This window comes from Euprymna scolopes, chromosome 29 (assembly GCF_053919585.1).
Source record: "Euprymna scolopes isolate OS-2025 chromosome 29, ASM5391958v1, whole genome shotgun sequence".
In the NCBI taxonomy this organism is placed as follows: domain Eukaryota; kingdom Metazoa; phylum Mollusca; class Cephalopoda; order Sepiida; family Sepiolidae; genus Euprymna; species Euprymna scolopes.
In genome coordinates this window covers 84,847,388-84,919,476 of record NC_136510.1, presented here as the reverse complement: position 1 = coordinate 84,919,476, position 72,089 = coordinate 84,847,388, and the positions used below count along the sequence as shown (strand labels likewise).

Below are 72,089 nucleotides of genomic sequence, written 5' to 3'. Positions count from 1 at the left end.
CTCTACGGCACCTCCTTAGTCTGCCGTGAATCTTAGTCCTCAGGAAAGAGACTTGATTCCATAAGTCGTTCGTCATGATGAGTAAGAAAAAAAAAGAAAGAGAGGGGTAACACTTCTGATAACAGGCAAAATTTTGCAAAATATCGAAAATTCTCCGACACCAAAGAAACTAGATAGATCAGAGTTGGGCCTGGTACAACGGTGACAAAATTTTACAAGATCGCGACCCCCAGCTCTGATTAGGAATCAAGGAACACAAGGCTATAAAACAAACCTGTGCGTCTGTACTCTTGTTATTGGTTACAAAATAACGTTCACTAATCGGTATCTGTCATCTGAACATATTGCCCCAATGGAAGCAATCCTTTAAATAGCCAGTAACAGTCATACATATGCAATCACTTCCAGCAGCAGCAGATATAAGCAAGAGTCAAACGCTACCAGGTTTGCTCAGTCCAAAGCAAACCCGACCCTCTTCCAATCTCCAACCTCCTCAAGCCAAGTGAGTTTAACTTATTTTTCCCCACAATTAGTCAAAGCAACTTTGTCACGGGTGATTTACTCAGTTCGTCAGCGAAAAAAAAATCTTGGGTAATTGTGCATAAAGCGAGAGCCTAATTATTATTTAATAAACTGTGGATGGATTCTGGTCACACGTGAAAAGGAAGATGAGGATGGTAGCGACTAATGATAATTTGTTCCATTCCCATCTAATGGAAGAGTTGTGGAGACGGCGTGAGAAAGGGCACGCATTTCCACGAATTATTAAAAGCATAAGACAATACACTTTTTTAAAAAATGTTGAATTTTCAAAGTTGTTTTATTTTGTATAAATTTATATTTTGTTACGTGGTTCATAACTTCAGATTTTATTTTGTTCGTTTTTCTGTTAAAGCAATATTAATACAGTAGGCACCGCCAAAAATGGCCGCAAAATCAAGTTGTTGTTGTTTTTTAAAACTAAATTACATTTATTAAAATCAATTATTTCTGAGTAACTTTTTTTTTCCAGAAAGATAAAACCCTGAATTTTATCATATAGAAAACAGAATAATGTAAAACTTTTTCTACTATTTTTAATTCAATTTTAAATGTTAAATTTTCCCAAAAAGTTAACAATTGACATTTTTTGTCTTGCACAAAAAACGTACTTAAATATTTAAAAAAAAGGGTTTTTGAAATAATTTATTTATTTATTGTCTAACTAAGATTTAGGATGATTTTCTAAGAGAATATGCAAAAATATTATAATATAAGTACCTGAATTTCAAATAATTCCACTTATTCACATAGGTAACCAAATATTTCACGTCGACGTAGAGTTCAGATCGACTCTGTTTACGTTTTCTTTTGATGATAAGAAAACTATGGAAGACCAAACAGGCCAAAAAAACTTATTTTTCAGTGACGAAAATTTCAATGTATTATTAAGCTGAGGCTGGCCAGTACCATATGGGTGACCACTTGTATGAGTTTGGTTTTTAATGTGTATGTGTGTGGGGGCCAGGCTCCCCAAAATGGGGGGGGCAATTTAAAGCAGAATAAAAAAAAATTATTTCAGCGCGTTTGGTCCACCGTAGTCGAAAAGCGGCAAACGTTTTCAAACGAGATCGAAAAGAATGATGCTATTTTTAACACAAAGGGCACAATATTTATCGAATTTTTTTTTTTGTATCGATTATTCAAAGCATGCCCTGTTTAATAATGGTCATGCATTATTCGGCTCGCTAAAAAAAAATTGTTAATTTATTTATCAAAAATTTTAAAATGGCTTTTTTCGTATAAATATTAAAAAATTTTTTGTTTTGTTTTGCTTAACTTAAATTAATTATTTTACTTAACATATTCACCGAATTTCACACTTCAAAACTCAAAAGCGGGATAATTAAACACAATCGAAGTTCTGATATTCAGACGTCAAAATAAGGTATGCAAACAATTTTTTTTTTTTTTTTTTTTTGAATCTATAATTCTGTCCCTTACAACAACACAATATGTTTTGTTCAGTTTCAGATGATTATTTTAAGCATATTTGTTCCCACTTCAAAACAAGGGGGGGTTTTGTAAGCAAAAAAATATATATATATAAATATCGTTTATGAAAAATAAGTACACTGTTATAAAGTTCATTCTTCTCCTAATAATCGCTGAAAATTTCGTATTGATCGGATAATTACCTGATTTTTGGTAGATTTTTAAAAAGACGGTTCGTCAAAAAGTACTGACCTGCCCCCCCCCCCCAGTTTTGGCGGTGCCTATAATACAGTGTAGACTTTCTAAAAATTGTTTCATTTTTCTGTTAAATAAATAGTTATAAATATATAAAAATGTAAATTTTGTTCGTTTACTTTATTTAATTAAGTGCTTTCTTCCAATATTAAAATATTTTTTATATTAATTACATATTTTTTTAATTTTAAAACTTTAATAATTCTTATTTTCAAACTAATAATTTGTAACATTCGTGATTTGACGGTGTAAAATACTGATGTGACCCTTCTAGAGTTATCGAACTTTGCCGGGACTTAACTGTGCAAGTGCAATGCAAGCAAGACTTCCGAAAAAATTTTGTAAGAAATTATTGAAAAATATTGCAGTGTTTACATAGCTGGTTCTTTGGAATAATAGTGGCGCCTCAAACCACGACCCCTTTCCAAAAAAAAAAAAAAAAAAAGACAACAAACGCTTTAGTGTTTTTACTATTTTAAAGTGCTTTTTATTTTTTTTTTTTTAAGATTGAAACACAAGTAGTGTGACTAGTTGTTAACTTAGAACAAGGGCGCATAGCGAAAATTCTTCAGGGTTTGAATGTATTGTAAAGCTTTTATTGGGGTCGAAAAACGTTTTTCAGACGCCATTTTACTTGCCTCCCCACGAGGGCAGAGTTAGACACAAGGTCGGTTTTTAATGTAGAGAAGCAAATTACTAAAAAACGAAATGGTGAAATATAAAAGTAAGTTAAGCTAAACGTAAAAAAAAAAAAAAAAAACAATTCAAAGAATTAAAGAAGATTAAAATTCCAAGAAATTTCGAACATTTATTACTATAAACATAACGAAAATGTGAAACAACAAAGTGAAAATAAATAATTGCAACCAAAGGCAATATAAGTCAACGTAAAAAAGGTCAATGAAACAAGCACCGCTGTCACGTGTCACGTGACCTAACTGTTCAGATTTTTCATAACGAGGTTCGTCTGCGACAGGTACTTATTTAAGCAGCTTAGAAAAAATGGTAAAACTATACAAACACCGTGACAGCGAATTAACCCTACCCCTAACCCTAAACCTAACCCTAATCCTAACCCTAACGCTGTCACGGTGTTTGTATAATAATACCGAAAAAATACTATATTTTACGACCTGCCCCAGTGTAGTATAACCCCCCTCCAACCTCCCCATGTTAAGAACGGTTTTCTAGGTTAGGGGAGTGTTATTCCGAAAGCCGTTCTTAACATGGGGAGGTGGGGTGTTTATAATAGGCTGGAGCGGAGCAGTGGGGCAGGGGCACGTTGTAAAAATTTACCTTTTTTTTTTTTTTTTGGTACTAAATGCAGTGGAGTGGATTGATCCGTGCTGAAATAATAACATTATTATTTAAAAAGCCATTCATAACATGGGGAGAGGAGGGTGTTTTGTACCTATTCTCTACTTTAACCTTACAATTGAATAATAAAAAAAAAACATGATAAAACTTTAATTAAACTTGGAAATACGATTTAAAAAATAGCGCGGATCATTAAAGTGCACTAGCACCTTTTTTTAAATAATTACACAAAAGTAAGGTTTAAAATCAAAATAATATACCGAGGAACTCGGCAATTTCTTACCCACGTTGGAATCAAAGTTTTTATTTATACAGGGTGAGTCATGGGAAACGGGTGTGATTTTGTATGGCTGAAAGGCTAGGTCTTTATGTAAGATTCGCTGCACAGTGCTCTGACTTATTCCCAGTTCTGCAGAGTGTTGCCTAGCAGAGCGCATGGGACTTCGGAGGATGGCCTCTCTCAACCGATCCACATTTCCTGGTGTTCTGGCGGTAAAAGCAGGGCCGGGTGGTTTGGTTTTCAATAATGACCCAGTCGTTCTTAGTGCACTAACCCATCTAAGAATGGTATTGCGGCTTGGTACATTACCCTGACAACCGCTGTTGAATTTTCGTTTGAAGAGACGTTGGGTTTTTATCACTGATTCACCATTTTTCACATAAGTGTCATAAACAAACACACGGTGTTCACGAGTCCACGGCAACATGAGGGCAATGAACTGAAGAGAAAAAACCAATGCAAAATCAATAACTAAAACAAAATTTAACGTAAAAGATACACAAATACCAACGTCAAACTAAACGGCATCTAAAGCAGGTTTAAAGACTACCTTCCTCACTCCCTATCCCTTACTCACGGAGAGCAAGGAGCGTTCTAAAAACATCCGTTTCCTGTGACTCACCCTCTATAAAGATGAGTGTGTACGTACGTCTAGTTGTTTACGTGTAGAGTGGCTGAACAGTTTTACTCTATCTATCTCTGTTTCTTTCCTTCTTTTTCTTTAGTTCTATAATGGCTTCTCCCCTTCTTTCTCCCATTTACGTATGGCTCATCTTCACCCTTCACCTCTTAATAACTTTATTACTCACTCCCTTACTAATCCTACTACTTCCATCATTCCTCTCTCCCCTTCCCATCAACGTTTCTGAGACTGTATTTTTTTTAATAATAATATTATTCATGTCGTCCTTTTTTTTTTTAGTAAAAGATGTCGGTTTAATTAAACTTTGTTGTCTTATACTTTCTTTATGGCTAAGTCTATATAAACATTCTCCTACTCTTTGTTTCTTTTTCGTGAGTCACGGGAAACGGATGTTTTTAAGGAAAACAAAACTCGGGAAACGGATGTTTTTAAGAAAACAAAACTCTGCGAGGAGAGCATTCGTTTCCCGTGACTCATCCTGTATATATTTAGAATGACATACGTCTTGTCTTTAAGGAGAGAGAGAAACTAACAACAACAACAAAAAAAGCAAAGTTATATATAGAGAAAATATGAAAAGGAGCAAGGTTTCACAAATAACCAAATCAGATCTTTTATTTATTCAGTTTAACAGTTTGGGAAACAAAGCCATTTAGAAATTTGTGGCTATAATGTAGCCATTTTCATCATTTGGCCGCCATCAAGGTATCAGAGGGGGGGGGAAGGCTTAGACTGACGTTTTTTAGCGCTCATAAAATCAAGAAATTGGAAAGAATCGTCCCAAGAGTAGGTTAATCGCGCAATTTCAGGGTTTCTAGAAAATAAACTATGAAATACTTTTATAATGAATAGGGGCTTTCTTATATTAAAGTGTTCATAGGCATTTATCTCCCTTTGTGCTTTATTTCTCCTTTTACTAGGTACGTGCAAAATGAATGCCGATGCTAAAAATGTATAAACATTTTGACCCCTCCCTTTACTTAAAAATCCACTAAAAATCAGGAAATTAACCAATTTTAATGAAATTTTCAGTATTTATCAAATAATGATCAGGGAATATAATGAACACATTGTTTGTTTTTTTATTTATTTAATTCCGTCTGGAAATGTATTATTATTATTATTTTTTAAATTAAAATACCTTTACTAAAGTTATGGTCTTTAGGTTTAAAAAAAAATGCATGAATTTATTTTGGCTTTTTGGCACTTCTGCGTGCCAGTGACATGAGGCGAATGTATGTATTTTAGTTTCAAGAACAGCCGCCAGATCTCATTTATCAGCCAAAGAACAGGGGTCGATAACTCTTCCTTTTCTATAAGTGCGTGCAAACTAAAATTGTATTTTGCTACATTTTTATACAATCTTTCTGTACAAAACAAAAGTGGCGCTTATGTCAACGGATCATTAAATCTAAGGGAGATAACCAGCATAGACATAGCAAAAATAAGCATATTTTGCAAGATATAATTTGTGATGCTGAAATAATCAGTAGAACAAGGAAAGAATGTTCAAAAAAATAAAAAAATAATTACACGATTACTGTAGCCGAGTTCCGGAAATTACTGAAGCAGTTTACAAAAAGGAAACAAGTTAGCGAAGTTAATCAACAAACTTAAAATATAACAACGTTAAGTATCAAAATAAACTTATTAATTAACGTATTACACAAAACAAAAGTAAACTGTTACAATGTAACGATGTTAATTAATCCAAAACAAAAATTAAATAAACTTGCTTGAAACCGTGGTAAGGGTGTTCCTCGTATAATATTGCCATCAGGGAGGGAGCAATATGTGATATGATTTTTCATTTCCATTAATTAACATGTTTATTTAATTTTTGTTGTTGATTAATCAACATCGTTTCATTGTAACAGGTTGTTTTGTTTACGTTAATTAATAAGTTTATTTTGTTTTTTAACATTGTTTTATTTTAAGTTCCTTGATTATTAACTGGTTTTCTTTTTGTTGAAATTTCCGGGACTAACTTCACCTTCACCCAGCGCTTGCAGGTACAGTATTCGTGTAATCATTTCTCTCTTTCTCTCTCCCTTTTTATTTATTTATTTATTTATTATTTTTTTTTTTCGTTTAACATTCTTTCATTTTCTGCTGATTATTGCAACGTCCCAAATTATATCTTGCAAAATATGCTTATTTTTGCTATATCTATGCTGGTTATCTCCCTTAGATGTAATGATCCGTTGACATAAGCGCCAAAAATTATTATTAAACTATAAATGTTTCATGTTTTTAAAATTATAAATTTGCTACATTTGTATACAACCTTACCGTAGAAAAACACACACAAAAAAACAATCTAATAATGTTTCGTGTTTTTATATTTATTATTTCATTTTCAGTTATGAATCACTTATTGAAAAGAAATTATATTCATACATTAAAATTATATTTTGATACATTTTTTATTCAATAAATGTTTTGATTTTCATATATTTTTATGTTATTTATTTTGTTATAAATTTTTGCGTTAGCGTAAACACGTGTTTATGTTTGAGGTTCACATAATGGCCGCGCCGCTAGACGTCATTTCTCTTTCGAAGAACAGGGGCCGATAACTCGTCTCTGTTGCTAATATGTCACTGTCATGCAAAAGTGCCTTTTAGTTTGTCAATGTAGCATGTACGAGCCCTTTCTAGTCTTGCACAAAAACACGCGTTCACATCTTAAGTCATTTTTCTTGTCACACACATACGCGCACACAAACATATGCGCGCACGTACACACACATAGATATATTCACGTTCGCGTACATACACTCACATTCATGTGCATACACACACACGCTAACGTACACACACATGTATGCGCACATGTACGCACACATGGACAACGTCACTTCCCCTTTGAAGGAAATTCACACATGCGCAAAAGATCACCAGAAACAGCTATAGAAGCAAGAGACTTGAGCTGTTCAGCCTTTCTCGAGTCGCCTTCCAACCTAAGCGATCGACGGACCATCTGCCTCCCTTTCGGGGTGTGTGCGCGCCACCTGCGACTATGCGTGGGGCAAGAGTTAACAGACAGTACGTACACCTTACACACTTTCTATCTCCATGGCCTGGATTGACTTTCTCTTTTTCTCTCTCTCTCTATACAACAATAGACTTTCCTTCTCACGAGTTAACAGCGAGAGACGCATGCCAAACTATAGACTTTCCCTCTCACCAGCTAACAGCGAGAGACGCACACCAAACTGGATTGACTTTCTCACTCTCTCTCTCTCTATACAACAATAGACTTTCCTTCTCACCAGTTAACAGCGAGAGACGCACGCCAAACTATAGACTTTCCCTCTCACCAGCTAACAGCGAGAGACGCACGCCAAACTGGATTGACTTTCTCACTCTCTCTCTCTCTATACAACAATAGACTTTCCTTCTCACAAGTTAACAGCGAGAGACGCACACCAAACTAAACACGTGCTGTACCCTTTTCTTTCATGTGTTTCTTCACAAAATAAATTCTAGTTCGTTTAATTCAATTTAACGCGTTGTTCATTTCTTCCTCAAAACAATTCATTTTTTCCTATTTTGCCACACCGCAACAAGCAAAATAGAATTTTTAAAAAATGAAACGTTTATAGCGGTTTAAGAATAATTCTTTCTTTTTTTTTCCAGTAAGGGTGCTAGTGCACTTATTAATCCGTACTATTTTTTAAATAGTATTTTCAAGTTTAATTAAAGTTTTATGATATCTGTTTTTATTAAATTGTAAGGTTAAAGTACAGATTAGGTACAAAACACCCTCCCCTACCCATGTTAAGAATGGCTTTCTAAATAATGTTATTATTTCAGCACGGGTCAAGAAGTGCACTAGAAGCAGTGTCAGAAATCGCCATTAGAAATTTGTGATAAACACTGGAATAATTAGACTTACTATCTTTTCAAGCTTATAACTACTTGAAAAATGTAATTTAAACCCTAATTTTTTTTTCGATAAAAGGAACAAAGACCAAATTTTAAAATAATAACAGGTTTAATGGCAAATTATGCAATAATTGTTTTTTTTTTAATCGGGTTTGTTTAAAAAGATTTTTCAAGAAAATCAACAAATTTTAACTTACTCTGAATATAATAAATATATATAAATTCCAAAAAATCACTTACCTATAAAAAATACTAATCAATGGGTACTTCCATTATTCATTGTTAAGAATTTATCCATATTTATATTTTATATTCAATGTACTTTTTAAATAAAATAATTTTTTAAGCAACGATTTAAAAATACCACAAATTAAGCTCGTCATGAATGGAAAAAAAGGGGAGACAACCGTCTCCCTTTCTTAGAGTTGAGGACTATGCTGGCCTGTAAGCGCCAGAAATAATCTCATTTTCTATTTCTGGCATGTGTTTGCTGCAAACAAAAGTTGGGCCATTGTAACTTGAAAAATGATCACATTTCACTTATCAGTTTTTGCCGATAAAAAAAAAACTACTTGACGGATTTTCTATTTTTTTATTCTCTTAAAGAAATACATGAGTTTTTGATTTAATACATTTTATTTCTTCTTTATGGAGTGATTTTTTTTTTTTAATCTAAAAAAAAAAACATTGAATGAAGCAGAAAAACTTGTTATAGGCATTCAGTCTTTTCAGGACAAAATTTAAAAAATGTGAGGTTTCACTTAAAAAAAAAAACATCAACATGGTTTTCAAAAAATAGGTTTTAAACTTTTGACTTTACAGGTAAATTTACACAAAACTATTCTTTTTTTTGTTGTTTTAAATTAGATTATTTTATTTATTGATCTTTTATCTTTAATTTGTGATATATAAATCTGAGGTGTGAAAATTAATTATTTTCATTTTAATAGACATGTCAAAATGGGGGGAGGGTAATTAAAAAAACGTTTGTCTAGAATATTATATTCGGTTTATTGGAAAGAGCATAAATTTCACATTAAACCTGCAAAAAAAAAAAAAAAAAAAAAAATTTTAAATTGAACCAACAGAAAAATTTTGATAGATTTTTAAATTGAAAAAATTGAAAAAAATTTAACTTATAAAATTCAATTCATTTTATTACGTAAAAAAAAAAAGGCTGCATGAGCGCGTGCAGACACTTTGTAAATGCTGTTTTTTAAAAAATAAAAAATAATATTTCTATTATTTTTCAAAAAACTTTAATAGTTTATTTTGGAAGTATATTCCAAAAAGAAATTAAACAAACCACTTTGAAAAGAGAAACTACGAGTTTTGTATATTTTATTCGCAGTTTTGTGTTAAGGGTGTCAAAAATTCCAAAAAAATTCTGACACATCTAGTGCACTAGTATCACAGAAAGATTGGTTTGTTTTCGTTTTTTTTCACAGTAAGATTGTATAAGCATATATCAAAATATAAAAACACGAAACATTTAGGTTTAATAATAATTTTTTTTTTTTTTTTACACAAAGATAGTATTGGTCCTGGATATGACCTTAAACTATATCCAGTGGTGAGGCCCCAGCTTGTGGGCTTTGGGGAGTGTGGAGCCACCCTTTAATTACCATTGCTCCCAGGTCCACTCTGACCCGGAGTGGTAGTACCTGTTACGGTCCCAACTATGGGTTAAATAGAAACTGACGTGAAAACAACAAATATATTCTATTAAAAAAAAATTTTCTTCAAAATCTTTGGATTCGGCATTAAATAACCCGAAAAGGGTTGATATGCCGTAAAACAAAAACAACCAACCAACCAACCAAAATTACAAAGATAGTTTTTCTTTTTTTCGCAGTAGGATTGTATAAACATATATCAAAATATAAGTTTTGTTTGTCAATGTAGCAAAATATAATTTTAATATAGAAGTTTTTGGAACTCGTGACTCTTTTGTCTCCCAATTTTTTGTCTGCTAAAATTTTAATCACGTGATTACGGTGTAGTGTCAATAAAATAAACCATTCATTCAAGTGCCGCTTGTTATGGATTTAGCTGAACACGATATTAAAAATCACTTTATTTGTACTTATGCACTTATGTTACTGGGCTGGCGGGTGTATTGTAACTATTCTGTACTTTCACCTAACACTAAACAAAAAGATAAGTTGTTATTTATAAAAATTTATAGAAATTTAGTAATAACATTGTTTGTTTTTTTTTGTTTGTTTTTTTTTTCAATATAGTGTTTTTGCACAGTTACAAAGGATAGAGTTACCTTATTTGTTCAAAAACCCCTTCCAAGGGATTGTCTTTGTACAAACTTTTAGAAAGGTATAAGTTATTGACCCCTGTTCGGCCGACCCCCCCCCTCTATTGACCGTTCTTGAAACTAAAATACCACGCATTCGCCTCATGTCACTGTCATGCAGAAGTGGCAAAAGGTTTCTTTAGCACCATAGTCTAGCTTCGATAATCACTTAAAAATCGAAAAATAAAAAAAATACTAATAGAAAAATAACTAATAAATTTTAGTAATTTTGCGAAAATCTAATGTTGTATAATTCGGTTTAATTTTAGGGTAAATGTTTATTTTAACTTTAACACAACACCGACCTTTCTAGTTTGTGTTTTTAGGGGTTATCAAAGTCGTTGAAAACAAATCTGGTATTTAAATCTGTCGCAAATTTACCGTTTGCATGGTATTAACCCCTGAACCCTGGGACTATTTTGTACCATTTCACCACTTTCGTTAACGCTTTTCTTACATGATGCATTCGCATAGTAAAGTGACTTGTCACATCGCGGAGGAATCTTTAGCGGACATTTGAAATTAGAAAGTTTAAAAAAAAGTGATCATTTTCTTTTATGTGTATTACATAGTTTTTAATACTTTTTAATTGCAACCACTGTAAATGAGTAATAAAGAACGCAAGAGAGTTATATGCTCAGTCCATTAAGTCCAAAGTAGCTGAGCAGCAGCTTGGTTCCCACCAGTTTTCGCAAAATTACTAAAATTTATTAGTTATTTTTCTATTAGTATTTTTTTTATTTTTCGATTTTTAAGTGATTATCGGAGCTAGACTATGGTGCTAAAGAAACCTTCTGCCACTTCTGCATGACAGTGACATGAGGCGAATGCGTGGTATTTTAGTTTCAAGAACGGTCAATAAAGGGGGGGGGTCGGCCGAACAGGGGTCAATAACTTATACCTTTCTAAATAGTAAACAGGAGCCTTAACAGAAGCGTGTGCTCTATCCCAACTATCATCAATGGACCTGAAGTAATCTCGTCAGCATCAGATAAAGCCAAACTCTTTGTCAAGAACTTTGCAGCTAATTCTGCACTATGCGACCAAGGCCGTCAACCTCTAGTATTTCCTCCTGTATCAGAAAATACTGTATGCGATTCCAGTAAAGCAACTGGCCCTGATGGCATTCCTATTATAGTGCTAAAAAAGCTTCAACCAGAACTAGCTCCCATACTTACAAAGTTGTTTAAGCGTTGTCTTAAGGAGAATTGCTTCCCAACACCTTGGAAAACCTCGTCAATATGCCCTGTATTTAAGAATTCAGGTGATCAGTCATCTCCCTCTCAGTACAGTCCAATAAGTCTCCTGTGCATCATGAATAAGTTTCTGAACTCTGTGTTAAATAGAGAAGTAGTCAACCACCTCAGCAAAAATAACCTTCTTAGTGACGTACAATATGGTTTCCATTCTGCTAGATCTACAGCAGATGTGCTTACGGTTATATTTCATAGGATTAGCGACTCTCTTGACGCAAGCTTCCTTTCTAGGGCAGTTGCTCTTGACATATCAAACGCTTTTGATAAAGTATGACATAAAGGTTTACTTCACAAGATCTCCAGTTATGGTATAGCTGGAAATGTCTTCCCAATTATTAAATCATTTCTCTCTGATAGGTTCATAATAGTAGTAGCTAATGGGCAGAAATCAGAAGCTCACAGTATTAATACTGGAGTTCCTCAGGGGTCCATCCTGGGCCCAACTCTTTTCCTGATCTACATCAATGATCTTACAAATAATATCCTTAGATCATTCATAGACATTTCTGTTGATGACACTACCATCTATAGCAGTTCATCAAAGGCCATAAACGACCAAGTTCTTTCTGATTCTCTCTCCTCTGATCTTGAACATGTGGTACAATTGGAGAAGAGGTGACTGGTTTTAGATGCATTAAAAGTAACCAAACTTCTGTCTTTACATCATCAATGCTCTGATCCCCATCCGGTATCAATTGAAATGAATGGCTCTCATCTTGGGGAGGCTCCATGTTTTGACAAGCTTCTGGGCTTGACCATTACTCCTATGAAATAGAACATGTACAATAAATCTGTTGCCAAGATCGCTGGGAAAATTATGAAATCCTACTATCGATCCAGTAGATATCTCACTGCTGATGCAATTCTCTATCTATATAAGAGCCAGGTATGTCCAAGGATGGAATACTGTTGCCACATCTGGGCAGGAGCTACTAGAAGCAGTTTATCCTGCCTTGACAGAGTTCAAAATAAACTTCGTAGCCTAGTGGGGGATGCCCTTTTCTCTTTCTCACAGAAGAGATGTTGCGACCCTGTCTCTGCTTTATCGTTATTTTCATGGCAAGTGCTAGTCTGAGCTCCAATCTATCGCCCCCTCCCTCGCCAAACTTTCATGAGAAGCACACGTCTAACTGAAACCACTATCAATAATTTCCTCCACTCTTTATTCATGCCTAAACCAAAACGTAGATTCCATGAACAAAGCTTCTTTCTTAGAACTGCACACGTGGAACTCTTTTCTGTTTGCCTGCTTTCTGACTGACTATAATATAGTCGTCTTCAAGTCCAATGAAAACAAGTTCTTGATGAGACATTCCCCTTAATCCAATTTACCAAATTTCCACTACTAACAATTAATACGTCATTGTCCACTGTACCCTTATTAACCCTTATCCTCGAGTGGCCCCTGGGCCGTGATAAGTGGTGGCTCCTTTGTAAAAAAAAAAAACAAAAAAAAAAAACGATTAAGTTTTCACGATTTTACAGAAACATTTCATGTTTTTCGTCCTTTTTTTGGCGGGGGGATATTCAATTATATACCTTGTATAGTTTTTAACAGGTGTTTCTGCAGTTTGATGAATTGTTTTTCTGTAAATAACGCACCGATATTAACCGAGCAGAAGAATCGTGTAACATTTCGCACAAATTCTGTATGCATTAAGGTAGGGGCGGTGGAGTAGCAGGGAGTGTTGTGGCGGCCGTCCCTCCATCTTCCCCAATGTAAACAGAATTTGTGTGAAATATTAAACGGTTCTTCTGCTCGGTTAATGTCGGCGCGTTACTTACGGAAAAACAGTTAATTAAACTGCAGAAGAACCTGTTAAAAAATTTACAAGTTATATAATTGGAATTTAGGAAAACACATTCATTTTTGCTAGGTAGGAACACTGATCTATTATTGAATAAATATCGATTGAAAACACATTTTACGACCGTTATTGAAGGAGATATTATTTTTAAAAGAGAATACACATCCCATAATGTTTAAAAAAAATTTTTTTTGTTTTGTTTTGAACGAAAAAAAATATGCCCGACATGAGAGGATCACAATAATCGCTCAAACATAGGAAATGAAAGAAAATACTGAGGTAGATATAGTTTTAAAATGATCGCCCCCCCCCCACCTCCAAAAGAAAATAAATTTATATATTTTTAGGTAATGTCCAAGATCACTGCACGGGAAAAAAAAAAAAAAAAAAAAAATTAAGCTACCGAAAGTGGATACAGTTGATTATGTAATGAAACCAAACGAAAGACACGGAAAACGAATTAAAAAAAAAAAAAAAAAAATCACTTGTTTTTAACGTTTCTTGTTTTATGAAAAAAGAAAAAAAATTCTTGTATTATCAAATAATAAAACATTTTATTTAAAATAATTTAATTTAGTGTTAACGCTTTTTGTGTTTACGAAACAACAAAAAGGCACTTCTGCATTATGCGGATATCTTTACTTTGTGCGTTTCACTAAACTGTTGCCAGGTAGCGCTTCTCTGTCAAAAATCATTTAAACTATTAATTTGTTGTTGACCCTTCAAAGTTGCTTTAATTCATAAAAATGTTTCATTTAAATTATTTATTTGTTAGAAAAAAAAAAAGAAAAAAAAAAAGCTATTTTACTTTATAAAAACCCAATGTTGCTTTCATTACAAAATTGTTTTATTAAAATATTTTTTATGCAGACTTTTAAATAAATGTTTTTACAATTATATATTGATACATTTTTATACAAATATATATATATTAGGTTTTCAAATATTTTTCTGTTTAGAAAAATTCTTGTTTGTTACCTATTTTTGCCCAAGAAGGAATTGGAGTTATCGCCCTCTAATAATAGCCGTTGTCTTCATACTGCAGAAGTGCCCCCCCCCCCAATGACTTAACAAAAAAAAAAAAGTTCTTATATTATCAAATAATACAAGTGTTTTTGGTGCTTATGCATTTTTGGTAACAGGTTAAATTCAAGTTTCATATCTTTAATTAACTGTTAGGTGGAAGCACAGAATAGTTACAGAACACACTTCCTTCCCCGTGTTAAGAATGGCTTTCGAAATAATGTTATTTCAGTGCAGTCATAGGTGTATCAGAATTTTGGGGGAATTTTTGACACCCCTAACAGAAAACTGCGAATAAAATATAGAAAACTCGTAATTTCTATTTCTAAAGTGGGTTATTTATTTTCTTTATAGAATATACTTCCAAAATAAACTATTTAAGTTGTTTAAAAAATAATAGAAATATTATTTTTCATTTTTTAAAAAACAGTGTTTACAAAGTGCGTGCGTGCGTGCGCTCAGGCAGCTATTTTGTTACGTAGTGAAATCAATTGATTTTTATGAGATGAATATTTTTCAATTTTTAAACTTTAAAAATCTATCAAAATTTTCCTATTCGTTCAATTGTTACGTTTTTTTCAGGGTGAATGTAAAATTTTATGCTCTTTCCGATAAACTGAATATAATATTTTAGACAAACGTTGTTTTATAAATTCACCCCCTCCCCCATTTTGAAATGTCTATGAGAATTTTAATAATTAATTTTGGTTGACACGTTTTATATATCACAAATTGAAGATAAAACATCAATAAATAAAATACTCAAATTTAAAACAACAAAAAAATATCACTTATCTGTAAATTTACCGGTAAAGTCCAAAATGTAAATCCTTCTTTTTTCGATAACCACGTGTTTTTTTTTGTTTTGTTTTTTTACGTGGAAGCTTAATTTTTGTTTAGAATTTTCCAGTCAATATTTTTCGGTCAGTGTATATTTTTATATTTAATTCCTGGTTTCCTTTTTTTCGATATAAAAAAAAAGACGATACCATATAATGCAGATTTATAGTATAATAAATAAAAAATTCAGGTATTTCTTTAAGATATTAAAAAAAAAAATTTACATTTCATATCCTCGTCATTCCGTAATCCGTGTAAATCCAAAAATAAAAGATCCCAGTTTTCATGTACGATAGCGTAAACGCGCCAACATTAAAAAAAAAAGGACGATAAGTTATCTCTCTTTGGTATCGAAAATTCCTTTAAAATTACGGCCAAATCTGTTCATTGCAATGTGGCCATAAAGTGGGTGCCCATTTGACGTCACATCATTATAGAAAAGTGACCTCCCACTTTGTGACCATTTATAAAATTTTTTATCTTGGAAACTACTAGTTTCGTTTGCCGTATATATAAATGGTTATTTCCGTTTTCAGCGCCCCCGAAAACCTTTAAAAGTGGAAAATTTGAAGGAATATAATCCCATATCGAGATTACTAACGTTTCTGAATTAGTGTTTTTTTTACACTTATAGGCTTCCGTAGATAATAAAGTGACAATCTTAACATCCGGTTTCTTTAAACTTTCTTGAAAGACACGCGTTGTCGCGATATGTGTTGGAAAAATCCTTCCATTTAAAAAATACATGGATTATAATACATAAATATGAATAAATTCTCATACAGGAAGATTAAAAGAAAGCATATCTTACTTATTAACCAGGTAAGTTATATATTTTGCCATTTAAAATATATATCGTAAGATTCAACTAGTGTTTTGTTCAACATTCCGTGAAATGTTAAGTGAAGAAATCCAAGGAAAAATAAATAAAATTGTTTATTTCTCTATTAAAGCTTTTATGATATTAAAATTTGGTCTTTGCTCGTTTTATTGAAACAAAATTTACGGGTTTAAATTACGTTTTCATATTGTTATAATCTGATAGACAGATAGGTGTCTATTCAAACAACTTTCTTATGGCGACTCGGCTGAAAATTCTGATACTGCTAGTGCAGTCATCAAATATTTTCAATCATTATTTATTCAATAATGGATCAGTTTTCCTACCTAGCAAAAATGAACGAGTTTTCTGGACAACATATAATTGAATATCCTCCTAATTAAAAAAAAAATAATAAAATAAATAAATAAATGTATATATTTTTGTAAACCACTCTTGAAAACCTTTTAGATCAATTAAAGAGCATTAAAAACTATGTAACAAACAAACAAACAAAAAAGCCCACATTTGAAAACTCGCCAAACTTTCACGAAGAAGCACACATTTTTTTTTAACTTTCTTTGAAAATTTTATTTCAAATGTCGCTAAAGATTCCAGATTCCTCCGTGATGTGACAATAGGGCAGGTCGATTTTGGAACCCCGGCGAGGCAATGGTGATGATAGAGTTTTACATAGAAAAGACCTACATGAAATATTTTTCTCAAAATCGTTATCTTTGCTTGAGGAAATGACTTAAAATTGAAGCGATTAAAAGTTTTTCAGTGAATTGTTAAGAACGTCCCGTCATCCAAACAATTCGTACTGTTAAGAAAATGGAATCATTATTTAGAATATGTTTTAAACTACATTTTTAGATAAAATAAGTGAGGATAATGAATTAATAAAATAAATATTAAGTGTAAAGGCAAAATTATGTTTTTTAAATAACGACCAAAGTTCGCTTTTTCATTTCAGGAAGTTTTTTTTATGTGGAAACATTTTAGATTTCACCGTCGCAAAACACGCTCGTTATTAATATTGAAAATTAACGTTTGTTTATTATTTAATTTGAAAACATTACGATTTAGGCTTAATTATTTCGAAAGGAAAAACGGAGAAGACTTGTTTAAAATATATATTATTATATTTCAAGTGTCTGCAGTGAATTTAAACATATTCGTTTAATCTTTTTTTAATTTGTTTTTCTATTAGGTTGGTGCAAAACTAATGGCATTTTTTTGGACGTTTAAACGAACGTCAAAAAACATTATTTTTGCGCCAACCTAATATTTCACATCAAATCCTATTTGAAATTTTTGTTAAAATATGGTAATACTCCAGTTTTATATTAAAAAAAAAAATAGTCCATACAATTTTATTCTACACATTCTTTACGAAACATAACCACGTAAATTTTCAAGTTTTTCTACTTAATAAAAAATACTTTGCAGAGAATTAGTGTCAAATTTTAATTTCTTTTATTTTTAGGGAATAATTGTTTTTAAGCAGTGTTTTTGTTCTAAAATTATAGTTTTAAAATCAAATAACCTACAAAGATGAATATGAGTAAATAAGGAAACTCCTTTAAAGGTTTTTCGTTACTTGTGCATCTATGTTATTGTGCTAAAATAAATTTATTTAGAAAGGCATTCTTAATGAGAAGAACGTTGTATTGAAACTATTCTGTACTTTCACCTAAAAATTTAATAAACAGAAATTTCATAAAAATTAAATTTAACTTGAAAATACTATTAAAAATAGCACAGTAACAGATGCACAAGCACTGGTTTTTCAAACTCTAAATGTTCGTTTAAAATGGCACAGCTACATCAAGAATGAATCTGAGTAAATTCATGTTATCGAACGAGAAGCTAAAATCTGCTAAAAATGTCTAAACTAAACACTACTATGCGTCGGATTTGGTTTGGTCCTCTCTCTTCTTTACATCTAATTCAACTCTACAAAGATTTTCATTATTTCTTATAACTAGCGCTTATTTTTTTATGTATGAAACTGGAAGATAGCCTAATACAGTTTCCTTCAGTTATAATCCATTTATTTATTTTACTTTTCAGATTAAAATGTCAGTAAAAGCACGACGTTCAGTTTTAACCAGTGGTTCACAAAATTTGCTGGTCCAACCCAACAGCACCCCCAACTTCACAAGCAGTTTAGTTATTTCCTCAAAAACAGTTATCCCCACTTAAAATAAGATTTCTAAGTTAATTGCCAAGGAAATAATTAGTATTCGGCAAGCAGTCAATTCACAATTGTCCTTATGAAGGTAACATTATATAGGACAGAAGGTCAATATATTTTGCTATAAGAGGACCAAACAGATTGACAGGAAATCTCTTGCAGCAATCAAAGTGAAAAAATGAAGGAACAGCTAGACAGACTGTTTGATATGTCTTCTTGTAGCTGTAAACTTTCTGTCTTGAGAAGTGATGACTTTGCAGTAAAATGCAAGACAGAAAATTGTCAAACAAGGAACATAATCTGCACTTGTCCTCCTAACAAGGAGGTAAAATTAATTCTATAGATTCACCTGCAATTATGTTCTTTTTTGTGGAAAATAAAATAATATATTGGTATTTATTATGTAATCTAGCTCTATTATTAAACATGCAAATTTTCCAATTTTCAGGTTCCACTAGAAGAACTGCCATCTACAACAATTTTTTAATTAATTGATGGAACAACAAAAAGCCTAACAACATTTACTGGTCCTTTGGGGAAATTTTGTATCAATAATTATCAAGATTTGCCTCAAGTAGAATTCTAAAAAATTAGTGACCCTCCCGATCATCATTATCTGACAGCAGAAGAAACAAATAATTTAAGTGTGAAGACCAGAGGCTGCTTTTTGAGTAAGCTGTTGGAATTTTTTGTGGAGAAGTTAACTTAGAAAATTGGGCCCTTGAATCAAGGAAGATTGCTAAAATAAGCCACAAGGTTAACGTTTATGGACCAGAGTTGTCTATCCTCAAACACTATGATAAATTAAACATTTTGGTCAAATTTATCATCCAAGTGTATGCAGTTAGTTGGTTTGAGATCAAAACTGACAATATTTTGTTTTTAACCAACAATAGTATATTTTAATATGATTCAGAGAACAGAACAGTTAACTGAAATCCAAATCAGTTTTAAACTGTTCAAAATATAGTGCGTTTGCACTACTTCCGGAAAATATAATATCGATGATAAACTCAGATAAATTGGATGTGAGAGAAGAGGGCATTCAAACGATTTTGTCCATTAGGTAAATAAATATTTATTCATTAAATTTTATTAGTTTTCTTAATTTACCCAAACAATAGTTAGTTTTACATCGCAAAAATATAAAAAACAAGTGTTTTCAATATCAATTTTGCAACCACACACTGGTCAAATTTGATCTTTTTCTCAAAAAGTTGTATATGGGCAGGAAGCAAGACAGACACATTAATAAGTCATCATGCCAGCAAATTAGACCTTCATTTTCCTCAAAAGGAAATTATATAGAACAATTTAGTTCTATTATAAGTTTATATTATTGCGTTTAATAAAAAATTGAAACACATGGTTCAAGTTGTTATATTGTGTAATACATCTCCACATCTTTTTGAATTGTGAAATTTAAGACTTAGTTGCAAATTAGCTTTTTTACAATTCTTGTATAATCAATGCAGTAAAAGTTGAGATATTTTGCTAGTTGTGATTCATAATTAAAATTATAATTCATGTATTTATTTTTCTTTCAATGTATTTCACATAAATATATCAATTTTAATTGGATTTTTTATAAAAATAGTGAAATTTCAAAGTCAGTGTTGTGAAAAATGCTATGAAAATGGATTTTTCAGCATTTTTCTACACGATATTTAAAATTAAATGCTCAATTTTCTGTTCAAGATATAACCAAAAATTAGATTCCTATCACATTAAATCCCAACTATCATGTTGATTTTCTGAAAAAAGTTGCCGACCTGCCCTAATGTGACAAGTCACTTTACTATGGGAGTGCATCGTGTAAGAAAAGCGGTGGAATGGCGCAAAATAGTCCCAGAATCCAGGGATTAATACCACGCAAACAGTAAACTTGCAATGCCAGATTCGTTTTCAGCAGCACTGGTAACCTCTAAAAAACACAAACTAGAATGGTCGGCGTTGTTAAAGTTAAAATAAACATTTACCAAATTTTTGTTTTCTATAAGCTTGACAACAAAAGTCTGGTCTTTCTGAATCTAAGTTCTTGTACTTGTCTGCCTCCATTAGTTATTTAAAATACATTTTTACCAAACCCAACTAGAAAAACGATCTCTCCCCAGCTCCCTTGTTCTAAAGAAACCCGATCATCAGATTTAACAGATATTTTTCTGATGGACAGAATTTCATGGACATCTGTTTTTCTTGACCAACTGTTATCCAGCCTGGAATTGCACAGCTACCTTCGAAAACAGAGACCAAATAAAAAAAATATAAACTAAATTTAAAAAAAAAAAAAAAAAAAATCAATATAAATGCTTACAATATTAGTTAGCACACAGACACAAAAGTTAAAAAGAAAAAGGAGTTTTGTTTGGATATTTTTTTTTTATTAAGAATAAACTACAAGAGACATTGAAATGTTTTATTTTTCAAATGTTTCCATTGACAAGAGGTAATTTTTGATCAATTGTATTTTTATTTAGTGGAAAAAAAAAAAAAAAAATCTGCACATTGTTCTTCTCTTCATAGAGATGTGTAAGGAACACGTGGACTAAGAAACAAAAAAGATGGCACAAGCAGAAGTGGTCAACGGGTTTAGGAAATAAAACCATTGATGATAAAAGGATTAAACATTTAGATGAAAAAAAAAAGAAAAGGTAAACAAACCATAGAAATTTTCTTGGTGCTAGTGAACACCATGGTAGAAAATTTAGAAGGTTTCACTTATAAATAATTACATCAAAGTTGATTGTTTCTAAGACGTGTCCTGTACCCGCACGATGAACAAGTCAGTTTCTTTCGAAGGGGAAAAGGGAAGAGGAAGGGACTATACAGAGTAGTTGGCATAACAGAATTTTTTTTTTTTTTAAATACATTTGGCTTAACTTCCAACATAACCAGATGATAAAAGTACATCAATAAATAAGACACTATCATTTCAGTCCGAGAAAGGCAGATTTTTTTTTTTCCAAAACAGAGAAACATTCATAAAAATCCATTTTTTTTTTTTTTTTCCAAAATAGGTTTATTTTTCTTCATCAAAAATAATAAAAACAGGAATTCAGATTTGTATCTTGATATCCAAATCACAAAAACAGGAGAAAAAATTACAGATTGAACTGTATTGGTTGAAATATTGCAAAAAAAAATAAAAAATAAAAAATTGAAAATTACAAGAAAATTTTTTTTCAATCTGAAGGATTTCTCGAGTTTTTAATATGTATGTATAAAATAAAAGGCACCTCCATTAAAAATGGTTGAAAAACAAAGAAAATCCAAAAGAATTAATTGGATTTTCAATTTTGAAATCAACACAAAAATGTTAAAAAAAAAAAAAACAAACGAAAAAACAATATCTTGAATTCCTAAATTTACTCTCAAGAAAAATCTGAATGTCAAGTAAATCTCAGGAATTAAAGAGGAAGTTGAGGTTGGGTGTGTGTCAAACAGGGAAAGGTTTGAGAAATATGAAAACCCACTGGTACACACAGAAGAGTTAAATAAAATGAAGATGTTCAAAATCATGTGAAAGTTTTCTTTGAATTATATGGAAATGAAGTGGGGGGAGGGAGTAGAGGTTGGATAGTTCTTAGATGAGAGTCAAGTGAAAACAACCTGACTTAAGAGAAATGCGATCTGTAAATGGAATAAGATGAAGAGGAAAAAATGTATTAATGACTTAAAAAAATTACTTCTATTATTTAGCTTTATCTTGAATGATATTGGTGTTCAACAGGAAAGTTGGTGGGATGGGATTATTCTTATTGAAGAAACTGAATTTGAGCCAATGTGTAAAAAAAAAAAAAAAAAAAATGAAAGAGAAAAAGATTTGTCTATCCACTCTACAAATGTACAATCAGTTTTGAAGCGTTTCGTAAGGCTGCCACCACACGAAAATAAGAACTAGTCTTCATCTTCGTCCTCTTCATCTTCCTCTTCTTCCTCCTCATCCTCTTCTACTTCATCTTCTTCCTCCTCTTCTTCATCTTCCTCATCATCATCATCATCTACTGAATCCTCTACTTTTACTTTCTTGGCTGCAGAGCCACCTGTTATACCACCTCCAGATTTCTGTATAGAGAAAAGGTAAAAAGGAAATTTGTTTTAAAAACTTATGCTAAGTAAATAGTGTGCAAAAGCAAATATAATATTGTCAAAATGCATCATAATACTTGCCAATCTTAGTAAATCATGTTAACTACAATATAGATATCTAGAACACTAACAGAAATGCTGTATAAATATAATTAAGGTCACTTTTTCAGCAAAAACCGTCCTCTCATGGCTTTACGCATGCGTCAGACGACGTCATAACCTGATTTAGTTTAAATATTTGAAGAACTGACACAATTTCATGTACGTCGTGTTAGGTCAGAGCGTTGGGTCATTAAACGTTTTGGGTTCGAATCGTGGTGTAAGATGTCTTTTTTTTTTTTTTTTTTTTTTTTGACTTTTTAAATTTTAATATTGAAGCAGGGTTATTTAAGCCATTTTACACGGAACGTTTATTTTTGTTTTTTCTTTTTTTAAACTTTGGTTATTCTTAGGTTTTCATTATCCCCCCCCCCCCAAACGATCACACACACCCAAAAACACTGGTACCCACTGATTTTTTTAAATTTTAATATTGAAACAGGCTTATTTAAGCCATTTTTCACGTGTTTTTTTTTTGGTTTGGTTTTTATTTTTCAGAAGTTTTAATGTTCGTTTTTCTGTTTTCTTTTTTCAGATTTTTACATTTAACATCGTTTGTTTGCCTTACGTTAGTTTTTCTCTCTTAATGTTTTGATTACCCCCCCCCTATTTTTCAGATAAGTTTTAACGTTTGTTTTGTTTTTTTTTAACTTCGCTTATTCTTAGGTTTTCATTAACACCCCCCCCCACTGACCACACACCTCCAAACACTCAGGTAACGCCAGGTACCCCCCGCTATACACAAATAAGACAGAAAATATACATGGCAAAACTGCCCTACATTTCTGTTCAAAAACAAAATGTATGCACTAGTTTTCATTAAAATCTAATCTAGATTACAAATATCCACAATCTTTCTAAGAATATACATAAAACATTCCTTGTATTTATTTTTAAACTCTGACATAGGTATGCTCAGATCATTTGTTTAATCAATGAAATAGAAAGATTAGATACTTCAGCTGGGCATCAGATCAATCCAATTAGTATGAAAACACTAATGCCCCTATTTTACACTTATTTTTAGCAGCATGCAAGCGACTGTCACTCCGTCGGTCCGTAACACTTTTGTGCTTGGCCTTTTTGGTTAAGATCAAAGGTAGTTTTTTAAAGCTTTTTTTTTTTTTTGGCCTTTTGGCCAAGATCAAAGTGTAGTATCTGTTCTGGCAGATACTGCAAGCAAAGACCATATGTGGGGGCAACCTCACATAAGACCTTGGTCAATGTAGGGGCAACAGTTCATATCAATTGTCACTATCCAGCTCCCCTACTCCCCGGGGAGTTGGTCCCCATTTCCCCATTACTCCTCACGTTAAAAATCGGCCATGTGCCTAATTTGCTTGATGGGGGAGCAAATAAATACCCTTTTTTTGGCCTTTTGGCCAAGATCAAAGTGTAGCTTTACTTATTGTGATATAAAGTGGAGGATCAATTTTCTCTATTAATTTAATGTAAAATGATCACCCACTTTACAATCAGTCAGTCTCAAAGCCATTCAAGTCATTCTCCAGATCATTCAAGTTATTTTTTAAGCATTTAAGTCATTCAATTCATCCTTAAGCTCAATAAAGTCATTCTAAGTCATTTACTTTTTATTTATTTAAGTCATTTCAGCCCATTTTTCAGTCATTTTAGTTTATCTTTAAGAATTTCATGTCAATCCTACATTCACGCATTCATTCATTACACGAGAGCACGTGACTAATGGCTATCGGCCTTGTTTAAAATGAATATGGCACAGAAAAATTACTTTATTTCCAAAATATATTTAGTCATAAAATCTTTGCAGTGTTTATATTCCATTTTCAGTTTGCATTTATCTAATATTTTACTTATAATAATTAAATCACAATTAGTATTTATAAAAAGTTAAAAATTCAGTAACATTAGTTATACGAGGGGTCAAATGAGTAAGCTTCTTGGGTTCTCCCAATTTTCCCAAGCAACACTTGTGCACAATTCTTGATAGTCAAAGTTTTCTTTATGTTAAATAAAAATTGATTATTTAAAATTTTTCAGTAATCGTTTTTTTTTTTTTTTTTAATTATTTTTTACTTGGAGTGACCACTTACCAAGGTCAGAAGGCCACTCAAGGATAAAAGTTAATGAATATAAGGTGGTAGTGTAGTAATTGTTAATGGTGTAAATCAAGTAGAATTTGATTATGGAATGGCTCAACAAGAATTTGTTTACATTAGATTTGAAGGCTAAATCTTCTTTGTACTAAATCTCAGATAAAAATATTTACCTTATCTAAAATATAAGAAATTTGTAACCTTTAAGGATTTAAAAATATTTGATTTTTTTGCCACCTATACTTATACTAAAGACATCAACCATCTAAAGGAGAATCAGATTTCAATAAAACACAGCATTAGAGAATTTTTCAGTTTTGATATAGAAATTTTAATCTTTAATTCTATTTACAAATCGAATAAAAGTAGAGACTTACCTTATTGTACTCTGCCATTGCAAGTTTATATTTTTTGCCTTCTTCTTCACTCATTTTCTCGTATTGCCTTTTCTCTTCTGCACCCATTTCACGCCATTTTTCACCAGCTACAAAAATCACAAATGAATAAATTAAATGTAATAAAAAGTTATAAAAATAAAATCGAAATGTAGAATCGTGATTAATCTAAAATAACATTTACCTTCTTTGAGAATCATTTTGTGAGCCGCATTTTCTTGACCGTCTTTTGGAACATAGTTTTTCCTAAATTCTGCCAAGAACAGGAAATACGATGTCTGTGGTCTTTTCGGCTTATCTGGATCGGCTGCAGATTTTTTCCCTTTGTACTCTGCCATCTGAAAAGGAAACCAAAACTTAATTTACTTTTCGAAGCCAAAGTTTTATTTTCATCAAATCTAAAAATGTTTAATATGGGAATATAGACGTTTTGCAAAATAAGGTAACAATTATGACTGATTTTTTTTTTTTTTTTTTTACATAGGCATCACCACATTATCAAAGCCAAGAGGCCACTCAAGGATAAGACTGATTGAAGTTAGTTTGAATTTTAAAAATTACTTTGTGTACAAATTGCCACAAAAGCTCAATTTTTAATGTACAACTAAAAATACAAGATTCAAACAAGTTCTTAAAAATGTGACGTTATTTTGCAGTAAATGAAAATCACAATCGGCCTAAACACTGGGCAAAATCTATTTTATTTTACGTTGGGAAAAACAAAAATGATACAAAAAAGATATATATCAGAAGCCAACAGATTTGATTTTTCTCACTGATTCATAGCACATTAATCATTAAGTTTCACTTATTTAAAAATAAAAAACTACTTGACAATCATATGAGCAGCCAATATTAATGTGTTTATTTAAAGACTGTTAACCATTTTTTTTTTTAATTTTTTTTTGCTATAGGCGATAAATTGTCTTGTTTATTTTTCAAGTAAAAAGTTGGAGAGGAAAAAAAAACAACAAAAAAAACACCCTAACAGATAAAACGGGCTTCAAAGGCAGATGTGTAAAATGTAAGGGAGGTAACTCCATCCCATTTACCAGTTTTGGATAAGGGAAATCAAGAGAAAAAACACACAATGTTTGAAACATTGTCTTACCAGTTATATATTTATATATATATATATATATATATATATATATAAGCGAAAATGTATATATGTATGTGTGTTCGCTTTTTCTGTATGTCAACAAAAGGCTTTTTATAGAGAAGCGGTCACTCACTTAACTTTTTATATCACATAGAAATCGTAATATCTCACAGTTAACAACGAAGCTTGCCTGTCTATTTAATTTGCTCAATTTCGGGAAGATAAACATTCAATATTTGTCGCTCGCCGCATGTGGGTTAGTCTTTTTCCTATAACATCTTGGGGGTGGGGGGGAAAAAAAAAAAAGCGTTCAGCAGTAAATAAATACTATCCCACAGTTGACCTCATTAACTCATTAAAATGGGCACCTGCTTAATCCAACTAATTAAATAAATTCAAACGTGTTTTCATTAACATCGCACATTTTTTTCTCCACACTTTAATTTACAACTTTGCCTCAAGGGTTCGGGTTCGATCCTCATACTTACTTTTTTTTTTTACCCCCCCCCCCAAAAAAAACACCCGGGCAACGCTGGGTACCCCTCGCTAGTATATTATAAAGAAAAGCTAGAGATATTCATCATAGATGGATAAAGCGGCACTCACTCTTTCTAGACAGAAATGGCTTTCTCAAAAAGTTTCATGTGAATATCAAATTCACAACCGGTCCCCAGTCACTTGTATATTTAAGTCAGGAGAGATGACACTAGGTTTTGCAGGTAATTGTTGATTGATGTCCTCCATCATTACAGCACCAAGTTATCCCAAATTGTCACCCATCTGGTACTGACCAGGCTTAATATTGTATAACTTAAGTGATCTAACAAGAATCGGTGTACTGAGATGATTAAAGCTTATAAGGTTAATTCAGAAGAAGGTGTTAAAATCCTAAAAGGAGAGGAAGAAAGTGGATCTGGAGTTACTTTTGTTTTCCTTATTTCGTCCTTTAGTCTTCATTCTATGAGTGAAGTTTCTGACAAAGGGGAAAGAATTGCTGTTTACCCATGTCAGATTCTATAGCATTTGATACTTATTGTTGATTAGTCTGATCTTGAAGTTGCATTTTTTTTTTAAAAGTTTTTTTTTGTTTGCATCAAGCGATTTCCATAAAATAAAATAAAGCAACATTACCTCTTTTTCATATCTCGCTCTTTCTTTTGCTGCTTTCTCGTCAAATGGTTTCCTTTGTGCTGGACTCAAATTCTTCCATTTTTCAGAACATTCTTTCGTGAATTCTGCAACCTGAAACGAAAAAATATTTTGATAAATTAGTTTTAATCTTAAATTTTGATTGCAAAAATTACAATTTAAGAAATCAAATCTAAATTTTACAACAGGAATCAATGAAAATGTTTGATATGTCATGAATAATTGTAGAATTCAGTTTCTATTTAACTTTTCTCCATCTTCATTTACATTTGATAGAAAACTTTGGGAAGCTGGGAATAGAAATAAAGTTTAACACAAACCCAAAGCACAATTTGCTTAAGTCTTTTTTTTTTTTTTTTTTTTTTTTTTAAGTGCGGACACTAGGTTCCCTTGGTTGATCTGAGGGATACAGAATTTTCTTTAAATAAATCCAAGCATCTAAAAGAGATTCAACGTTAATTCAGCTTGTGTTTATCTTTGTCATCAATAGAGAATCAGATTCACTAAAATTGATCAAGGTAATTTGTCGCTAATGAACAATGTATCATGTATTACAATATATTTTTCACTTCTCACGGATTTTCCAATGTTTATCTAACAAAAATAGAAATTACCATCATCATCTTGACATACTGATTATTCTCATCTTTATAATCTCGAGTTACGCGTTCATAAATTAAAAATTGATCTCGATCAATTACACATTTCATCTCCTCCGCAAATCAAATATGCAAACAACATGGATGATGTATTCAGATTCAAGTTCTCCACATTTGAATCAGACTAAATTAGGATGGAAAACAGGAAATCATTTTTTTTTTTTTTTTTACCTTTGAGATATTTTTTCCTGCCTTTTTCGCCTGTTCTCGGCAATTGGCCATGAAAAAGAAATAAGCTGTTGTTGCTCTTTTCGGTTGGTTAGCATCTTTTGGTTTCCTTTTTTTACCAGCTTTATCCAACTTCAGGCGACCTTAAAACACAAGGAAAAAAAAAAAAAGTAAACAAATGGCCACAATGAAACATTTTTAAATCAAGAAAATTATGTAAAAGACAATTTAGAATTTTGTATAAACCATCAATCAACCAAATGAATATTATCGAATCGGCCTGAACTGCTGTAACGCCACGTCTTCAGTGCTCCAAATTTTTAAGAGATAAATTATTAGGGTTACTTTAACAAATGATTAGCATTTCTTTTTTTTTTTTTAAAGGAATTTCTGATAAAAAAACAAAAACAAAACATACACACGTTAAGAATGTATTTTCACAAGATTTATATTTTATTTAACTTGGTTTGTGCACCAAGTGAGTGCTTACATGAACATAGACAGTTTTATTTAAACATTGTATTATATATATATATATATATATATATATATATATAGGGGGATGCAAAAGTAGGTATACAGTGGTCAAAAAAAAAAAAAAAAGAAAAAACGTATAAAGTTTAAGGCATTTATTATACAGACAAACAAATGTTGCATAAACAAGTAATAATTAGCATGTATAATAAGAAACACATGTAATAGGAAGCCCTATTTCCGCAGGTATTCAAATTGCTTGCCGTCAGCGTTAACACATTCCTCTAATCGAGAACGAACACTGATGCACACTCTAGAACAAAGATCTTTATCAGCATCAATTTCCTGACAAGCTTCCAAAATGAACTGAATCATGCTTTCGACAGTGCGAGGCTTGCGTGCAAAAACCTTATCTTTTACTGTGCCCCAAAAAAAGAAATCCATAGGAGTTAAATCTGGCGAGCGTGGTAGCCAGTCGATGGCGCCACGGTGTCCAATCCATCTGTTGGGAAATTTTAAGTCAAGCAGTGCTCGCACAGTGAGTGCAAAATGAGGTGGGGCCCCGTCTTGTTGAAAATAAAAGTCATCATTTTGGTATTGTTCACATACTTGGCGTATTATTGCATCCTGCAACATGTTTGAAGTACACAGTTTGATCAATGCTTGTGTGAAGAATAATGGGGCCAACAACACCTTTGCAAGAAAGCCCGGCCCATACTGTTACCCCGGGTTGATTGAGTTGTTTTTCAATAGTGATGCGAGGGTTTTCGGTTGCATAATAAACGCAATTGTGTCGATTAACGGCACCTGATAATTTAAAGTTTGCTTCGTCAGACCATACAATTTTATTTAGAATACCGTTACCTTCAAGTTCCTCGCTCAGGATGTTTTCAGAAAATTGTAAACGACGATCAGAGTCATCTTCCAATAAACCATGTATCAATCGAGGCGTGTACATCTTTAGACTGGCACGATTCATCAGGCGCCCCAATGATCTACGCTCAATACCAAGTTCAGATGAGGCTCTGTATTTCGATTTCTTTGGGCTCTGAGTAAATGCCTGAGCAACTTTGAATTCATTTTCTCGTGTGGTCACAGTAATTGGTCGACCACTTCTCGGTGCATTGTGGATACTCCCTGTCTGTTCAAATTTGTCACGCAGTCGATAAACCGTGAGCCTTGTTGGGGGAGGTGTTGCAAAGGTTTTGACCCACTGTTCTCTTACGCGTTCACTATTTTCTGTCTTCCAGTATTGTCTTAATATCCATTTTCGCTGTTTGTCAGTCAAATTACCGGCCATGGTTAAATTGCCAATTTAACTGAAAAAATAAAAATAAATGATTCAAACTACATGCACTTTAATCGAAAGGAAATTTAATTAATAAAAACAAAAGACTAAAAGTATATGCCTTTTTACTTTAAGGTATGTAGCTTTCAGTTCAATAAAATGTCAATAATTTCAATACTGTATACCTACTTTTGCCCCCCCCCCCTCCGTGTATATATATATATATATATATATATATATATATATATATATGAAAATACAATTCAAACGCTTGCAGGTAACATCTTAAAAAATAAGTCTTTTTGTACATTTGGAGAAAATATTCCGAACGCGAGGAACAATTCCAATTTTTTTTAAGTAATAAAAATAAAAATAAAAAAATAAAAAAGGATTTTTTTTTAATTGGAAAAGGACAACTATTGTTGATATAAACACGAAATTGTAATTTAAATTAAGATACTTTTACGTTGGCTGTTGGAATTTTAAATATGACGCATTGATTTATCATTCGGCTATCTTGATAATCGTAGGTCCTATTTCGAAACATAACATATCCACCAAAAGGTGACGTCAATTTGGGAAATGCAAATGCGAAATCTGGAGGCATGAAACGAAATACGGTTTGATAGTTAACTCATGTTCAAATAGCTGTTGCACTTTATAGACATTGTTACATAACAAAATAAAAAAAGTTGTGACCTATGTTTAAAATTCATTCAAAAAAAAATAAATAAATAAATAAATAAAAATAAAAAATAAATAAATAAAATGATAATAAAAAAATAAACTTAAACTGAGTTATCGGCCAAAACAAAAAGTATTTTTTGATGGAGTCTCCTTAAAAAATCTACCAAAAATCAGGTAATCATCTAATCAACACAAAATTTTCACTGATTAATTAGTGAAGAAGAACTTTATAATGGTGTACTTTTTTTTTTTTTTTCCATAATATATATATACACAAAATTCCCTTTATTTGTGGATACAAATATGCTTAAAATAATTAGCCAAAATTGAGCAAAATATATTCTAATGTGGGAAGGATGAGGATTGTAGATAAAAATAAAAGCATCACGCATCAGATTTTAAAGTTGAGTATCCGAATTTTGAATGTTTTATTTTTCATCTTTTGTGTTTTGAAATGTTAAAGTCGTAGAATAATGTTAACTATTTTTCAGATTAGCAAAAATAATTATATATTTTCATTATTTTATTGGGGAAAAAAAAAAAAAAAAAAAAAAAAAAAAAAAAAAAACTTTTAAATCATGGCAAAACAAATAATTTTTCTTTTAGTGAGCCCAATATTGCTAATATACCATAAAATAAGAAATGTTTTAAAGAATCGATAAAAAAATAAATCGCATTTTGTTAAAAATACAATAATTTCTTTTGCCAATTTCTTGTTTATTCAATTATGGTGGCTCAACTGTAATAGAAGATGCAGGATTTTTTTTTTTCAATACATACGACACCTAGCATTCTCAAAATGGTTACCTATCTGCTAACTGGCCAGCCTCATTGTTGCTTAATTTCAGGGGTGGGTGTATGTAAGCAACAAATTATATATATATATATATACTAGTACCATTACACAGCCTTGCTTGGGGGTTTACTTTCATGCCTTTTATGTTTATTTTGATTTGTATCTTTGATAATTCCAATTTTTTTTTTTTTTTTTTTTTGTAATCCTAAAATTATTTTAGTAAATTTCGGTTATATTGACATCTTACTGATCAACATCGACTATCTATTTATTCGTTGTCGCTACAATTAGTTAACTGTGTCCAAAAATTCCTTATCTTATGTTGCCGAACATACTCCTTGTGCTTGGTTGTTGATACCAATGTTTTGTTAGACCGAGATATAAGAAACCTCTGAATCCACTAAATATGTGTGTAGATTGTTTTGCAATTTCTTTAGGATTAGCTGCTTGTTCAATAGACATTAAAAATGGAAACAATTTACTTTTACACTGAAAAAAATAAAAATAAAAATAAATAAAAAACGTAAATTTTCAAGTCTTATAAAATTCTTTGCAGTTAATGGAAAAAAAAATAAAGAAATTTACGTGCAGAGTTTGAACCTACAGCCCATGTCATGCAAAAAAAAAAGTACTCTTGCATAATTTGACCCGGATTCTCAGAAATTCCCATCAAGCATGGATCAGGAGAGGCCGGCAATTATTGGTTTCAGCCGAGCATTGTAACAGACGACAAAAAAAAAAAAAAAAAAAAAAAAAAAAAAAAAAAAAAAAAAAATCTTCCTTTAAAAGGAATGAAAATTTTTATTTTTTTTTTTTGCAAAATATTTATCAACATAAGTGTTTCCTATTTTTTTCAAGAAAATAGGTAAGTACAATTTTTTTTTTTTCAAGACTGTTCAGTTAAAGGGGGTCCACAGAAATTTTATATATTCTTTTAAAAGAAAATATGTAAAAAACGTTTATGAAGAGCGTAAATTGTTAGATAAAAATACTATGAGAAATTCTGCAGAAATAAGCAGGCTCCTCATTCGTCGGTTTGTCCGCCCACGATTTTGTTTGAACCATTCAAAGTGCTTGTTATTACTAACTGCCAAGGGTGTTCTTGGCGACAAATTTATCCCTTCAGATCACCAGTTTTGACACAGACTCGGGTTGAAGATGGATGCTTGAAATTCATTTGAGGCGTGCAGCCTCAATGTCGGAGACATATTGAAGCCCTAATGTGGGCGAAATGTTATCTTCATTTGCAAACACCAATGCCCTTATATTGCACGATTTATATATTATCACACGCTGTTGTGCTCTGTGAATCAATTGACTTTCATCATTACAATATAATGTCTGTCAGAGACAAAATTAAGGTCTACAGTTTTGACCTGTCATTTGGACAGTTATCTACAGTGCACTCCTCGAGGCTACCGGACTTGCAGTATCCATCTTGGAAGATATCGCTCAACTCTTCAACCTGTTGCAGCGTTCTTCGTCAGTGGAGTTTTGTACCCAGAATTTCTCAAAGATGAGCTATTACCCCCTTTGGGGTGTTATCGGCCCATCACGGCAGATAGCTGAAAATGATGCATCTTTTGCAACTTGGATCTTTTTTGCTTTAATAAAATTTGCATTGAAGTTTAAAAAGTGAGCCTGTTGTCATTTGTGATTGGTTTTTCTTTCATTCTGCTAGGGGCAAAACCAATGTAAGAGAAATTCTCATAGTACAGGAAGTTTTCCCACCTCCCAAAGAAAACTTAATATTTTTATTTATTTATTTTTATGGTTGTTCATTGCCAGTGGAAGAACTTTCCAGATGAGGATATTTCCATAGGAATGTTTTACTTCGGTCGACTATTGAACGGCCATCGACGGCAAAGAGAGAGGGAGATGCGGTAGGTGTGTCAGAATTTTTTACACCCTTAAAACAAAACTGCGAATAAAATATACCTAACTTGTAATTTCTCTTTTTAAAGTGGTTTGTTTAATTTCTTTATGGAATATACTTCCAAAATAAATTATTAGTTTTTTGAAAAATAATAGAAATATTTTTTATTTCATAAAAAACAGTGTTTGCAAAGTGCCTGCACGCGCTCATGCACACATTTTTTTTTACATAATAAAATGAATTGAATTTTAGGAGTTAAATTTTTTTCAATTTAAAAATCTATCAAAATTTTTCTATTGACATTCCGGCATATTTCTCCTTGAGGCATTTCATTGTTGTATTACTTTCACCGCTTTCTAAACGGTGATAGCTGATTTGGCGTCCCCGACGAAACATGTTCCAACATTTTAACTGAAGGAATTTATCACATTCTGAGAGGAATTTTTATTATTTAACAGATTTTCATTTAATGAATGCATGGTTAGCATTATTAAAAATTCTCTAGCAATATGATTAATACTTATGTTATTTGTATTTATTTCATGTATAAAAAAAAAAATAAAGAAAAAACTGAAAATAACACTGAAGAATTAATTTTATTTAAAAATGTGTCACATTTATTTCTTGTAACTGTTAAATTAATTTTCTTTTTATGCGAAATATTCTTAACAGTAAAACATTTTTTACAGTGAAGTATCATTCATACGCCAAACGACTTATAAATTATAGTACAAATCTACTACTACTACTAATAATAATAATAAGCATAATAATTCGTCTAAGAATGTGATAAATTTCTTCAGTTAAAATATCTGTTGGAAGACGTTTCGTCAGGGATGCCAAATCAACTATCACCGGCTAGAAATCGATAGAAATGCATCGAGAAATGCCGGAATGCCGAATTTATTCACATTAGATTCAAAGAAACATGTTATAGTCAGCCGGGAAGCAGATACACGATATTACGTTTCAAAGAAACTGGTCATAAAATTTTCGGTTGGTAGTGATGAAAGATGTTGACGGTTGTTATAGGTAGACGAATATTTGTTGCGAACGTTTCACAATGAGAGACCATAAATTGGAGCTCAAACGAGCACCCACAAAAAATAAATGCGATATTCGTTCTCAGCGTACACGAAAACCTATAAAAGTCGACAAATTAGGTGAATGCCGAGGGATCGGTAAACTAAAAAAATACCAAAGAAAGTTTTCAGCCATTAAATTTCGAAGACGGTTTTGTAACCTGTCAAGGTAAAAAAACGTACTTTTAGGAGCTCCACCCCCAATATAGCAACGCTTCATCTTATAACGTATTTAATTACTCCATTGTATCACTAGCAGTATCAGAATTTTTGTAGGAATTTTTGACACCCCTAACACGAAACTGCGAATACAATATAAAAATCTCGTAATTTCTCTGTTAAAAGTGGGTTATTTATTTTCTTTATGGATTATACTTCCAAAATAAACTATTACAATTGTTTTAAAAGTAATAAAAATATTTTTATTTTTTTTTTTAAACAGTAATGAATTTTCCGAACTCAATATTTTTCAATTTTTAAACTCAATATTTTTAAATTTTTAAATTTTAAAAATCTATCAAAATTTTTCTATTGATTCTATTTTTACGATATTTTCAGGGTCAATGTGAAATTTTATGTTCTTTCCAATAAACCGAATATAATATTTTAGACAAACGTTTTTTTTAAATTCACGCCCCCCCATTTTCACGCCCCCCCCCCATTTTGAAATGTCTATTAAAAAGTAAATAATTAATTTATGTTTAATAGGTTTATATATCACAAATTGAAGAGAAAAGGTCAATAAATAATATATTCAAATTTAAAACAAAAAAAAAAATCAGTTTTTTAGAAATTTACCTGTAAAGTCCGAAGTTTAAAACATTATTTTATAAGAACACATTTTTTCTTTTTGTCTTTTTTTTTTTTTTTTAATGAAACCTTGGTCCTTGCTCCTTTAATTGAAAAAAAAATTAGGGCTTGAATTACATTTTTCGAGGAGTTATAAGCTTAGAAAGATAGGGGGTCGAATAATTTACGCCTCTCATTTTGAAATGTCTATTAAAAAGTAAATAATTAATTTATGTTTAATAGGTTTATATATCACAAATTGAAGAGAAAAGGTCAATAAATAATATATTCAAATTTAAAACAAAAAAAAAAATCAGTTTTTTAGAAATTTACCTGTAAAGTCCGAAGTTTAAAACCTTTTTAAAAAAAAAAAAACACATTGTTTTGTTTTGTTTTTTTTTTAAATAAAACCTTGGTCCTTACTCCTTTAATTGAAAAAAAAAATTAGGGCTTGAATTACATTTTTCGAGGAGTTATAAGCTTGGAAAGATGGGGTGGAATTATTCACTATTTTCACGAAATTTCTGACACTGCTATTGTATCACACGCTCTATGTTGGGAGGGAGGGAGGGACGGAGAGAGAGAGAGAGAGAGAGAGAGAGATGTTTTCCATTAAGTGTTACCATAACGCATTTCAGGTGAAAACATTACGTACTTACGTGTCATGCCAAAATTAATACAAATTCCAAAAGTTACGAAAAATGTTCCAGTAGATGTGCTATATGCATAAAAAAAGCTGAAAAGTGGACCCCTTAATTTGTCCATTAAAGTTAAGGGTTACTTTTCTTGTCTGTCATACTGAATTAGTAGCACAACAGTAAAATATACGATAACTCGTTAAATTCTACTTTTAATTTCAATTATTTTTCTACTGGATTATTTTTTGTAATTTGGAGAATTTATAATAATTTCGCCATTACACGCAAGTGCGTAATGCCATTTCCACCTGAAATGAGTTGGTTCAAAAGATCAATGTAAAGTAGAAGCACCCATAGTTTTTGTTAATTTTTATAAACATTATTTCGTTATTTAAAGTTTTTAAAATCAGTTTGATAAATTCTAACTTAAAAATGTTTGGGGAAAAATTGAGTTTCAATAGATTCGAAATTGAATTTGCATTTTAATTTTTAATTAAAAATTAAAATAAAAATGAAACTGTATCTACGAACCTTGCTTGAAAAAATAATCAAGGAAAAAAAAATTCAAGGAAGACAACTTAATTTCGATTTTGTTTTGAATAAACAGGGGAGGCACCCCCACCCCATCAAAAGATTAACACAGACATTTTGAAAATCCACACTAGTTAGGAGGAAGGGGAGAAGAGAAAAGTCGTCACGTGAACAAAGAACGTACACTAAACCCACGAGTAGCTCCTTCCCCAAAAGGTGAAGAGAGGGAAGAAAAAGGACATAAGGGTTAGTAGATAATTACAAAAACGACACAAAATCATAATGGACAAGTGGTAAAACATTCTAACATCCAAAACAGGATTACGAATAAAAAAATAAATAAATAAAAATCTCATTCTCCCATCAAAACGAAATTTCGAATAACAAAAACAGAATTATCTATAAAAAAATCGGGGTTGTTTAAGAAAATTTTTCAATATTTTAAAGATTACATAGACTACTCCCCTCCCCATCCCTTCACCTTGATACTCATTATCCAAGATGGCCGTTTTTTCCTCCTCCGCGTGTAAAATCCTCCTAAAACTGCGATCGGATATTCCAAGGTTGGCTGCATGTCTCCGGGCGGAGGAGAGTGGAGAGAGAGCAACCGCCCGTTTAACGGCTTCCACATTGTCCGGCGTACGGACACTCCGAGGTCGGCCTGGAGATTTCCTATCGAGAAGAGCCGAACCCGTTTCTCGGAAGTTGGTCACCCACAACAAAATGCTCTTCCGATCGGGAACATTCCCATGCGAAGAAATGGCGAAATGACGGCGAAACAATCGCTGCGTCGTAATTACAGAATGGCCGCCATTTGTCAAATATGTCTCAACAACAAAAGAACGATGTTCGTCATCCCACAACATTACCCGACCCCAACTATTTTTTTCTTGGGAGTGGGAGATCTTTTTGCCGCACCCAAAGGCAGACGGTTGAACGAAGGGCAGATAACTCTGCATAAACTTTAAAAACCGGTTCGTACCAGTTTAAAAGAGAACCACAAATAAAATTACTCAATTTTTTGTTTTTAAAATTTAACTTGTATAAATAAAAATGACCACCAACAGATAAAAAAAAAAAATTAGACAAATTTTGTTTCATAATACGAATTGAATATCAGAATAAAAACAAATTTAATGTTAAGAGAAAGTGTCGATTTGTATTTTCAAATTATTGCTTAACGGTTATTGAGACCGCCCCCCCTCCCGATCATAATACTAATCGAATTATTTCTTGGCTTAACTTGACAATGTTCATACTTAAAAATATACATTTATGTGTAGGTCTTTCAAAAAATAAAATAAGTAAAAAATAAATGTAAAACTTGCGGAAAATGCCGTTTTACGGTTGTTATAAAAAAAATGGAACGGAAATTTAAATTTCGTTCCGTTTTAATCTTCAGTAATCGGTACTTTTTGATCATATATACGCTCAATATGTTACCGTGACAGACTGACATATTCGGTAGGTTTTTAACAGTATTTTGTATAGTTTTATTTTTTTACTCCTTTCCCCAAACTTACCGTGTCCAAGAGTTAAATTTTCCAATACATACATCGGTAAACACTGTTTTTCGAGCTGAATAAACGTTACATTAAATAAAAATACTAAAAAATTATCCAGTTAGGTAGAAAAGTAACTTATCTTGCTTTTGGTAACATTTGTTATGTTTTTTTTTTTTTTGACAACTTTTTCGAATCCATGTGTATAGTAATACAAACCCAATTTAATTTTTAAACGAGAAAAAAAAAAAAAAAAAAAGATAATCTGATATACCTTTTTTTTTTTTTTTTTTTTTTTTTTTTTTTTACTTAAGTCCAACTCTTATCGTTCACATTGGAAATCCCGACTTTTGTAGGTATTCGGGTATGCTTACAACGAACCTCAACCTCCTTATGTTAAGAACGGCTTTCAGAATAGACACCCCCGACCTTGTCACCATCCCCGAAAACCTATAAAAGTTGACATGTTGAGTGTGAACGACAAGTCGGCCGTAATGTAAACAAGTGAAGCAAAGCTTGCATGGTCCCCCGTTCATTAGTGCACAGTGAACGAGGCATTAAAAAAAAAAAAAAAAAAAGACTAAGTTTAGCATTTGCCCCTTTTTCCATTTGACCTCAAAAGTCCCCAGGGGACAGCAAATCCTGGTGAAAATGAACAAACGGTGCAGCTTAAGGCCTTAAAATATGTACATTTGAGTTCTAGTGCTGCAGCTGCACTATGCAAAAAAGTTTATCATTTGACACCCCACCCTTCCTTTAACCCCCAATTTAAATTAGAGTTCAGCACCATGCAAAACTGCTAAATATACATACAGAAAATTTTAGAAAAATATGATAAAATAGTCACAAAAATGGAGTGTTTTTATTAGCCCTGGGGCACACCCAAGAGTTATCGCGAAGTATAGACAACCAAATTATATAGAAATCAGTTACAACTTTTCAGAAAGATTTAGAAAAACCCAAGGCATCAATTTTTTTTTTTAATAAGCACAAAAGTGTCAATTTTAGCCATTTTAACCCGAAAGCCACTCCGGAGTTTTCCCGGAAAATCCGTTGTTACTTTTTACTCATCATGTTTGTGCAAAATTTCAAAAAATTCCAAGGTGTAGTTATTGAGAAAAGTGCGGACAGACGAACGGACAAGGGTGAATTTACAGGTCTACTTTCCTTTTGTTGAGGACTAAAAATGTACTGAATTTATAACCAAAAGAAATTTAAATTTCCGTTTAATTTTTCAACAACCGTAAGACATTCGCCACTTGATGAGGAAGAACGGCTCCCTTACGGGACATGCGCAAAAGGTGCGCTATTTTATTTCATTTCACAACTACATTTCTTTACTTTTATTTTGTGCTTGTTTTTTTATTTTATTTGTTCATTTAAAATTTTTATTTTATTTTCTCCACTAAATATTTTTTGTGCATTTATAATAAGAAAATGCTTACGCAACTATTTGAGTGGACAAAGGACTTTGATTCTTATTTCCTATATAAAAAAAAAAAAAATGCATCTACGATGCATTGTAGTGTTTGTCATTAGATAACTCCGTGACACGCAGATTTTTCGGTGCAAAATTCATAAGAGTCAGAAGACATCCATTAAAAAAAAAAAAAAAAAAAAAAGATCTTTAGAAAACTCTAAGTTAACTTTACAAGAATTTATAAAAATTATGTTATGTCTGGTCTAGACAGATCACTGGTATTGTCGCTGATCTAAGCGAATTAAATGTGACTACCATGTGTTGCGTCATCTGTCACAATGGTACATTATATGAAATGTTCTTTTTGATTACTATAAGTTTTGTCATTTAGTACTACAACTACACGTACTACAATTTGGAGTTTAAAATCAATTTGGCATTTTTGGGGGCCGGAAAAAGTGTTGCATAGCTAAATAGACCAATGAAAACCTTCTGCGCATGTCCCGTAAGGGAGCCGTTCTTGAAAAGCAAACGTTTGTGCAGGGAGGGGTCCACCTCCTTATCAAGTGCCCAGCATTCTCTGCAAGTTTTACCAAAATAATAAAAAATAAAATGTATATTCCTTAAATTAACAATTTGTACTCAATTGGAAGAAACTTAACATACAAATCACAAATGAATAACAATAATAATTAAAAAAAAAAAAAACCAAAACAAAATCGTATTAATCAGTTACAAAAAAATAAATAAAAATGGGTATCCGTTCTCTCGTACCCAATGTTATCAGGAACTAAGTGATAATTTTCACATACGTTTGATTCTACAAGGTTTGTCGAATCAACTTGTTCCGTTTATACACCTCTTAATAAACATAGTGTTGTTTCATGGGAAACGTTGCAAGTTCATCGCACGTTAGACGGTGCTTATTTAGAATTACTTTAAAAAAAATATGCACAAAGATGTATTACAAAAATCATGTAAACTGATCAAGTAGAGTTTTTGGTAAAAGGTGCAGCATCTTTCTAACTTCAAATAGGTCTTCGGGGTGCTGAAAGCAAAACGTTTAAAATCCAAGAAACGAGTAGTTTCCATATGAAGAAATTATAGTTTCAAAAACTGAGGATCACTTTTCTATATTAATTTAACGTAAAATAAAGCACCCAATTTATAGCCACCTTTATTTTTTTTTGAAGGGGGAGGGGGGTCGTAATAGTGGCCTGGTAGACCAACACAAAACCTACCTTAAAAAACTTGTTTTCCAGCGGCTTTCGGGTGTACTAAAAACAAATATCGCATTAAAATTTTTCGCAAATAAGTATTTTTTCGGTATTAAGCGATGTAATTCTTTATCTTATAAATGGTGGCCATTGTTGTAATTTAAATGCGATATTCGTTTTCAGCACACCCGAAAAAACAAATGCCCCCCCCCCCCCAAAAAAAAAACAGCTGCCATAGAGTGTGTGCTCATTTTACGTTAAAAAAATATAAAAAAGTGATCCCCACTGCTTGAAACTAATTTCTTTATATTTTGGAAATTGTTTTCTTATTTAATTAATTGGAATTCTTATTCAGATGAGTAACAACTACAAGATGTTCGCAATAAAGAAATGGATAAATAATACAAATTACTCTGCAATCATTACAATTAATTAAATAATATGGATACATTTACTATTAAAATTGCTAAAAATCGTAAATTTATATTTTCTTAATTTAAAAAGAGCAAAAATAATTTACGTGATTTTTCGGATATGACATCGTTCCATGACGTTTTTTTTTTTTTAATCATATAATAGTAAATAAGATTACTGTCCTCTTCAATGGTCGATAATGCTCAAATTTCCCAATACTATTATATAGACCAATGTCTTAAATTTCGTTTTGGGTTGTTTTGTTTTTACGATTATTCGCCGCATGTCAATCGTTTAGTGATTGCTGATGTGATGTAGATACTTTGCAAGGAGTTGATTGATTTTTTTTTTAAATCAACTGCTTGCAAAGTATTTACATCATCATCATCATCACTAAACGATTAACATAGGATGCGATGATGCGGGAAATGATCGTAAAAAACAAAACGAAATTTAAACACTTATAATCTTTCTCACAATTTTTTTTTTTTGTATAACGTTCTTGCTTCCGACTGTACGAATTTGAAAATAATCACGACATTCAATAATATAAAATCAAACCAAAATCTTATTTAAATTATAAAATAAAACATTTAATTTTAAAACTGAATTTTTCATTTCTTTTTTATTTGTTAAACAACGTATTATTTGCATTGTTTAATGTTTTAACTTTAATTATACAATAAAAATGTTAAATTATGAAATAAAACACATTTAATCCTTTTATTTGTTTAATAGTGTGGTTAATCTAAAATAAATTAGACGTAAACAAACTTCTGGATATATACCAGTGACGACCCAACGTGTCCCTTTTTTATAACTGGGTTGGAGGCTATTTGTACAACTAAACGGCAAATCTGCCAGGAATTACACGTATAGGTATACAGATTTTTCGGGTTTGTTTTACTGTACACAGATTCGAAAAAGTTGTCAAAAAACAAATATATAACAAATAAATGTTATCAAAGGCAAGATAAGTTACTTTTCTACCTATCTGGATAAGTTTTTAGTGTTTTTATTTAATGTAACGTGTTTATTCGGTTCGAAAAAGTGTTTACCGGTGTATTGGAAAATTTAAAATGGCGCCCGACTCTCTCTTTGACACGGTAAGTTTGGGAAAAGAGTTAAAAGTAAAAAATATACAAAATATTTTTAAAAACTCACTGAATATATATCAGTCTATTGTTACGCTAACATACATTGAGCGAGTTTCTAATAGTATTTTGTCTAGTTTTTTTTTTTATTTTTAACTCCTTTTCCCAAACTTACCGTGTCAAAGAGAGTCGGGCGCCATTTTCAATTTTCCAATACATACATCGGTAAGCACTGTTTTTCGAGCCGAATAAACATGTTACATTAAATAAAAACACTAGAAAATTATCCAATCAGGTAGAAAAGTAACTTATCTTGCATTTGGTAACATTTATTTGTTATACATTTGTTTTTTGACAACTTTTTCGAAACTGTACAGTAATACAAACCAGATTTTTCTTTATTTTTCAATTTCCTCGTATCTTTATTTAAAGATGTAATCAGGAAAAAAAAAAAAAAAAAAAAAAAAAAAAAAAATGCCCCCCTCACTAGGTGGCCAGAAAGTAGTAGGTGCATTTTAAGTTAAAATTACATGGAAAAGTGATCACCCACTTTTTAAAAATGTCTTCATATCATGAAAACTTTCCCTGCGACGGAAACGGTTAGCAAATTCGTTTTTAACACACCGAAATATATACAAAAAATTTTTTTCGATACGAACGTGACAAACCTTAAAGTAAAAATTTACCCATCCCTCTGCCTGTTTTACGAGTATTTTAACGAGTGCTCCGCCGTCCGACGAACCCCAAGCCCTTACCCCCCCCCTTCCCCTACACAGTAGACATCCCTAGATGTCAGAAAACCTACTACTCTAATAGTTTCTTTCCTAGAACTGCAAGACTTTCGTATTACCTTCGGTTCCTGCTCCTCCAACTGTACTGACATGCAGAAGTGTAATGTAAACAGACATCTTGCTGCTCAACTCCCTACATAGTATCCCTGCAACTTATGCTCTTGATAGGAGCCTCCTACATCTAAGTGGCACTGTGGCTTGTTTGGTGTGAAAAAAAAAAAAAAAAAACGCGACGCAACGCACTAGGTACGTCAGAATTTGAGGAATTTGACACCCTTAACACAAAACTGCGAATAAAATATACAAAACTTGTAAGTTCTCTTTTTAAAGTGGTTTGTTTAATTTCTTTATGGAATATACTTCCAAAATAAACTATTAAAGTTTTTTGAAAAATAGAAATATTTTTTATTTTTTAAGTGTTTACAAAGTGCCTGCGCGCGCTCATGCAGACTTTTTTTTATGTAATAAAATGAATTGAATTTTAGGAGTTAAATTTTTTCAATTTAAAAATCTATCAAAATTTTTCTATTGGTTCAATTTGTACAATATTTGCAGGTTTAATGTAAAATTTTATGCTCTTTCCAATAAAACAAATATAATATTCTAGACAAACGTTTTAAATTTTTTTTTTTGATTCACCCCTCCTCTCTTTTTTTTTTTTTTTTTTTTTTTTAAGTGAAACCACACATTTTTAAAATTTTGTCCTGAAAAGATTGAATACCTACAACAATTTTTTCTGCTTCATTTAATGTTTTGTTTTTAGATAAAAAAAAAAAAAAAAAAAAGAAAAAAAAAGATTCGATCGAATTTTTGACAAATTTTGAGGCGATTTTATAATTTGAATACTTTTAGTTACTATTTGATCAAATTAAGCAACTTTTTATGAGAACCATAACGGGCACGTACATAGATTTATTTTCGTATTTAATAGGTTTGTTAAACTGTATAAGCACCAGATATTTTTAATACTTTGACCATTTGAATCAAGAACAATGTTTTAAAAGTTAAAATGTCAATAATTCAATGTACGCGCAAAAACCAACGAATGAAAACGATATGGAATACATTGGATAAGGTCTTTAATATCATAAAAACTACTTGTTGGCGACAATTTTGAATGCGATAATCGTTAAAAACGGTGGATTAAGAAAAAAAATAAGAAAAAAAAAAAAAAAAAAAAATCGGCGAGCACGGTCGGACCCCTATAGGCAAATAGGCAGAAGCTACAATATTGAACGTGCCATGGCCATGCTGTGTTATGTTTCTAGCCATCCAGGTTTCTCAATGGGTTTTGCCATACTGTACACAGATTTGATTTGAAAAAGTTGTCAAAAAAAAAAAAAAAAAAAAAAAAAATTATATATATATATATATATATATATATATATATAACAAATAAATGTTATCAAAGGCAAGATAAGTTACTTTTCTACCAAACTGGATATATTTTTTGTGTTTTTATTCAATTTAACATGTTTATTCAGCTCGAAAAATATACAGTGTTTACCGATGTATTGGAAAATTCAAGATGGCGTCTCACACACTCTTTAACACCGTACGTTTGGGAAAAAGGTGTTATAAATAAAAGCAAATATACAAAATACTATTAAAAACCCGCCGAATATATGTCAACCTATGTCACGTGTCACGGTAATATATATTGAGCGAGTTTTTAACAGTATTTTATCCGGTTTTGTATTTATAACACTTTTCCCAAACTTACCGTGTTAAAGAGAGAATCAGACGCCATCTTGAATATTCCAATACATCCGGTAAACACTGTATGGTTTTCGAGCTGAATAAACATGTTACATTGAATAAAAACACGAAAAATATATCCCGTTTGGTAGAAAAGTAATTTATCTTGCCTTTGATAACATTTGTTATATATTTGTTTTTTGACAACTTTTTCGAATCTATGTGTACAGTAATACAAACCCGATCGATTTTTCTCTAAATAAACAGGAAAATTGGTGCAAGTCCAATAGGTACCTCCAACGCGCGCCACATTTTTAACCTCCCCTATGTAACACGATGTAACTGTAATTAATTTATTATCATCATCCTAACTTGTTTTTTACTATTTAAAAGAAGCTTCAAATAATTTTTTTTTTTTTAATTTTTACAGCATACAAAAATAATGAAAATGGGAGACAAAAATCGTCTTTACATTATCGACGCATTAAAACACGTTCCTACGTAGGAACGTGTTTTAAGCCGTTGACACACCTATGTTTTAAAAATCTAGCAAAAATCAAATAAGTCATATTTACCTGAAATTTTCGATATTTATTCATTATTAAATAAACTTAAATATTAAAAGTAGGTTTCATTAAATATATTAGGATTTTTTTTTAGTTTTTCGTAATATGAGAAATTACTTTTGTGAACTTATGCACTCATTTTACCGTTCTAAAATAATAATAGTAAAATAACGTTATTTGCAAATAAATTTTATAGTGCTAATGCTCTTCCATAGAAATTACAATAAACACACGAAACGATGACGTCGTGTTTTTTTTGTTTAGTTTGATGACGTAGTACACAACATTTTGAAGGTACCTAAAGTCCAGATTTGCATTTGAGGCGATAAACAAAGATAAAAGAAACCATTATCGCGTACCTTTCGTGCAATTGAAAGATTTTTTTTTTTAATAAAAAATAATTAAAACAAAAATAGTCGCGTTCTTTTCGAGTAGTTTGTTTTTATTCAAGAAAATAAAATTTCATTGTTTTTCGATAAGAGCAAAAAAAAAAAAAAAAAAAAAGTAATTTTTTACGACGTGCCCCATCGTATTTATAAGCACCCAAACCTCATGTTAAAAACGGCTTTCGGAATAACCCCCTCGAAAGCCGTTCTTAACATGGAGGGGGTTATTCAGAAAGCCGTTCTTAACATGGGGAGGTTGGGGCGCTTATAATACGCTGGGGCAAGTCATAAAAACTGATCCAAAATTCTATTTTATTAATTTTTTTTTTTTTTTGATAAAGAGCGTAAGTAAAATGGGACCATGCAGTTGCACACACGTATTTTTGGTTTAACGAACGCTCCCTGCAACGCGCTGCGTTCAACATTGTAGTCGATGCCTATTTCACAATGTGGGGAGGGAGTCACTCGTGTACGTCCGCCCTGTTACTGTGCTGAAATAACATTTAGAAACTAATTAACATGGAAAGAGGAGGGTGTTTAAACTATTCTGTGTACTCCTTGGGCACTGAGTTCCATGGCGACCAGTAGAAAAATCTAATCGTCGCTCTCTTAGTTCCCCCTCCCCGCACGTAACATTTTATTTACTGGCGTTACCGTAGTAACTAAACATTTATCTTGAAAAAAAAAAGTTTTACTCTTTATGAATATTTAAAAAGTTAAACATTAATAATTTCTCACTTTTACAAACATTTATTTTTAAATTTCTTTTTAAATAACGACTTTTATCGACTTTTTTTTTTTTTTTTTTTTTTTAAATAGTATTTGCGAATGGGTATGCTGACAAATATCAGTTAAATTTTGCAAATATCCCCCCCATGGGGGCTTATTCCGAAATCCGTTCTTAACATCAGGAGATGTAGGGTGTTTATTCTGAAAGCCGTTCTTAACATTTGTGGGGATGAACCTAATGTATATATATATATATATAAAAAAAAAAAGGTATTATTATACAAACACCGTGACAGCGTTAGGGTTAGGGTTAGGATTAGGGTTAGGGTTAGGGTTTAGGGTTAGGGTTGGGGTTAGGGTTAATTCGCTGTCACGGTGTTTGTATAGTTTTACCAAAAAAAAAACTAAACCATTTACTGATAATTTCTCACTTTTACAAATATTTTTAATTTACATGTGCGGATGAACAACATTGTTGAATGGTACGAAAACTAAGCGCTTTTATAATAAACTTCGAGTTTGCAAAATTTAACTGGTATTTGTTGTCAGCATACCCATACGCAAATACTATTAAAAAAAAAAAAAAAAAGTCGATAAAAGTCATTTTAAAAACAAATGTTTATAAAAGTGAGAAATTAATAAATGGGATAACCTTTACGGAGATGGTCCCAACGTCCCCCTCGTTCTGAGTTCGGGGAGAGGCCGTCTGACGTAGGCGGTGTCGAGGCAGAAAATTACCCCTTCAATAAAGTGGCCAGTTGTTAACTTAAGAAAAAAAAACCGTTCCAATAATTAGAATTTTTTTATTTTTATTTTAACAGTTCAAATAATTGGAATTTTTGATAAATAAACAGTTCAAATAATTGGAATAAAAACAAAAAAAAAAAACAGTCCACATGATTAGAATAGTTCCACGTGGTTAGTTAACACTGTAAAATTCTGCGATTGGTTTCACAATATTTGTCAAAAGCATCTGTCTGGGACATATCGCATATTTTAGGGTTAGGGTAATTTTCTGTCTCGACACCGCCTACGTCAGACGGCCGCTTCCCGAACTCAGAATGAGGCGGACGTCGGAACCATCTCCGTAAAGGATAACCAATAAATGTTTAGTCACTTTTTTTTTTTTAATATTCATAAAGAGTAAAACTTTTTTTTTTTTTTTTCAAAATAAATGTTTGTAAAAGTTTCAACGTTTAGTTACTACGGCAACATCAGTAAATAAAAAATGTTACGTGCGCATGCGCCAGCCTTGACTAGGGAGGGAGAGACTAAGGGAGGGAGAGACTAAGGGAGGGAGTGATCCGCCGATCCGGACGTAAATAACGTTATTATTTAAAAAGCCATTCTTAACATGGGGATGGGAGGGTGTTTTGTACCTATTCTATACTTCAACCTTAGAATTGAAAAAATCCTAAAACTTTAATTAAACTTGGAAATACGATTTAAAAAATAGCGCGGATCAGCGGATCACTCTCTGCACTAGCACCTTATTTTTTCTGCTGGTTGCCATGGAACTCAACGCCGAAACAGTACCCTATTCTGTACTTTCACCTAACAATTTAACAAAAATATATCGTTAAAATCAAATTTAACATGAAAATACTAAAAAAAAAAAAAAAAATAGCGCGGCAAGAGATGCAATGCATTGCATCTCAGATGCATAGACAGTTAAAAAAAAAAAAAAATTATGTTACGTCATAATGACGTCATGCGGAGAAAATCCCTGAAACTCGCTAATAAATAAGGAGTATAGGTTAATAAAAACAAAAAACGAGGGAGAGAGAGAGAGGAATATCTTTCTTTTAAACTAACCGGATGAATCGTCGTGGGAAGTTGGCGATTCCACTTCCTGTTTCTGCTTACCGACATATTGCTGGTCCGACAAAGGCGGATAGAGTTTGCCGGCTTCAATAAAAAACTGGTGCAAAAGTTCGGTTTTCGCAACTTCGGAGTCCTGGTTCGAAATCCAATGATCGGTCACTTCGCTACAAAACGATCGCCAAACGACCGTCGTGTTCGGTGACAATCCGAGACAGTTATGCATAGTCCGGTGATCCCAATGGCGGCTGAGGAAATGGTTTACAAAAAGGATCAGTTTCCAAGGAGCGAAGTGGCACGAGGAAAGGAACGATCCTTTGTAATCCGAAACGGCATAGTCGCAATATGTCCGTTCTTGAGTTTTCCGAGTTATGGAACTACCCCTACACCTCCACAGATGGTCCTTTTCGCGGAAAGTGCACGGGCAGAGACATTTCGGGCAATTAACTTTGGTTGGCAAGACGCCGTGATCTCTGAGAAAAGCAAGGGCAAGTTCATTGTTCCCATAAAAAGTGGCGATCGCTTTGAAATAATCTAAATCACAAAAATCGCATATCGCCATGTCAAAAGCATCACGAGCGAAGGCAAAAAAGATTTTTTTTTAAATCGGAGGGAGATTCAATTACGCATGCGCAGTTAATGTAATGGCTCATGCGCCATTACATTAACTGCGCATGTGCAAGAAAGAAAAAAAAACATGGCCGCAATAGAAGGGGATTATTAAGAAATGCACAAAAAAAGGTCCTAAAGTATAAGGGGGGGGGGGTCAAAAGAAAAAAGAGCTAACTCGAAATCCGCAGCAAACAGTGTCATAAAAAAATTTAGCAGTGAGCAAGTTTTACAACGAAAACGTTACCAAAGGCAAGAAATTACTCTTCTAATTAACCTGGATAAGTTTTTCTTTTGTATTTTAACTTATTTTAAAGCGTTTATTACGATTGAAACCGACAATAAGATGGCGGATATAAGGCTGTCAGCTATGGAATCTCGAGGATAGCTCAAAACTAGAGAAAAAAATATACATATTGGTAGTAATCCATTAAGTAAATAATACAATGATATTTATTGGATGGATTTCTAACAGTATTGTTTTATTTTGAAGTTTATAGCGATTATCGAGACTCCATAGGTGACAGTTTCGTGTGCGCCACTTTTTTTTTCGTTTTAACTTAAGCGCTCACCACTACTTGCGTTAAAAACTTTATAACGACTTAAAAGTTAAAATACACTTTAAAAGACAAATAGAAGAGTAACTTATCTTGCCTTTGGTAACATTTATTTGGTGCCCACTTTTTTGTCCTGTTGTCTAAGTAAAACCACGTTATTATTTAGAAAAGTCCTTAATATGTGGATGGAGGATTCCATTATATATTTTGTACTTTCACCTAACAATTTAATAAGACACACTAAAAAAGAGTACTTAGAAACTTATGAAACAATCGGAAGCTAATCATAAAGATTACTGAAATATTTTGCAAATTAATAATGATGCGTTACTTATGTAGAATACGGACTGTGCTGAAGAGCGCCAGTATTTAGAAAGCCATTCTTTCCATGGGGAGGTGAAGCTTTATTCATTATTCTCTACTTTTAAAACAAATTCAATAAACAAAGATAAAAGTACAAATTTAATTTAACTTGAAAATCAAAATTTATCAAAAATAAAAAAAAAGCACGGTCAGTAAACTCCAGAATACCGGTTTAAGTGAAAAAAAAAAAAAAAAAATAATAAAGCAGACGACACTAAGTATGCGAAGAGAAGAGTTAGGTTTTATAAAAGTTTAGCCTTTCAAAATGAATCACTTAATTTGTTAAAAAGTTATTAAAATCGATTCTTAACAGAAAGGACCCAAATTTAAAGTCAAAGGAAATAGTTTAATGTCGATATCGATTATTTTCAGTCCATTCCGTAAATCGGAAACACCCGGACCGATATGGATCCATACCCTCTTAAATTCCAGTCTAACGGTCAAATATACAAACGAAAAAAAAAAAAAAAGCAGATTTTAGGAACGGGAGTGGGTCTATAAAAAGACTGTATAAAAGGTCAATTTTACGATGGAATTTGAAGATTTGTTTATAACAATATAAAATAAGATATTCCATAAAAACACACACAAAAATAAAAATGAATCTAAATAATTATAAATTTCTTAATATAGATTTTAAATTAAAAATATCGTAACAAAAGAAAAGTGCAGTTTTTTTTTATGGATTTCAAGTTACGCGCGCTTATCTCCCATTTCAGAATGAAAAGGTGAGACTTAGTTTGGAAGAATCGGGATCAACACTTTTAAAAACAGATTTGTAAACAAAAATTATAAATCAATTCATTAATTTATAAAATGGAAAATAATTCCTGTCGAAATATTTTTTATTTTAAATTAATTCAAACATCGAAAACTAGAATTTAAAGAAAATAGTTTGTCGTCTGTCAAACAATGGCGCTCGTCTGATAAAGACATACGATGTTTTTCTTTTTGCCTTTCAAAAAGATTTAAGCTTTTGAGATCTCACAATTCGAAAGAAAAATATGCAGAAAGTGTGAAAAATTGTTTAGTTAAATTTCAAAAAAATTTTTAAACGTCATTACGACTTATTTTTTTTTTTTCATTATTTTTTTTCTTTATCCGCCATTGTATCACGTTTCTGGAAAAAATATTTTATAAAGAAACAGAGGTTATTAAAAAAAAAAAAGTTAAAGTTTTAATGATTTGTTTGATTTTAATTGGATTTATTTACAGAAATAAATAATTTTCATTAAAAGAAAAAAACTTACACATTTTATTCCAAATATTCTTGCTTTTATACAAATTGGAAACTAGTGGGACGAATATATTAAGTTTTAACTTTCGATTTTAGAAAATAAAGAGACAAAAATAAACATTATCGTAATCGTAAAAAAAAAAAAAAACTGGAAAATTGTTTAGAATATAATTTAATTTTTTTAAGAAAAAAAAAATGCAAAAATCGAAGAATATAAATTAAAAAAGAAAAATAACAAAGATGCCACCATTTTTTTTTTTTTTTTAGATATTTCTTTTCGGATCTCCAGAGAAATCTCTGAAGGCAAGAACTAAGTTAATATTTTTTTAAATGATTACAGAAAAAGTCAGGTTTAAAATCAAAATAAAATACCGAGGGACCCGGCAATTTCTTACCCATGTTGGAATCAAAGTTTTTTTTGTTTGTTTTTTTTTTTTTTTTATATAAAGATGAGTGTGTGCGTACGTCTAGTTTTTTGCGTGTAGAGTGGCTGCTTTGCTGAACAGTTCTATTCTCTGTATTAAAACTACTCTTTCTTTCTCTCTCTCTTTTACTCTATCTATCTCTGCTTCTTTCTTTCTTTTTCTTTAGTTCCATAATGGCTTCTCCCCTCCCCTTCTTTCTCCTCATTTACGTATGGCTTAGCTTGGCCTTTACCACCACCATCACCCTTCCCTTCTTAATAACTTTATTACTCACTCCCTTACTAATCCTACTACTTTCATCATTCCTCTCTCCCCTTCCCATCAACATTTCTGCCACTGTATTTTTTTAAATAATAATATTAAAAAAGAAGACGAATTAAGTAATGTAAATTACTCAACTCGTCTTCTTTTTTGTAGTGAGGAAAAGATGGCGGTTTAATTAAACTTTGTTGTCTTATACTTTCTTTATGGTCAAATCTAGATAAACATTCTCCTACTCTTTCTATTTTTTGCTACCATTTTTTTTTTTTACTTTTAACTTTCGCTTTCTTTTTTCCTTTCTTTACCAACTTCCTTTTCTGGGTTTTCCCCCCTTCTTTTATTCCTTTCAACTTTTGTTGATTTTCTCTTTTCTTAACTTTCTTTTCCCTTTTCCCCTTCTTTTTCTACCTTTTCATATCAACTTTTTTTTTTTTTCAGATCGTCTTTTCTTTCTTTTTTTCGCCACCAACTTTCTTTTCTTTTTCAGCATTTTCTTTCTTTCTCTTCCGTCCCTCCCCTCCCACATTTACAACTATATAACTACTCTAAAAAGCTCATATTCCCTTACATTATTCCTCCCCTTTTTTATACTCCATACTTTTCGCCTAGTTTTTATCTTTCTTAATACATTAAGCAAGAGAAACTGAGAACAAACATGTTTATGTATATTTAGAATGACATACTTCTTGCCTTTATGGAGAGAGAGAGAGAGAAACTAACAAAAAAAAAAAAAAGCAAAGTTATATATAGAGAAAATATGAAAAGGAGCAAGGTTTCACAAATAACCAAATCAGATCTTTTATTTATTCAGTTTAACAGTTTGGGAAACAAAGCCATTTAGAAATTTGTGGCTATAAGGTAGCCATTTTCATCATTTGGCCGCCATCAAGGTATCAGGGTGGGAAAAAAAAGGCTTAGACTGACGTTTTTTAGCGCTCAAAAAATCAAGAAATTGGAAAGAATGGTCCGATGAGCTGTTATTCGCGCCATTTCAGGGTTTCTAGAAAATAAACTATGAAATACTTTTATAATGAATAGGGCCTTTCTTATATTAAAGTGTTCATAGGCATTTATCTCCCTTTGCACCCGTTTCTCTTTTACATCTTTGCTAGTTTAAACTAGTTTTATTCGAATTATTTATTCATTTTAAAACTTATTTTATCATTAATTTTCTTTTAAATAACATAAGTGTAAAACCATGGCATAATGCTGATTTTTAAGCAAATATTTAAAAAAAAAATTATTATAAAAACTAAATCTTTTAAATATTTTTGAGATGAACAGAAAAATTTTTTTTTAATGAGTTTATTATAGTTAATGCTAATTTTTATTTTGATTTGTGAGTTCCCAAAAATTATTTACAATTTATTAAATATTAATTTTAATATATTTAAATTATTAAATTTGAAATCCAGTAATTCAATCCTGTCAAATAACAGTACTTTAATGCTTTTAAATAAATTTTAGCTTTTACAATTTGTAAAAATAAAATAAATTTGCACTTTTTAGTGATTTTGATATTAAAAAAATGCGCTGTTTAAAAATATTTTTCGACTTAGAAAAAATGTGACCGAAAATTGTGAAAGTGAGATAAATAATAGTGAATGTGTAATTCATGCAAAACAGTAAACACGTATACCTTTTTCATTTTTTTTTTTTAATCGCATCTCCATTTTTTTTTTCGCCTTTCTGAAAAATTTTGTGTTGGTTAATTTATTTAACAAACAACTTTCCACGTTTTCAAACCCGACAGATAGTTTTATCGCCACCATTTTTTTTTTTTTTTTTTTTTTTTTTTTTTTTTTAACTACCCACATAAATATACTCGCCAATAGACATTATGGAGGATATGATATTAATACTGTCGCTGGTTGTTGGAGAAGGAGGAGAAATGTCATTGCGGTTGGCCTCTGATATTTTGCTTCGTCCCTCAAACTCCCAGAAATATCAGTCTGCAAACGGCACATTTTATTCCAGGAATCTTTAAGGTCTCTTTCACAAATGTCTACAGGATTAGTAATTCCCTGTTTTCAGGAGAAAGTTCATGTTCGTTTTCCCTGAGGTTGACATATGAGACAGAGTCACACGACTCCATCTTTAAAAATTACCCACAATTCACTTTGGCTGCCTTCTTCATTTTCTATACAAAATAAAAAAAAAAATTTTTTTCATGAACTTTGAACCTCTTCTTTATCTATAAAAGCATTTATTAAAAGTAGAAATAGTTGGTATATTTGTTTATAGAAATAGTTCAGTGAAATATGTATTATATTTAAATTAAAAAGTTATTTCACTACAATTAAATTTGTAAAAAATCTTCATTTTTCTCTCTTTTTAGTTATTTATTTTGTAAGATATTTAATTTCATCATTTTATTTAAAATTGGTACTAGTGCAGTGCACTTATTGATCCGTGCTGAAATAATAACGTTGTTTAAAAAGCCCTTCTTAACATGAGGAGGGGAGGGTGTTTTGTACCTATTCTATACTTTAACCTTACAATTGAAGAAAAAAACATATAAAACTTTAATTAAACTTTGAAAATACGATTTTAAAAAATAGCGCGGATCAGTAAGTGCACTAGCGCCTAAAATTTTATTTTGCTAAATTTGTAGATTAACACCTTCAGATAAATGCTCCCCGTCCCCAATATATGAGATTTTACTTTTTTAGGTGACTTACGTATGAACATCATGTAAAACTAAAAATAATGATAATAGTAAATAGTTTAGAATGATATATCAGTTTTGTATATAAATTTAACATGAAATAGTCAATTTCCTAGCCTTTCTAACTTTTTATCGATGTTAACTATTTTTACCACTAACCCTAAGTCTGAGTGTGAAGATTGTAAAACCACACGTAATCGCCTAAAAACAGTGGACCCCCCTCCCCCCCCCCAAAAAAATGCACAGAATTTATCCTTTATAATGATTTTTTGTAACTAGTGTTAACTGCCCTAAAACGCAAGAATGGTCCGGAAATGGGGAATTATTTTTAGTGATTTAGCGAAGGATAGTAATTTACAGTATTTTTTCTTTACAAATAATTTCTTAAATCAGATCCAAACCATTTTTTTTTTCATTAAAATAAAGTTGTTTTTATTTTATTTTAAAAATAAATATTTCTTTGAAATGGCTCGATACTTTTTCATTATTAGGTGATTAATGGAAAACGCCATTCAGTGAATAATGGCCCATTCACTAATTCAAAATAATTATTTTGGCGCCCAAATCTAGGCAACAAAGATATAAAATAAATTTTAAAAAGTAATACTATAATAAAGTTTGTAGTAGTTTGTTCTTTCTTTTTTTTTTTTTTTGTTGAAAATGTATGTTTGTTTATACATAAAATGAAAATGTATATATATTTTTTATTTGCTTTGGTATTAGAAAAAAACCGTTAAAAATCAAAACAAAACAAAATACGGCACAACAGCAAAAAAAAAATTAATAAATAAATCAATAAAATGTTAAATTTAGAAATACTCAGAAAGTCGATAAAGTAAAAAAAACAACATATATATTGTTTTAAATACTTTTTTAAGCATAATTTTATTTATTCATTTGTTTGTTCCGTTTTATTTTTACTCTTATGGTCAACAGCTGATTATTTCAAATAAGGATCTTTCTAACGGTCTTTCTTTCTCTCATGTTGGACCCTACGTTAATATTTAAAAAAAAAAAACGATGGACAGGAAGGGGGGGGGGTGCTGAAGTTCAGCATTATATTTATTTATTATTTTATTTTTTATAGAATAAATAAGACTCGTTGATTTATTAGGTTGGTGAAAAAATAATGTCGTTTTTATATAATATATATAGTTGAACGTCAAAAAACGACATTAGTGCTTATGCACTTTTGTTACCGCGCTATTTTTTTTTAAATAGTATTTTAAAGTTTTACGATATCTTTTTTATGAAATTGTTAAGTGAAAGTAGAAACACCCTCCCCATGTTAAGAATGGCGTTCTAAATAATAACGTAATTATTTCAGCACGGTAACAAAAGTGCATAAATACCGAAACATTACTTTAGAATCTGAAATAATTTATTAATAACGATTTTACATAAAAATCTTAACTACCAACCCGGCGTTGCCCCGGAGCGCGGAGCCTATATTTATTTACTTGCCTCCCCACGAGGGCAGTGTTAGACACAAGGTCAGATTTTAATGTAGGGAAAAGCCTAGCTCCCTCAAAAGGGAGACTCTTGGATTGGACATAAATTCAAATTGTGATTATCTTGAAATTTTCAGTCTGAAATATTTTAGTTTCCCAATCAGACGCTGTACCCATATTATTTACCTTACAATCCTTTAAAATAAAAATTTAAAAAAAAATAACATTTCAAAAATATTTTTTAATTGATATCTAATACTTATTTTTAAATTTTCACAAAACTCGGAGGTACCAGAATTTTCACGAAGGACTTTCACCACATCGTATGTAGCTAAATTAAACTAAACATCACGAACCATTACGCCTTAAAGTTGGACTCCAAATTTCATAATGATCGGTTAATTAGTTTAGAAGTGAATCCTCTGTATATAGATATATAGTTTGATTTTTCTATTTTTTTCTTCTTCATGGGCGGTGAACTTTAAATTAAAATTAAAATCAATCACAGAAAAATGTTTTTAAATATGTGGCCTATTCCAAAGATTTTAACATTTATAATTTTAAGTACATTTTCAGGTATATGACCCCACGGCTCAAACGTACACGGCGTAATATAGAGGCCTAATTTTCACAATTCTACGCATTAAATTAGACTGTAATTTGGCAATAACGCATCGCATGTTGTCTTCCAAGTGGTCTATTTTGTCTGGTTTATCAGCATAGACATGGAACTGTGCAAAAACTCAAATAAAATAATCTAATCGGGGTTAAATCGCACGAAAGAGGTGACCAGTTAACACGTCCATTTCGTAAAATTATTCGTTCATCAAATGTTTCTCTGAGTAAATTGATGGAATATTTGCAAATGCTTTTCAGATGTCAGTTCCGTCATGATGAATTGATGAACTGCCAAACAAAGCTGAACCTAAAATAATCAATAGTTGCCAAATCTGCAATTAAAAAGAATACATTTGTCAATTTAAAGTTCGCCACCTCTAAAAAAAAAGAAAAAAAAAAGAAAAGAACACCCTGTATAAGCATATACATAATTTAACGTTATATATAGAGAGAGAAGAAAGAAAGAAAAACTGAAAGTAACGCGCGTGCGCGCGCAAAAAGACACTCCCAAGCAACGCCGGGTGGGTACACTGAGCATTAAACTATTGACACTCTTTTGTTACACACTGAATCACAGGGAAATCAGAGGTAACGTATAAACCAGCCTCCCTCCATCACAAAAATAAGGGCATGGGAAAGCTTTTGAAAGCTTAGTATTTCTTGAGGAGGCGCTAAGCAGCTTTATTTTTTTTACCCCCTCCCTCGTCCATCCCCACCATCATCATCTCAATCATTCTAAATCCAGTAGTCAGCTGGTAAGATCATCTTGGTAATTTGTAATTTCAGGTGGTGTGTGTGTGTGTGTGTGTGTGCCTCTCTCTCTCTCTCTCTCTCTCTCTCTCTAAGTATATATATATATATATATATATATATATATATAAGCCGCCCGGTGTTGTCCGGTCGTAAAATATGCATGCATAAATTTCAGGTTGCCAGGAAAGTTTTGTAGGATTTTTAACTTTTAAATTCAGATAAACATATCTTGGTTCAAAAAAAAATTTATTGATCGAAATAAGTACCATCAGAATCAACACACATTTGCCGACGCAAAACAAGTGTACCTATGCCAGTAACGTAAAAATCTTGCATTCCGGTGGCGATGAAGTCACTGGAGGCGTTTTTGATATCGCTTAGGTTTTTTAAAGCATTTCTCACGTGGAAAGTTGTTGAGATGCTTGAAAAAGTAGTAGTTGGTAGGTGAGAGATCTGGAGAGTATGGCAGATGAGGCAGAGTCTTGTAGCTCAATTTGTTCAACTTCTACAAGATCGATTTAACAACGTGCAGTCGGTCACAGAGGAGAATTGGGGCTTTTCTGTTGACTAATGCTGAGTTGTTGAAATGCATTTCATCCATTTGTTGCCTTCAAAAAACTAATGAATGAGACCAAACAGTCAGCATGACCTTTTATTGCAACTTATCTGGCTTCGGGAAGTGTTGTGGAGTTTCGTCGGCGTCTAACCACTGAGCTGACCATCGCTGGTTGTTATAAAGAACCCACTTGTCATTGCAAGTCACAACCTGATCGAGAAACAGGTCGTTCTTTTTGCATAAAAGAAGGAAAAATGACACTTCATAACAACGTTTCTTTTCGTTATTGCTCAATTTGTGAGGCACCCATTTATAAAGTTTTTTGTCTTTCCAATCTCTCTTAAGTATTTGAAAATCGTTGTATACATTACGTCTAATTCAGGAGCAAGTTCTTGAATAATTGTGTATGGATGGTCTTCGACTAAGACTCTTAATTGATCGTTGTCAACATTCAATGGTCGATCACTATGCTCATCATGTTCAAGACCCTCGTCGTGGCCACAAAATTTCTTAAACCACCATTGTGCTGTGAGTTCAGTAGTGGCTCCTGGGCTAAACGTTTTGTTCATATTGAGAGCTGTTTCAGCAGCTTTTCAGCCTAGCTTGAATTGAAATAAGAAAATTGTGCAAATTTGCTTTTTTCCATCTTGTATTCAACATCCTGAAAAGAAGACAATTGTTTTAAAACGATTGTAATTTAAATGATTAGATAGAGAGAAAAAGGCTCTTTAAAATTATATATAAAGTAAAGTTATTATAACGAAAACTTATTTGAAAATGTATAATTTGAAATCAAAATTAAAAATTCCACAGGAACCTCCTTCTCACCCTCATATTATATTTTAATTCATGAAATTTTATTTTTATTATCATGCTCCAGCCTTAGTAGTTATTTATCTCCCAAGCATCATTACCATCTGAACTAACACCAGATGGATGCGAAAGTTAAAAATTAAGCGACTTTGAGCTATGAATGTTTAATTTTTTGCATGCGCAAAGATAACAGCAAGGTCAATGTTTTATTCAACTTACCCTGCCAAGGTCAAATATTTTGTTTTAAATTTTGACCACTTAGCAGCAATTTTTGTTGTTTAAAAACAAAATCAAAAGTATGCTACAGGTCCCAATACTCTTTATATCAAATTTCAACTCTGAAGACCAAATATTCAGAGAGTAGTTTGGTAGAGACTTTTCGCACACACGCAGACAAGGTCACTTTTATATATATATACTAGCAGGTCACTGAACATTGCCCGGTCGTAAAATACTCATGAATATTATATTTTAATTAATACAGGTTTATTTATTATGAACAGAAATATGGTAGGCATTAAACGTAACGATAAATTCCTTTTAAAAAAAAAAATTAAGTAAAAGACTGAAAGCAAGTAAGACATGTGCATGGAAGTCTTATGTTTTTTCTAAACAGTTTCACTTCTTGTAAGTAAAAAGAAAATGATACTCGAGCTGAGATCGAAACCAAAACCTAAAGACAGTGATCCAAGTATGATACACATTAGGTCAGCTTGACATGATCTTTAAAAAGGGTTTTCAAACCCACTTATTCTTGATATAAGGAATCTGTCACACATGCGCATTCATGAAACAGTTGACAGATAGATAAAAATACGATGACCTCCATGTACCATTTTTTCAATTTTGACCTCTTACCAACCTTTTATTCTGGATGAAAACCAATTAAAAAGTTTTCACATGTCTGAATACTCTATATATTAAATTTCAAGTCTGAACATCAAAAATTTGTTGCATATATAGGTTGAAAAAGTGTCCCCACACACATACATTCTTACTTTTATATAGATATATAGATATATGTAAAAAATATTTCCATGTGCAGAACGTTTTGATCTTGAATTCTATGCAATTATACAGAATGTAGAAACTATGCATAAATAGAATTCAGTGTAATAGTGAAATGAAACTAATCATCTAATGAGAAACCATAAAAAAATGAATAAGTAATTAATGAACGTTTTTTTTTTATTGTTTTCAAGGAATATGCAAATTAGTTAATCTTTATGTAATCATTCACACATCCATGACTGAGTAGATTAAGAAGTTTGTTTTTATAATTTTTTAATAGAAAAAGTAAGCTTTTAATATAAATGTCAGAACAAGAAAACAACTCAACTTTATAGGTTATATATGTATGATGAAAATGATGGAAACAATATTATATTATATATATATATATATATATATATATATATATATATATATATATATATATATATATATATATAACCATGGTTTTACACACACATATAACATTCAAGAACACATAAAATAAAGATGGGTATGAATGAATTTATTAATCAGTTCAATAAGGAGAAACAACAACAGAAAATAGCTAGGCATTTCGAAGCCTAATTCTTCTCATCAGAAAAGGAGAAAGGAGTTAGGTTACAGATATAGGAGACATTAGGTGGAAATGTACAATAAATTCAAAAAACATAGAGGGAAGATAGATGAGATATAAAGCAAGAAGATGAAAAAACAAAACTAAATGTAGGGAGATGGAGTGGCTGTTATATAAGTAGGGGGTATTTTGAAGCTATATATATATATATATATATATATATATATATGCATATATCTAGCTATATATATATAGCTAGATATATGCATACATATATATATATATATATATATATATATATAGCTAGATATATATGCGTATATATATATATATATATATATGCGTATATATATATATATATATATATACGCATATATCTAGCTATATATATATATATGCATATATATACGCATATATCTAGCTATATATGTATATATATATATACGCATATATATATGCATATATCTAGCTATATATATATATATATATATATATATATATATATACACACACAGACACACACATATATATATGCATATAACTAGCTATATATATATATATATATATATATATATATATATATATATATATACAGGCGGCAAAAAGAAAGTCCGCACTTGTAATTTTTCAAAAACTGCAAATTTAAACTAAATTTAATTTAACTGTTTAAACAAATTATACCTCATTTGATTGGCCTTATATTCTTCTATAATTTTACCTGCTCATATTTAACTTTTAATTGAAATATTCTAGTGTTAATGTCAATTTAAAACAATAACTTCAAATTGAGGAGGCAAAAAGAAAGTCCGCACAATGGAAAAGTGTTATTTAAATGTAACTTTAGGACATTCATGCACCACAAATACAACAGGAACACAACAAACTAGTTAATATTTAGTAGCATAGCCCTTCTGCAATTTGACAGCCTGCAATCTTTTGGGAATTCCTTGAATTAGACTGCAGCAATACTCCGGGAAAAAGGCATTCCACTTTTCTTTAATTTTTGTCCAAAGTTCTTCCAAATTTAAAATTTTATCATTGCATAGCTGTTGCTTGATGTAATACCATACGCTTTCGATAGGATTGAGGTCTGGAGATTGTGCAGGCCAATCCAAACATGGAATATCATGCTCTTTCAGCTGTGTGAATGGGAGCATTATCCTGTATAAAGATGGGATTATCATCCAAATTCCGACCAAAGTAGGGTAGAAAATGCTGAGTCAACATATTAATGTACTTGGTCGAATTTACAAGCAAACTATAGGCCCTGGACCATTAGTACTAATAATGACCCTCACCAAAACTGAACCTCCACCACCTTGCAGCCTTGAAACTGAGCACCTAGAATTAAATTTTTCGCCTTTCCTCCAACGGACGTACTGTCTACCATCACTGACTAGCTTATTGAACTTGCTTTCGTCACTAAAAAGCACTTTTGACCAATATGAAGAGTCATGATCTTCATTACATCTGACGAAGTCCAGACAGAGCTTTCTGTTCTTTACAAAAATTATTGGCTTGCATCATGCAACATACCCTCGCAAATTAAATTCCTTTAATCTGTTCTTGACAGTAGAAAGAGAGCACTTTTTAACAAGATTGCACTGTTGTAGGATTTGGGGAGCCGTTTCAAATCTGTTTCTTAGGCTGCAGATCTTGATAGCATTGTCTTCCCTGTTAGAAGTAACTCTAGTACGACCAGATTTAGGGCCATCACGAACACTGTTGGTGTTTTGGTGCTTTTGCACAATCTTTCGTACCGTTTTCTCATCACATTTCAATCTGTGGCCAATTTCTCGATTGAGATTAATGAGCTCCTGACGACCACTTAGAGAAAGTCGTGGCATATAGACTAAATGTTATGTTGTATAACCTGGAACAACTACAATTACGATTAGAGATGCTTTGTTGCCTGATCATGGATATTTTAAACTGATGATAATTTAGGCTGGTTTTAAGCGAATTTGTTACTGCGGACTTTCTTTTTGCCTCCTTAATTTGAAGTTACTTTTTTAAACTGAGGTGAAAACTAGAATATTTCAATTAAAAGTCAAATATGAACAGTGAAATTCCCAGTGTACTATCCTTCCCACTTGGTTGTGTCTATTCTTGTATTCCTTTTGGGTCAGTTTTTTTTTTTTTTTTTTTACACAGTGGTCACCACTTATCAAGGCCCGGAAGCCACTCAGGTATAAGGGTTATTGCAAGTACATTACGTTAGTGTGGAGATTTGATGAAGTGTTTACTTAAGGGGGCGGTTCATTAAGAATTTGTTAACGTTGGACTTGAAAACATCCAAGTTGTAGTCAGGTGGGAAGCAGGCAGACGGAACAGAGTTCCACAGGCGTGCAGTTCTAAGAAAGAAGCTTTGTTCATGGAATCCACGATTGATTTAGGCACAGATATAGAGTGGGGGAAATTTTTCACAGTGGATTCAGCTAGACGGGTGTTTTTCATGAAAGATTGGCGAGGGGGGACCAGAGATTGGAGTTCAGACAAGCACCTGCCATGGAAATAACGATAAAACAAGGATAGGCTCGCAACGTCTCTTCTGTGGGAGAGAGGTTGCAGGGTAGAGAAAAGGGCATCCCCCACTAAGCCACGAAGTCTATTTTGTACTCTGTCAAGGCAGGATAGGCTGTTTTTAGCAGCTCCTGCCCAGATATGGCAGCAGTATTCCATCCTTGGACGTACTTGGCTTTTATATAGATAGAGAATTGCATCAGTAGTGAGATATCTTCTGGAGCGGTAAAAGGATCCCACCATCTTTCCAGCGACCTTGGCAACAGACTTGATGTACATGTTCCATTTCAGATCAGAAGTAAAGGTCAAACCCAGAAGTTTGTCAAAACACGGGGCCTCTCCCAGACGAGAGCCATCCATCCCAATTGATGCCAGATGGGGATCAGAGCGTTGATGATGTAGGATAGGAGTTTGGTTTTAGATGCATTAAAGGTAACCAGCCACGTCTTCCCCCACTGAACCACACGCTCGAGATCAGAGGAGAGAGAATCAGAGAGAACTTTGTCATTTACAGCCTTTGATGTGTTACCATAGATGGTCGTGTCATCAGCATAGATGTCAACGAATGATTTAAGTATGTGTTTAGGGAGGTCATTGATGTAGATCAGAAAGAGAGTTGGGCCCAGGATTGACCCCTGAGGGACTCCAGCATTAATACTGCAGGCCTCCGATTTTTGTCCATCAACCACTACTCTTATGAGTCTATCGGAGAGAAATGATTTGATGATTGAGAAAACATTTCCAGTTATACTGTAGCTGGAAATCTTGTGAAGTAGACCCTTATGCCATACCTTGTTGAAGGCCTTTGATATGTCAAGAGCAATTGCCCTAGAAAGGAAGCCTTTGTCAAGAGATTCACTAATTCTGTGAGATATAACCGTCAGCACATCTGCGGTAGATCTTGCAGAGCGGAAACCATATTGTGTTTCACTAAGAAGGTTGTTTCTGCTGAAGTGGTTGACTATTTCTGTATTTAATATGGATTCCAGCAACTTACTCATAACACACAGGAGACTTATTGGTCTGTACTGAGAGGGAGATGACTTATCACCTGAATTCTTAAATACAGGGCAAACTGATGAGGTCTTCCAGGGAGTTGGAAAGCACTTCTCCTTAAGGCAGCGCTTAAACAGTTTCATAAGTATGGGAGCAAGTTCTGGTTGAAGCTTTTTTAACACTATAATTGGAATGCCGTCAGAGGCAGTTGCTTTACTGGAATCAAGGTTCTTGATTAGCTTGGCGACCTCATGCACGGATATTTGTATGTTACCTAGCTTGTTCTGTGTTATAGGAGGAAATATGGGGAGTTGATGGCCTTCGTCGCATAGGGTAGAATTAGCTGCAAAGTTCTTTGCAAATAGTTTGGCCTTGTCTGACGCTGACGAGATGACCTCTGGTCCATTGATAATGGTTGGGATAGAACGCACACTTCTGCTCAGGATCCTATTTGTTATTTGCCAAAACTGGTGGGAACCAAGCCGCTGATCAGCTACCTTGGATTTAACAGACTGGGCATATAGCTCTCTTGCCTTTTTTATTACTCTTTTATAGTGGTTGCTGGCAGTCCTGAAAGCAGCTTTAGTCTCAGTGCATCTATTACGTTCGTAGCTATGGAAAAAGTGATTTCTATGCGCGATAGCAGCAGCACATTCTGGGGAGAACCATGGCTGACTCTTAGGTTTTTGTTGGAATTTTTTAGATGGTATGAATTCGTCTATACCTACAATTAACCATTCGGTCAGATCTGATACTATAGAGGACACTTCCTTTTTAAACATGGAGTGCAGAGGTAAATCAGATATGAATGTACGGAAGCTATCCCAGTCAGCCATAGAGTATCGGTATACAGTACGGTGGAGGTGTACATCTGGGGACTTATTACATTTTGTTTTTATCTTAACTGATACGACAGAATGGTCGGAGGATCCTAGAGGAGAATGAACGGAACATGAACATAGCTCAGGGGAAGTTTAGAGAAAAAGGTCTAGTAGGCTTGCATATTGACCAGGTGTATCGGGCACACGGGTGGGTTCGCGAACAATCTGAGTGAGGTCATAAGCAATGGCAAAATCATGACAAAACCTCCCCTCATCGTCTGTCTTATTTGAATGGGTCAGCCATTCCACGTTATGGACGTTGAAGTCACCACACATGTGGATGTTAGCCGAGGGATGTGCAGACAGGATGTGGTCTATTTTCTCAGATATGCTCTTAAAGATAGTAACTCTGCTGTTGTGGGGCCGATAGAGGGCAAATATAAATGCAGTGGTGTTAGCAAGTGCAACCCTGAAGCACATATAGGGTCAATTAGGATCTTCTCTAGAGATATCCCTGCCACACGGGAAGCCATCTTTAATGTAGGCACATATTCCATGTTTTTAAAGAAAAAAAAAAAATGTAAATTAAATATTTACACATCTGAACGTAACGACTTTTATTCTATAAATAGATAGGCACTCGCCCACAAATTATCTGGAAATAGAAATCTTCTCACGCTCTAGAAAGACACGACGACATGCCAGCTGCCAGTTGGCAAAAAGACGCCGGACGATTATGGCAAACACGTTAAGTATTTTTTAAATTCATCCTAAATGTTTTTCACGTTACCTTGTTTAAACTTGTTTTTCTTGTTTTATTTATGTATTTGTCTCTATTTTCCTGTCTTATTCGTCACCCTCCCCATGCTACAAAGTAAACAAACGATATACATGTACATACATGTACATTTCTAAAGCTCCTACATTTTAAGACATACCTCATTACTGAATAACCGTGTAAGTTCAATAGTCATTGTTTTCATCATCAGACACTGCTTCCTCACTCATATTGTCACAATGCCCTTCTTGATATGGTCCACATACTCGTGAATGGATAAGTCCTTGTCTTTTGCAAGTGCACCGAGGTGTACTACAACCACCAGAACAGTTGCAGTGAATTATTTTCAGAAGTGTTTCTGGTGCAGGTAAAGTATCCATCATCACTGGAACTAGACTGATGTTCTACAATTCCCATATTCATTGACCTCACCATTATTCATCCAACGCATCACTTGGAGGGGCATGATACTTTGTTGCAGAGGAGGTCGAAGGCAGTTGTTCAGGTGTAACAAGGCTTTTGGCTGAACCAACTTTTTGGCAGAAACTAGAATATCTCATTGCAGACAGATAGTCTCCAGGTTTGTCCCCTGAACAATGCCACCATTGCTTTACACCTAGCGTCTTCGATCTCGGTTATGTTTTTCTTAGGTGTGGACAACATTTTAGCATAGCTCTTTCAGATAGTCTCCTTTCAAAACGTTGTGTAGAGCTGATGTGTTCTGATTCCAAAAACCAGGGAAATGGTACATGCATGCAGAAACAAAAGACTGCTGCAGACATCGTATCCAAGCAATGAGGATGGGAAATTTTGATTTTATTTTTATACTTGTAAACCTGTGCACACCACCCTCTCAGCAACCGCCAATGCATAAAAAACGACAACGCAGCCTGAGCCAGAATGAGGGAAGATGAAGGAGAACAAATCCCTGGCACACAATGGAGCGATGAGTTGTCAAGCGGGTAACTTGTCGTTGTGTTGACAATTTTAAATTTCATCTCGAAAATAGAAAACTGAAAATATTTATTCATAACACTGGAGACACTGATGAAAAACCTTTTTGGAAAATCTTTATTCACAACAATAATGACCTTTGCTTTCTATAACGATTCCATCTGTCAACGAGTTTATAAATGCCTCATGCGTAAAATTCTTTAGGTTTTGATGTGAAATATGAATTATTTTATTTATTTTCAATCTCCTCTCGTCGGTCTTGGATATGACCTAAAGCTATATCCGATGGTGAGGCCCCACCTTGCGGGCTTTGGGGAGTGTGGAGCCACCCTTTAATTGCCATTGCTCCTAGGTCCACTCTGACCCGGAGTGGTAGTACCTGTTAGGGTCCCAACTATGGGTTAAATAGAATTTGACGTAAAAAAAATATACTCCATTAAAAATCGTTCCTCAAAATAACTAGATCCGGCATTAAATAACCTGAAAAAGGTTGATATGCCGTAAAACAAAAACAACCAACCAACCAATCTCCTCTCGTGATGTTACCCTTACATCTAAATGGGTTTGTAATCTTCGAAATAAACGATAATCAGAGGGAGCTAAACCAGGAGAATATGCAGGATGGTTCAAGATTTCCCAACCAAATTCTTCTAGGAGATCTTTGGTCAGTAGTGTTGTGTGAGGATGAGCATTATCATGGTGGAAGATGACTCTCTTTCTGTTGACTAAAAAAGGTCGTTTTGGGGTCAATATAGCTGAGAATATTGCAGAAAAATACGAATGATGCTTTAATAATCTGAAAGAAAAGGTTATAAATTAATTATGGTGATATCTTTAAGTAATAGCAATATGCATAAAATAAATTTCAATAATTTAAAATAGCCCTTCTACAAACCAGCAAAAACTTTTGCACTGACCTGATATTGCAATGTTTTTGATGTAATGTGAGGGTATGATTAAAAAAAAAGTAATGTCCTGCTTATAGGCACTGGTGATAGGAACTAACCAATTAAATAGAACCATGTTCTTATTTCTGTTTTTTTACATAGGAATCACCACTTATCAAGGCCCGGAGGTCATTCGAGGATAAGGGTTATTGAGTGTATAATAAACAATGGGATAATATCGTAGTAATCGTTAGTAGTGGAAATTTAGTAAATTAGATTACTTAAGGGGACGGTTCATCAAGAATTTGTTTATGTTAGACTTGAAGACTACCAAATTGTAGTTAGCGGAAAAACAGGCAAATGGAAAAGAGTTTCACATGCATGCAGTTCTAAGAAAGAAGCTTTGTCCATGGAATCTACATTTAGGTTTAGGCACAGATAAAGAGTGGGGGAAATTATTGACAGTGGTTTCAGGTAAACGAGTGTTTTTCATGAAAGTTTGGCAAAGGGGGACTATAGATTGGAGCTCAGACGAGCACTTGCCATGAAAATAACAATAAAGCAGAGAGAAGCTCTCAATGTCTCTTCTGTGGGAAAGAGATTGCAGGGAAGAGAAAAGGGCATCCTCCACTTAGCTACAGAGTCTATTTTGAACTATGTCAAGGCAGGGTAAGGTATTTCTATCAGCTCCTGCTCAGATGTGGCAACAGTGCTCCATCCTTGGACGTACTTGACTTTTGTTCTGCTAGTAACCAATCAGAAACCAGATTGCTCCATAAAAATATTGAATCTTTTAGCATTCCCGCACATAATATTTCTTTATGTCCACACAAGATCTTTGCTATTTGCCTGCAAAAATTTTTAAGCCCGAGACTTGTACAGAACACCTACCCACCAAAAACTCTTTTTCACCTCCAGGACTTGTACAGAATAGCTACTAGTGATGGGACGATTCCAATATTTTTCTCGATTCTGATGCAATTTCTGATATCGATTCCGATTCTTTATGAATCTTTAAATATTTTACAATAGAGTTGTTATTTATTCCTGATTACTGTAAAAATATATGTTAAGTATGCCAATATTTTCTCAAACGTAAAAATACACTTGTGGAGAATGATCTAAAGATTTTAGTTTTAGTGTTGATTTAAAATAAATTAATAGTTATTATTTTATCATTACTACCAGCAATGGAAGATTTTGCCTTAAACAAAATCAAATAAAAAGACAATTAAAAGAATCGTTTTTGGCATTGGAAAATAGGCACAAATTTTCCGATTCCAATAGCGATTCCGATACCCCCAAAAGTTCCGATTCTCGATTTCGATTCCAATTAGTTGTCCCAACACTAATAGCTACTCATCGGAAACTCTTTTAAAATGCAACATGCCTTTTAATTCAAAACCTGATATTATTATAGGGCCACAATATGAAAAGTAAAAATTGCAGCTGTGAGGGGATTAAGGAAGGCCCCCTCACGTTCAGGGGTGAACAATATCACCTTTAAACTTTATTGTTTCCCTGAATTAAATACTGATGATTCTTTCATATCAGCTATAAAGAGGGTTAGGGTTAAAGACGGATTTTTTTTCCTGCAAGAAAAGAAGGGAGACCCCACCCCCACCACCTTCTTTTAAAAAGGGAGCGTCCTCACCTTTCTCTAAAAAAACAAAACAATAACCAAAAACAAAGTAAATTTCAATATATGTTAAGACCTCCATAACATACAACCGATTGTATTTATTCATTTCCATTTTTTTTAATGGAAATTACTTCAGACAAGGCATGAAGCCACTTGATATAAGAAGCTACTACTTCATGTTCCAAATAAAGCTAATGATAAGTGTGAGATGGATAGGTTTTGACCCAGTAAACAGCAATTCATCCTCCTTTGTCAGAAACATTGCTCATGTTTCTTGGTGTGGCTCATATTATCGCAGTTTTCACTTAGGATAAAATGTAGGATTTTATTATAACGACTAAATGTGTCTAAAATGTTGTTCTAAAGTTACATAAGATAGTGGCTAATAGTCTAGACAATAAATTTGTATGTGGCATCTGTTGTTGCAAACGTATGGTCCATATATGGAAATAAATCTGTTTGTGTGTGTGGTGTGGTGTGGTGTGTGTGTGTGCGTGTGTGTGTGCGCGCGCGCGTGTGTGTGTGTGTACATGTGTGAGTTTGTTCTCTATGGACTCTGAAACGGCTAGACCGACCGATTTTTATGAAATTTCACACAAAAATACTTTATGTGTCTGGGAGTGTTCTTAGATAGGTTTTGTATCAGAATGCCTTTGAAAAGTATTGAAAATCGTTAATCACTAATCGAAAAATCCAATTAAAGAAAGAACAGTCCGATTTTGAAATTTTATCAACACACAAGCAGAAGGGCCAGCGTATAAAATCAACAGTAGATTCTTTAATAAGACAATTCATTCAAGATGACTGTTTCTGTTTAGAACTCAGTTGAACCATATTTCAAAATGAATGTTTTTGTTTAGAACACAATCGAACCATGATACTTGACTTTTGCATTTTAAACGTTAATTCAAGTCATTATATAAAAATAATTTTATAAAATCAACAGTAAATTCTCTATAGTGCAATGTAGACTACAATGTATTATAAACTAAGTCACTGCGGGAAGGTATGTGAAGTTTCATCCTGGTTCACCACAGTGAGTTCCAGACTAGAGCAGGCAATCGATTGATTTGATTGACGAATGAAAAATTTTATTTTAATTGACAACATATCTATACTTGAACAGACAAATAAACAAAAACTTGAAATGCTAGAAGCATTACCAATAAAAACCAAAAAAAAATACTATTAGTAAAATAAACTTTACCAATAGTAATAACATCCTGAAATGTTTTTAAAGTTATTAAAATAATTAACCCAATGAAAAAATATGCACATAAAAATAAAAAATTGGTCAAAACCAGTTAGATTACTGTATCCCTGACGATGAATCCAGAGGGATTGGAAAGCACTCAGACTTACAACAAATATGGAGATACATCAGCCAGTTCCTGCCAGAATTGAAAACCATTATTCAGAAGTTTGAAAGGATCAAAAATAGAATTAATAAAGAAAAAATGCCTATTTTATTTAATGATATGTATATATATCTTATAATATAAAGGTGTGTGTGTGTGTGTGTGTGTGTGTGTGTGTGTGTGTGTGGTCCCGAATAGACTCCTATATGGTTGACTATTTTAAAAAACTGATTACATATAATGATAGATGTATAGAGACACAGGAAGGGGTATGTTTGATCTGGCAGAAAGGTGGTTCATTAAAATTGTGGGGTCTGCGTTCGCGCCTGGTCCACAAAGTATGGAAATAAAAAATTAAAAAATTAAAAAAAAAACGTTTACAAATGTTTTTGATATAGATGTACATAAGAATACTTTGATAAGTATGTTTTAACTTAAATAGGGATGGTATAATAAAATTGTGGGGTCTGCATTCGCGCCTAGCCTCCATAGAATGGAAATAGGCACAAACTTTAATAAATTCTTTTCATATCTATCTGCGTAAGTATACTTTGATAATTATGTTTCAGTTTGAAGAAATATGGTATAATAAAATTATAGGGTGTTCGTTCACACCTCACCTCCATAGAATGGAAATATGTCACAAAGTTTAACAAGGTTTTTTAATATAGATCAACAGAATATTGTGATAAGTGTTTCAGTGTGAACAGGTATAGTATAATAAATTATGGGGGTTATCTATTTTATTTTTACTTTCATCATATTTTGCTTTGGTTTTGATACCCCCAAATTCGAAGCTATCTCTTTACAACCCTTCCTTTTCATAACCTATCATACTTTCATAAATCAGAGTCCATTTTCTGTAGGCTGTTTTTGAACCCAGTCAACGACGGGCACTTTTGCTAGTATATAATATAAAGCTGAATATCTGTGTGTATGTCTGGTCACGAATAGGCTCCTATATGTTTGACTATTATAGAAAACTGATCACATATAATGATAGAAGATGTATTGAGACGCAGGAATGGGTATGTTTGATCTGGCATAATGATGATTCATTAAAATTGTGGGGTCTGCGTACGTGCCTGGTCCACAAAGTCTGGAAATAAAAAATTAAAAAAGTTAAAAAAAACGTTTACAAGTATTTTTGATATAGATGTACATAAGAATAATTTGATAAGTATGTTTTAACTTAAATAGGGATGGTATAATAAAATTGTGGGGTGCAAATCCCCACAATTTTATTATACCATTATATTATTGTAAAAATTGCCTGAGTAACCCCGTCGGCATTCCCCGGTCGAGGCGCCTCAGGCAGTAAACAATAAACTTACTCCACCAGAAAGCCCAGTGGCAAGGCCTGGGAGAGTGGTCCTCCTAGTTATTACCCAGATGGCGTACCTCAGTCTAACAGGTGCTGGGCCGGTTCCTGGCCCCTCACCTGTTGGGCTGAGTGTCAAGAACGGATCCTTGACGAGTACTTCTATCCTGTCTCCCTGCAGCCAAAGCCGCTAGGAGACACATCCCATCATACCGAAATATGATGGGGCATAATCCCACATAGTCGGGAGATTCTATTTATAAACGATGCTGCTGGGAACTGATGAATCAAATTAATTCCCGTTCTGCTACCAACCAATCAGAAACCAGAATTGCTCCATAAATATTAAACCTTTCTGTAGCAATTTCGCATACGCTTTTTCCGTTTCAAAACGGGAAGAATCTTTTGCTCTGTGGATTACAATTCGAAAACTGTCTACTGCTAATCAGTCAACTCCCAGGACTTGAACAATGAACCATCAGAAACTGCTCTGTCTACTGAAACCAGTCACCTCTCAGGATTTGTGTAGAACAACGAACCATCGGAAACTGCTTTGTCTACTGCAAACCAGTCCCCTCTCAGGACTTGTGTAGAACAACGAACCATCAGAAACTGTTCTGAAACTAAACATGGCTTACACTTATATATATATATATATATATATATATATATATATATATAGGCTCTGATCTTGACCTTTGACCTTAACCTTGAAAAATGGTGTGCACCATCCCTAGATGGAGGAACCATCATCATCTTAGGCTTGTTCATGATCGAAGATC

General features: G+C 32.5%; 2 protein-coding genes across 11 annotated transcripts in view; both read right to left on the bottom strand.

The window, feature by feature from the left end:
- LOC145252762 (high mobility group protein B3-like) overlaps positions 1-4,628 on the bottom strand; it is a 20,108-nt gene extending 15,480 nt beyond the window's left edge. The window contains exons 1-2 of one of the 7 annotated variants that reach the window (XM_080112652.1): positions 4,377-4,501; positions 3,830-4,265 (exon numbers count right to left, since the gene is read on the bottom strand). In XM_080112652.1, coding sequence (XP_079968778.1) covers positions 3,830-4,253 — 424 coding nt within the window. In that variant the 5' untranslated portion in view covers positions 4,254-4,265; positions 4,377-4,501. Of the gene's footprint in view, positions 1-2,177; positions 2,249-3,829 lie in introns of those variants that run through there. The other 6 variants (XM_080112655.1, XM_080112658.1, XM_080112651.1 and 3 more) reach the window with 6 other exon arrangements.
- Positions 4,629-21,016: 16,388 nt separating this feature from the next.
- Positions 21,017-51,680, bottom strand: LOC145252761 (high mobility group protein B3-like). 4 transcript variants are annotated; one of them, XM_080112650.1, is made up of 6 exons: positions 51,311-51,680; positions 28,354-28,493; positions 27,506-27,616; positions 25,457-25,610; positions 25,255-25,361; positions 21,017-22,679 (listed from the first exon to the last, which is right to left on the bottom strand). In XM_080112650.1, the coding sequence occupies exons 1-6, from the start codon at positions 51,312-51,314 to the stop codon at positions 22,512-22,514; spliced, it is 684 nt and encodes a 227-aa protein (XP_079968776.1). In that variant the 5' UTR covers positions 51,315-51,680; the 3' UTR covers positions 21,017-22,511. The 4 variants fall into 4 exon arrangements, with proteins under 4 accessions (XP_079968776.1, XP_079968773.1, XP_079968774.1 ...); XM_080112647.1 differs by lacking the exon at positions 51,311-51,680 and adding an exon at positions 48,144-49,876; XM_080112648.1 differs by lacking the exon at positions 51,311-51,680 and adding an exon at positions 48,195-49,876.
- Positions 51,681-72,089: the final 20,409 nt, after the last annotated feature.

Bases quoted from the DNA above. Each gene is read 5' to 3' on its own strand.
- LOC145252761 (XM_080112647.1), bottom strand. From the start codon at position 48,711: ATGGCGATATGCGATTTTTGTGATTTAGATTATTTCAAAGCGATCGCC. The intron at 27,617-28,353 runs GTAAAAAAAAAA...TTTTCGTTTCAG, and splicing joins CAGGAAAAAATATCTCAAAG to GTTGCAGAATTCACGAAAGA. The intron at 25,362-25,456 runs GTAAATGTTATT...TGATTTTTGTAG, and splicing joins CAAAATGATTCTCAAAGAAG to CTGGTGAAAAATGGCGTGAA.